The following is a 72,089-nucleotide window of genomic DNA, read 5'->3' on the forward strand; positions in this document are numbered from 1 at the left end:
TACCCTCAGGCAAGGAAACAAAATCCCAAGTCTGATTCTTATGCAACGAGTTAAGCTCAGACTGCATAGCCTCTCCCAAGAGTGACAATCACCCCTGCGCATAGCCTCATCATAAGTGAGAGGCTCTCCTACATCTGTAACCAGTACATAATCAATAGAGGGCGCAAAACGGTCAGGAGGTCGTCTATCTCTAGTAGAACGCCTCAACCCACGCTTTGCTGCCTGACCGACATCTTGTCTAGCATTAGCATGTCTAATATCTGGGCCATGAGCATTAGGTGATGGTACACACTGTCTAGCTTTCCGTGGAGCGGGCTAAATGGAAGCAGGTGGCTCCTCCTGAAAGATAACTCTGCATATCTCAACCACTTTCTTACAGTGCATATGCATTTTGTCCTCATGAAAGATGACATCATGGCTGCGGATCACGTTCTGTGCCTGTGGATCCCATAGATGGTAACCCATCTCTCCTGCATCTCCATAGCCAATGAAAATGCATTTGACACTTTTAGGATCCAGCTTATTGCGTTTGTCCTTGGGCACATGGCAGAATGCTTCACATCCAAAGACACACAAATGATCATAAGAGGGGGGCTTGCCTGCCCATACCTCCTCTGCAACCTGAAAGCCAATGCCACTGCTAGGCGACCTATTAATGAGATGCACTATAGTAGTAACTGCCTCAACCCTTTCCTGAATGGTCCTATTCATGCGTTCAACCATACCATTCTGGGGTGGGATGTAAGGGGCGGTCAACTGACGCTTAATACCCTGCTCATCACAGAACTGCTCAAAAGCAAGTGATACATACTCACCCCCATTATCTAACCTTAGGCATTTGAGCCTTTTCCCAGACTGGTTCTCTGTTATGCAAGCCAACGCTGAAATGTGTCTAAGACATCGGATTTTCTCTTTATGGGATAAGCTCAAACCTTATGTGAGTAATCATCTATGAAAGTAACAAAGTACTTTGCCCCACCAAGTGACTAATAGGGCATGGGCCCACATATATCTGAGTGCACAAGAGCCAAGGGCTCACCCATGCATTTCTTACTAGACTTTTTATGCGTATTTCTAGTCTACCTACCATACAAACAATGATCACAAGAATCAAAATGCGAAGAGTCAAAAGGTAGAAGATACTGCAAAGCACAGAGCATTTTCATTCCTTTAAGAGACATATGCCCCAAACGAGTATGCCATAGGGATACATGGGGAATAGAACCAACAGACAAAACATGATCCAATGTAGCTTCAGATACAAGTAAGGGATAGAGGCTGCCAAACTTGGCACCTCTTGCAAGTACAAGCTTGCCACGAGTAATCTTCCATGTAGAGTCTCCAAAAGACACAAAATACCCTACATCATCAAGCTGTCCAACTAACATAAGGTTGTGAGTCAACGCAGGTACATGGCATACATCGTGCAAAATAAAAGAACTGCCAAATGGAAACTGCAGCCTAACATCTCCAATGCCCACAATGTCAAGAGACCTGTCATCACCAAGACGCACAGAACCAGACATGGTACGATAGGTATGAAACCAATATCTAAAGTGTGTCACATGAAAGGACGCACCCGAATCCAAGAGCCAGCACTGCGCATACATAGAATGTATCTCAGAAGTCTGTAAGGCATTGCATGGAGAAGCTGCAAGTATGTAATCATCATCTGAATCAGTGGCCTGCATGACATTAACCTCTTCTATCTTCACACTGGACTTTGCATGTATAATACTGTGCTCAGAAGACTTTTCCTGCGCCTTTTCTTTTCCCTTTTCTTTGCGCTTATTATCGCGCATTTTATGGCACTGTGGCCTAATATGTCATGCTTTCCCACAGTAATGACGACTTTCATCCACGGGACTTATTGCGACCACATGACTTGGACCTGGACTTCTGAGAGTCCTTTCCCTCATGATCATTATCATGTCAGTCATTTCTGCCACCTCTAATGGTCAATACATGTGAAGAGCAAAAAGCATCACTCTTTATCCTATTGATTTCCTTAGTCAATAAAGCACTCTCAATATCTTTGATTTTCAACCCATCAAGCTTGTTTGTGCATATGGCAGTACGAAAGACATCCCATGATTCAGGCAAGGTACCAAGCAAAAACAACGGGTGCAAGTTGTCTTTGAAATCAATACCCTATGACAACAAACTCTTCATGATAGCATGAAACTGACTGAAATGAGATGAAAGGGAGGTCCCCTCCTTCATGTGAAGGTCCATTAACTGCTTCAGCCAATACATCTGTGACGTAGGACTCAGCTGCGCATAGAGCTCCTGAATCTTCTCCCATAAATCCCATGCACTCTGATTTTCATCTTCAACAACATTATGATGGACCTCTTCTGAGAGTGACAAAATAATGGTAGACTTGCATAGCTCATCAACTTCCATCCAAACATCATCATCCATATCCTCAGGTTTGACACCCTTGAAATGCAAGGGTTTAATCTGCAACTTCTGCACCAAAACCTGCCATATTTGGGACTTCAAATACCCATAGTTGGTACCATCCAACTTGGCAATGTTAAAGAGAGATGTATCTTTCAGACGACCAGCCATAGTGTCCCAAATCAAAGTAAAAAAGCAAGATTGCAAGTTGCTGTAATTAGCAAAAAATGCACTAAAACCACTGTTAAAACTGACTGAAAGGGTGGATTTCACCAAGAGAAGCACATGTCCACCACATATGACCAAGATAACATCAAATAGTAAGCATTACTCTCATAGAAGTGCTCAAAATCTGTAGATTTCAGCTTGCTGTAATAAATGACAGTAGTATGTAAATTTGTCCCAAAATGAAGCAATCACTGATACATATGTCACTGGAACTGCCAAGTAGCAAAATACATCCAACAATGAGTTTCCAGGGGCAAGAAGGTACCAAGAACTGGCAAACCAATAACCTATCAGGCAAGAGACATCTCATAGGTCCAAAAGTCATGCATGTAATGGGTCTTGGGGTAAGAGAAGAGACCAAGCACAAGCATAACTGATAGAGCAAGAAGCTCAATACATAAGCATCCAAGATGCATACAAAACTGACAAACCTGTGACAGAGATAGGTGCCTACCCCAATAGGCATATCAAATCAGCCCACTACAAACAAACTACAGACAAAGCTCTCAAGAGAGCAAATGCATATAACTCGCCCACAAGCTCAAGCTCATCTGTAAATAAGATTCTGTGTACATTCGAATATACCAAGTGGCTCCTACCGGAAGTGAAGTCAGATGCAAACAGAGCAAGAAACGCTCTAATAAATCAAATACATAGCATTAGACATGCCGAATCCCAGTAGGGTACATCTAGAGCATAAATCCCAAGCTATCTCAGACCCGTAAAGCATAAGCCTGAAAGCATCCAAAGAGCATGTAATTGACAGCCAAAGGAAATGCCCAGTAGAGCCAAAATGTTCAAATACATCTGAAGAGGAAGCTCCAAGTAACTATCAAGCATGGGCAAACCAAGGGGCATCCATATCTGACCAAAGCGTAAATGCAAGAAGCCTAAATATCAAGCAGTGACAATAGGCATAAACCGGTCCAAAGCATGCCAACTAAAGCCAAATGCCAATGAAGAACAACCAAGTCGGAGCTTAATACAAGCTCAAAAGCATTCTAGAACCAAGAAGAAGCATTTGACAACCTCCAAATACATCGGTATGATCATTCAAACCTCCAGGAAGCACCCCGTATCCATAAACCAATGCATACACCAAGTAAATGAGCTTCAATATAGTCTATTACAACAAGCAATTTACTATTATATGAAGCTCAAATGGTGCTCAAATCTGCTCCAAATCAGTCCCAAAGCATAGACATAGCATCCCATAACATCCAGGCATCACCGGGCATCAATAGGCATCAAAGGCAATGCCAAGAAGCATTAAACAGTGAATGTCAAGTGCTGCCTTGTTTTGACAATCGTGGGACTGTGTACGGCAAAGGCCTGAAGGGGGAAGCACTCGAATAGATCATCGATAGTCAAGCACTAATGCCGAGGAGTCAAGCAATGCTCGAGAAGATTGCCAAGAGTGTCGGGAAGCCGAGGAGGAGCAAGGAAATGCCAGGGAGCAGATTAGCCCAGCCCCCTAAAAATGCGCCAAAAATTGTGCTAGCTGTTCCTAGGGGGTGGGAGATCTACAACAGCCCTTGGGGGCACTTGACAAGGTCAAGGGGGCTCCAATGCAGCCCGGGAAGAAGCCAATGAAGGTCTGAAAGCTTGGGGAGGAGGCGAGAGATCAAAACATACCTGCAAATGAAGGTGCTATGGCTGCCATTGAAGCTCAGGTTGAAGCTCTTCAAATCCGGGCTGAAGAGAATGCCGGGCAAGCTCCAATGCCTTTGCTCTGATACCAGTTGAAAGGGAAGTGGAACCCATGAGGAAGAAGCTTGGCGATGAGAGCTATGGCAGATGGAGAGCAAGAGCCAAGAGAGAGAGAGACTCAAAAGTGGAAACTCCAACAACCACAATGTGTGGCCGGGACTTTCTTTATTCAAATTGTCACTAAAAGAATAAAGAATAAGTTACTGTGATGGGTGTCCGCTACCTACAGTGTGCAGTGGTGGGTACTGTCAGTATAGTAATACATGGGTGACTAGGCGGCTAGGCAGAGGCACCTTTACCCCCAAAAAAGAATACAATAAGAGAGATGGAGGCCAAAATATTTTCTTACTAACTTTTTTTCTTCTTTCATCGGCAATACAATATGCACAAAGTATAGATAAGATACAACATAAAAGAAAGTAATATATTAAGTCAAATAATGAATAGCTAACTATACTAATCGACTAGCACTATAATTATGCTAGTGTAGATAGGTGCAAGAAACTAAATATAATAAGTGATAAGTCAGTTATTATGTGAGGATCATAATGACCACAGATGTGCTAAGTGTAGACGTGTGGATCCATCTAGCTAGGCGGTCTATCATCAATGTCTGCATGTGTTGAGCTTGCCATCTCAACACTCCCTCTCAAGCTCAAATGTATCTTTACAACTCCAAGTAAGCTTCCAAACTTTCAAAGCTTCTCTACACCCAATGCCTTTATGAAAATGTCAACTATCTAATTCTATATACTGACATATACCAAGTCAATCTCTCCTATAAGTATCTTCTCTCTCACAAAGTGGTAATGTGACTTAATGTGTTTTGTCCTAGAATGGAACACTAGGTTCCTAGCTAGCTATATGCTGTTCATGTTGTCATAGTGAATAAACTGGGCCATCTCCTTGGACATCCAAATCAACTAATAAATTTTGTAGCCATACCACCTCACATGCTGCCATAGCGGCACCTCTATACTACTTAGCCTCTATACTCAATAAAGAAAATGTAGGCAGTGTTTTCTTGCTCCATGTAATTGCTACACTACTAAGGGAAAACATTATTCCGCTGGTAGATCTTTTGTTAGACATGCTACCAACCCAATCTATATCTATGTATCCAAACACATGTATATCCTTACACCTGCCTCATTAAAAAGTCTATAATGCAAAGTGGACTTCATATATCTCAATATGTGTCTACTTGCATCTAAGTGAGACTTTCTAGGCATCTACATAAACTGACTGACAAGGCCAACTACATAGATGGCCTTGTGATAGTCATGTAAATCAAACTTCCTACTATGCTCTTGAACATAGTAGGATCTTCTATCTCAACCGCAACATCAACACTCAACTTCACATTTTGCTCCAATGGCACTAAAAGAGAATTACATGCTATTATACCATACTTGGATGGCATATCCAAGTCATATTGCATTTGGGACAGTCATGTACCATCATCACATCTGATCACCTCAATGCTAAGAAAGTATCTCAGCTCACCCAAATCCTTCATCTCAAACTTTTTCTTTAAAAAGTCCTTAACTTTAATAGTCCCACAGTCACTATCACCTGTAATAATCAAGTCATCCACATAGATAACTATGATTACCAAACCTGCATCTCCCTTTTTCACATAAAATGAATGATCATCATTAGAAATATAAAAGCCAATGTTGACAATGTACTCTTTGATCTTGTTAGACCATGCTCTAGGTACTTGCTTCAGCCCATAGAGCACTTTCTTTAACATACACACATATGTGGGATACTCTAAATCTTCATAACCTGTTAGTTGCTCCATATATACCTCTTCTTACAATTCACCATGCAAGAAGGCATTCTTAATATCCATTTGTTGTAAACTCCAACCTTTGGCTATAGCCAAAACAATCACACATCTAATAGTTGCCATTCTAGAAACTTGGTTGAATGTCTCTTTATAATCTACGCCATAAGCATACCCTTTTGCAACCAATCTAGCCTTATATACCTGCTAATAGAACCATCTGCATTATGCTTGATTTTGTACATCCACTTACAGCCAATAACTTTCTTCTTCTTAGGCAATGGTACTAGATCCTAAGTCTTGTTGGCTTCAAATGTAGTCATCTTCTCATCCATTGTTGCATCCCAATGAGTGTGACCAACAACATCCTCAAAACATCTAGGCTCAATATTCACAACCACCTTTACCATATAAGCATAATGGTGAGTTACATAACCTTCAAAACCAAATATTTTAACATGGTATCCTTCTTATTAAGGAAGTCCACTAGACAAGCATCCCATTGGCCCTACGCTCTTGGTTGGCTTGTGCGAGTAAAAGTTGATGATGGCCGACTTTAGGGTATCAAACTCCTAGATTATGATTGTGAAATGGTCCTTAACCAATTTGTATATGACACCAATAGCACAATTATGAAATGAAGATTCATCACTTAGAGCCATTTGGAACTATATTCAAGAATTTTGTCTAGCTTTTTGCTCAGTTGTTAACCCAAAAAAATGGTGATTAAGAGCTTAATCTATCCTCCCTTGAGTTGGCTTCTTAAGGCAAGATGTGAGTAATTACATAGGGAAAAAGCGTTTGCATGTACTTCCAATGCCAATACAAAACCCACATAGTCACATAGCCCTTGAATGCTACCTTTTCTATAACCAAAGGAGAAACCATCAAAATGAAATCTACACAAAGTGTACTCTATTATACCCAAGCCTCTTGTTGGAATAAATGAAATTCAAAGAGATTATCCAGTATACAAATGGTAGAAAAATTAATCCAACAAATTGATTAGCTCATGATCTACCTTTCTACACAAATTCAAGCCATGATCACTATACAAGCAACTCGTTATGACCAAGTTGATATAGGAGCCTTAACAAAAGACCAAAAGTGATACTAGCATTATTGGTGACATGGGAAGTACAAGAACATAGATGTAGTGGTCAATGAAATTGAATAAAACCTATCAAAATCTTCCACTCAACTTGTTAGTCTCATTCCATAATATAATACGGATCTTGGTCATACTAGAATGGAGAATATTTAATACTTAAAGCAAAAGGCCAATACCAAAATCTCTTTTTTGAAATACAAAACATTGAACATAGTCAATTGAATATAGAAGGCATGAAAAAGAACATGAAATAATTACATCATACAAATTTTTTGATCTAATGATCAAGAATACAGCAATCATGTATCTCTTCAAGATCCTTTACAAAAAGAAGGTTAAATCTAGGGATTCAAATTATATATCAAGTTAGAAAGATTTGAATACTCTATATAAGTTGGTAACTATCAGACTTCTTTCGTTTAATAAGCGCCATTCGCTCTAGCGAAATAACCTAAGTTATTTGGTCATACACCCATTTCTTTCTCATAACAAACTTCCCTTCACACCACAAGTTGTCAAATATGTAAAACTCAATCAACTTAAGTTTTTCTATACATTTTAGCAGCTCTAGGTTGAAGGTAAGATACAAGAAGAAACATGAATCCCTTCACCCCCCAAGTTGGGCTCCGACAACTTCCTCTTCAAATATCAATATACTTTGATGGCATCATTGTGTCTACAAGCTTCGTAGCATCTTCCTAAAACTTCCAAGTGTGGGAATCAACATGCATTTTTACACATAATATCAAAGACCAATCTCCTAAACGTACCTTTTGATTTGCTTGCAGCCATCAAAACATTGAGGAATGAGGTAGCCTTATATAAAGAATAGGATTCTTAATTTGTTAAGTAATAGCTGAAAACTTTGGTTCAGCTTTCCAAAACTTTTCCCTTTGATAAATTCAAAAGCATATGGATTCCGTCCATTCAATGAATTGGCTTGATATGCATAATATGCAAAGATTTACACAATGAAGATATCAATGGTTCCTTCTTCTTCTGTTTTAACCACCATACATGGGGTTGAATATAATTCACCTAGGCACATAATGCTAGTGAGAGCTATGAATTTATGTGGCTAACTCTAACTCCTATAATATCCTTCTATTAATATAATGTCCTCATAGGTTGGAGTCCTTGTGAGAGAATGGCATATAGTAGGATAAGCTCGCACCTCTTGGTAACCCCATACATTTGGTAGTGGTGTTTATTTCGCCGACGTTGGGATCGTTCATTTAGTCTTGGGGTGGGTTCTTGTATACACTCCATCATCGTGAGGCATACATATAATATACTCCACTCCTCCAGAAACAGATTGGATCATGGCGCATCGATGTGCGAAGAGGGAGGGTGTCTTGAGTCTCACTTCCATGTCTTGCGTTATGGACTCCATGGCCTGTTCATTCGTTCTCTGCTTCAGCACTTCATTAAGATAACACACACTTCGTACAAGTCGCCTTTGCAGTAACCACTGTATTGCTCTCCAGGTCACTCGGGCATCTCCACAGCTAACCTTTTTCCGAAGCTATCATCATCATGCAAGCAACTGGTTTCGGTGCTGTCTACTTTGTTAGGCCCTAAGCACGTTTCACTGCAAAGTTTGTCAGTGATCCTGCGGACGGTCCAATCGAATATTAACTTCAGACTGTCGTTTCCCCATGTCACCATTCATTGTAACTTGTAAGTGCGAACGTTCTCTACCACGTCACAAAACACAGAACATCATGGATGACATGCTTCACTGTTCCATATATATGCATCAGAGGAAGCTAAGCAGTGGATATGATCTCATAAGATCTCTCCTCCTGAGATATCATTGATTAGGAGGTCGTTTGTTGAAGTGCACGCAGACACACACACACACACGCACTCTCTCCCTCTCTCTCTCTCTCATATCTGTGTGGACTTGGAGGTATAGTAATTTGTCTCATGTGATCACCATGTAGCATTGCTCCTGTTCTCAAAACATTTATCAAACACAGTTACAAAAGTTCATTTTGTTGGGATAAGCCCACGATAAGGTCAAGCTTACATCAAAGTCCAGATTTTCTGGTAAGCAATGTAGCAAAACGAAGTTCAATGTGAGTATGTTCAGACCATAGTAATAAGTATTATTGGCAATGAAGATCCATAGTGATAACCACTTCCAAAAACTGGCTATGTGTGGTCGCCTTGTTTTTCTTTTACTTCCCCTCAATTTTCTAATGTAGCAAGCTTTTGTGGTTTTGCACCTTGTTACTAATCTCTCCCCTAATGTATCTCTCTTTTTGAAGGGGGAATATGTTTACTTCTTGCAGTTTTACATCATTTCGGTGAGAACAAGGCAAATTGTTTAACCATTCTTGACCTCTCTTTTCCAACAATCCTCAAGATTGGATGTGTTTGTCCCAGTATTTGTGACATATTTATGTTCTTAACATGTTCCAGCTGAAGAGCCTTACGCAGAATGCTCATGTAGCAATTGGTACAATAGGTTCATCAACAATTGCTCAGCATGCCATATCAATACAAGGCTTTTCCCCTAACGATTAATGACAACTGCACAGATATTTGTAAAAAGATAAAGAATTCTCACACGTTACAATTCCGGTCCACATTTATCGACCACTGCTTCCCATGCATTGTCACTATGAAGCAAGTGTTTCCCTCCTTTGTTATTTCATGCTTTATATCATCTATTGAAACTTTGCAAGAGAGGGTATGAGTAAAACCTCAGCTCATTGCTTAGCTTCCTATGTTCCATCTAAGGGCAATGTGCATATCTATTGTATGTGTGAAAGTGTGCCTAAAGATGAACTCGTGATGGTGCAAATGGCAGGCATGTTGGCTAGTTGCTTAATGCATATTTTAAATGTGAGGGTCCAAGCAGAAATATTGGCTCTTGTTTCTTAGCTGCTTCTTGAGCAAATTTTTCATGGTGTTAAAATAGATTCAACTAGAACTGGTGGATTCGGCATCTCCTTCTGTCTGCTCATTTCATAATGCAAGCTCAGCATGCTTGATGATAAATATGCATTTACCCTTCTACTTTATACAATGATTATGAAGTTCGTTGGTACCCCTGATGAATAACATGGTCTAGAGGAGATTCTGACCTACAAATACCTCTGCACATACATATCACCATTTATTTCTCTTGGGTGCACCGGAGGCATCCAAAGCGTCTGCACATACATATCACCATTTATTTCCCTCGGATGCACAGGAGTTCTCCAAAACACAATGTTGGCCATGATAACATATTTTGACGGATTGACAAACAAATACCTCTGCACATACATATCACCATTTATTTCCCTCGGATGCACAGGAGTTCTCCAAAACACAATGTTGGCCATGATAACATATTTTGAGGGATGGAGACTGGGCATGACCACACAGTTTGAGGGATGGAGTTCAAGATACATGATTCTGACTGTTGGCACACATAAGCTGAAAAAAATCCAAACATGCATCTATCATAACTATTACGTAGAGCACTAAAACTGGTTCTGCAAGGAACATTGAACAGGTTTACTTCGCATACATGAAACAGTAGGCTATTTTTAAAGCTCTATTACATTCCAGTTGATAACATCATTCTGTAAAACCACCCAAAATCTTACTGCTAGAGCTCACTCCAAACAAACCCTAGAACTAGTCTTACAACATCTATACAAAGATCATCCTGGCGTTAAGTGAGAATCGTAAGCTCTTCTGGCTATACAAAAGAAGTAAAAGTTTTATTTTGAGAGTACTTGCAATGACTACTAATTGCAATTTCAGAGTCTCTCCAGAAAAAATTTGAATGTAGTTCCTCACTAATCTGTCTATCATTCGGAGACCGCATTCCACGTCATTCACACATTAAGCTTGAACCTCGCAACAGGTCATGTTATCCTTCCACATGCAAGATCTCTCCTCGTCTTTCACTCCACTGAACTCTCACAACTTATGGGGAAACCACAAAAACCTTATAAACCAGCGCTTCTATGAGAGCACAACAGTCATAAACACCTGGGAAGAGCTCCCAAAGACATGGAAAGAATCTACAAAACCATATCCACTAAGAAACTAGTGCATAAAATTTTTCTCTGATTGTTAAACTAATTATCAAGAATCCCCATACCATTGCTTCAGGAAACAAAGACCAGACATCTTCAAGATGTGAATTACAATGGAATACACATGCTTCCCAGTGTCCCACAGACGGCTAGTCATTCTTTGGAAAGACTCTGCGAACTGACAATTCTATTTCACCTCGAGGTACTAAAACCAGGTCCATCTGTTCTTGAACCCATATCTTGACTGTCTTATCATTTTCAAGAGCTCCTGATGCTATCTTGTTCTCAGTTGGATGACATGAGACTGACAGCACAGTGTCAGTATGACCCTCCAGCTTTTGAACTATGTTTCTTGATTGAAGATCCCACAGATATATGCAGCAATCTTCTGAACCACTCACTATATATTTTCCATTGGTTACAGAGAAGGTAGAGAACATGCAATATTTCTTGTTGACATGTCCCGTGTAGGTCTTCAAAAACTTTCCTGTGCTATAATTCCAGAGTCGCTGCAAACACCAGTGCAATGAAGCAATCAATCTTAGTCACTCTATTTTCAAAGGATCAGCAAGATGGAATCTTAAACATAGTCAAAGAAAAACAAACAACAGATTCAGTCTGAATAATAAGCCAGATGGACTGGATTTCATCAAGCATGATGAAAACATTAATTCACATTACTTGAAGCATTAACCATATCAACAAAAAAGAGAAATACTTTCACTTAGCAGGAGACTTCTCATTACTTGAAAGCCAGCATACCTGCCTGGACTCTATTAAAAAATCCCCTTTCTAACAAAGTATCCCAAGGCAATGCACAGAAGTAGCAATGTTAAGGGATTCCCAAAACAAAAGATATACAATAAAGAGAAGTCCATTACAAGGCACGAGTGAACAACCAATCAGGAAGTCTATAGTGTCAACCCATGTGTGCTTGATAGTGAAAGAAAGTGTCAGAATCTGGAATTCTAAGAAAAGCTTCTCTCATAATCTCCAAACCACCCAACGTCCTCTTCCTTCTCCCACGAAGAGTGTGGACAATCTCCATCCAAATCTTGCAGAAAATCTCTATTGCGGATATGTCCAATAAATCTATAGCACTATAAACACCCCAAAGAATGTAGTATGCTCAACAATTATAATCTTCGTTTGTTTTCAAAACTTAATATTTCAAGAAATGGAGAAAACAAATACTTAAAATTTGAATATGACAATTATTCAGAAAATTACAGCCTTGGAAACATAAAAGTAGTGGAGACAATATTAAGGGTTGAAGATGCGCATGTGCTTGCCTTGTGTAGAAGGGATGTATTTCTACTCAACCCAAGTTCTTTAGGGAACAACTAGATTACAATCAACCAAACAACGAGGAGTCCTCACTCTCATAAGATCATGTAAAGATGTGCATGCACAAACGCATTACTTAGCATGCAATAAAAACAACTTATTTATTTACAAGACGAGAATAGAAAGAGGAAAAATCAGCCTTTCTCCATTGATGAGTAGCAATACATCGATATGGCTTTGCTTCTTGTTCTTAAAATGGAGAAAGAGCTCAAGGAGGAGTTATAATGGGTTTACAAGTCTATTATCTTGTAAACCAACAACGAAAGAAGAGGGAATATAGAGGTACTCCATGATGGAGTGGAAGATGATGATGGAAATGGATGAGGGCCAACATTGAAGGTGTAAGGTCATTGTGTACCCACGGATCAGTTGTATCGAGAGATATCATTGAAATACAAACATTTGTAACCAATTTCTTCCATACACATCAATAATATAAAGAAATACGAACGGGTCCCCAAGCTTTGGAACCAACACATGTCACGTGTGATACAACAGCACTCTAGATCCAGTTGTGTGTGGATTTTTCTTGTTGAATTTGTGAGAGTGTGCAATGGAAGAGGAAACATGGACAAAGACAAAGAAGGAAAGAGAAATGTTAGCAATCATGTTTGTCATACTTTGTCATCACCTGCTTGTGAGCCTCAATTTAAGTCAAATGGGGACATTAGAAACTCTTAACATGCCTAACATGTGTTTTGACAAAGAAGACGACTCATTTTAGAGCATGCATTTCTCACTTTAGTCAAGGCCTTGGTGTGTTCACACTAGCTAATTTGTTTATCAGCTTGTTTGCTGTTGATCAACCCAAATGCGGTGGTCTAAATGTAGTGAAGATTCAATGTTTGGCAGCAGAAATGGCGGAGAGAGAGTGTGTGTATGTGTGTGAGCAATAGCAAAAGAGAGTGAGATGCACGATCTGTGGGTACAAAAGAGTTGTACCACTCTTTAGGTTTTTTTTATAGTTATATATAAAGAACTAAAGTACAAATGCTAAGGGTGTGCTCACACCCGAGAATGTATAAAAGGCACAATGGCCCTTTATTCCCAACAACCTCCCACCTAAAGAAAGTGTGCCTAAAGGTTGAGAAAAAGAATCAGCTAAGTCTAAGTAAATACAAAGCTGAAATACATAACTATCCAACCCCCATCATTTGTTGGCAATGAGCAAACCGCTCTGTTGGAAGACCCTTCGTGAGAAGATTTGCAAGATTATCACCTATATGTACCTTGACAAGCTCAATGCTTTTGTTGTCAAGTACATCCTTAATAAAGTGATACTTCACCTATATGTGCTTCGTCTTTGCATGAAAGGCACGATTTCGTGCTAGCATGATAGCACTCTAAATATCACAATGGAGAACAGGAGTCTCAATGATGCAAAGCTCTCCCACGAGGTGTGAAAGCCATAAAGCCTCTTTATATGCCTCAGTGGCAGCCACATGCTTCACCTCTGTAGTAGACAATGCAACACACTTTTGTAGCCTAGAGATCCAAGAAATTGCTCCCTCTGTGAAGGTGAATACATACCCTGAAGTAGACTTCCTACAATCAGCATGACAACATAGTTTGCATCCGTAAAGCCAACAACACATGCCTTTTGCTTTCCAAAGCGGTTGCACAAATCATTTGTGCCCTTAGGATATCTCATGATACCTTTCATTGCTTCCCAATACTTTCTACCAAGATGTGCTATCTACTTGCTAACCACTCCCACCACAGATGCTATGTCAAAACGTGTAGCAACCATAGCATACATCAAGCTATCCACAATTGAAGCATATGGAATCTTGGCCATTTCAGCCTTTTCATCATCTGATGTAGGGCTGTCCTCTACACTGAGGTCCTTCTTGGATTTGTTGTCCTCCTCCTTCTTTTGGTCCTTCCCCTTCTTCTGAGAGGCTTCGCCAACCAATGCCTCTGATTTGGAAGCATTCTGTCCCTTCAATTGTTCTTCCTGCTCCAAGACCATAGGAACCAACTCTTCCCACCGAAGAGTCGACTCCCGCCTTGATGCAATAAGAGCAGAATAAAAAGTACCAAATTGTGGCAGCAACTGGGATAGTAAAGTGATCACCATGTCTTTGGAGGAAATAGGCTTCCCCGCATTTTGAACCTGCATCTGAAGCTGCCGAAGCTTGTTGATGTGTTCCCGAAGCGAAGAAGACTTATTCACGGACGAAGTCCGCATCTGCATCTCCAAAGAAACCCTATTCATCAGGGTCATCCAGTTGTACATCTGGTTGAGCTCCAGCCATATCTCACGAGCCACCGTCAAGTGCTCGATGTGAGCTATCACGGCTGTGGTGCAAGACAGAAACAGAAAAGATCGAATCCTGGCATTCAGTTTGTCCCAATGAGACTGGGCCTTGGTCAACTCTGCACGAGCATCCGAAGAGAGTTTGGACTCATCCCTCACCGAGGGCCTGTTAATCTCCTCCATCACCAGTTCCGCCAAATCATAAGACTCCAAAATGGCCAACATCATCACCCGCCAGATGCGGTAATTGTCACCATCAAGCTTTTGATCTGATGGAAGAGTTGGTAGGACAGGCACCTTCCTGTCCATGATCGCCTAGAACTCCAAATCAATCTCTGCAGACATGTTAACCTGCAATACCTGCACAAACGCAAAATCAGCCCCCTCTAACTGTGAAAATGCAGCCTTCTAGGGCTGGTTCCTCCGCTACCCAAACCTTCTTCACCCGCCGGAGGCGATGAAAAGGTCATAAGGAGATATCCAAATGGCAGCTATAAGCTCGGTGGCATGGATGGGAAGGTTCACAAGACAAGGGTAAATGGATGGCGATTGAAGCCTTATTTTCAAAGAAATATGAACACTTTGGAGCAGTCATTCAATGAAGAGCCACCAATGAGGGGGTGCAGTCCTCCTTTCTCTATTGGACCATCATTATCAAGCTAGAGGCATGAATACCTCTAGCCTAAGGGGAGGGCTAATGATCCGGGTTTTTTACAACCCGGATTATTACCACAAAATTTGGCCAAAGCCCCTATCAAGAGCTTACCATATCACTTTGGGTTTACTCTTCAAGCACTAGGTATACTACATTGAAGGCCTCAAACGCAGCCTTCCTTCCCTTCGAACAGCAATAACCTACATCAAGTTCACCGATTAGACTCCTTTCCCACACGCCCACGCTCGCTTCAGCCTTGATCTGATGCACAGCCCCCCCGCTCACCCTCGAATGCTGGAAACACAGCCTTGTGTCACGCTAAAATCTCCTCTTTAGATAGGTTCAGCCCTCAGTCAATCCATCTTCACCGCTCTGATACCATGTCAGAGTGCAACGATGCGGAAGCGTAGGACAGACTAAGAGAGAGTGAACACAGAGAGAAGAGAGAGAGGGAAAAGGAGACACTGTAAATGCAGAAAATCTGCGGTGTAATATGCTGTATAAGATTGCAGAAATACACAAGGGGACAGAGGAAATATCTACGTATGTATCCAACTTGATGACCTCGATCTCCATCAGCCCGAGCACAGTCTGTCTCAGCCAACAAATCTCAAGATCAGAATCTGAAAAGATAAATGCTGAAGTGTGCCACAAGACCGGCTACAAATAGCCGAAAATAGGAAATTCCCAACACCAAGTCGGCTGCTGCAGAAAAACTGACAGACTGCACAGAACTGCAATCCAACTATACCTGTGCCACGTGGTACCTATCTACCCTACTAACGTGACATCCTACCGTACTGTGTTGACGTGTCTGCCTGCTGCTGTACTCTGCTGACGTGGCACTACAATCCGACTGTCCAAGAAATGGCTGTCTAACACATGATTGATGAAGAATTTAAGGCTACGTTCTTGCTTTGCACTCTGCCAAAAAGTTGGGATACATTTAGGATTGCTATGAGTAATTCTAATGCGATCCTTTTGTAAGCTGATGTAGAGAGTACTCTACTAATGGAAGAAATGAATCGGCAAAACAATGCATTCAGTAAGTCTTCCACTGCTTCACATACTAGGGACACATCATAGCAGAAAGGCAAATCTGATAGCAAGGGACGCAGTAAATCGCGTGGTAAGGATATTAAATGCCATCATTGTGGCAAGAAGGGTCACTATAAACGTGACTACTACAAATGGAAGAAAGAGAAAGGAAAGGGCAAGAAGACAGATAATAGCAAGGAAGAGAAAAAAGAGAGTCAACCTAAGAAGAGCAGTGTCGAAATTGAAGAGGTGAATGTAGTCACTCATGACAATGACAGTGGGAATGGCATACTCTTTGTCTCTTCACACTTTAGTACACATGCTTTACTTGCAAATACGGATGATGACATGCATACTTGGATTCTAGATTCAAGTGCTTCCTTTCACGTCACCCCTCATCGTGAATGGTTTTCTGACTATACAGGGGGTCGACATGGTGTTGTCCATCTTGGGGACAATTATGCATGTGACATTGCAAGTATTGGAAGTGTGCAGTTGCAGTTTCAGCATGGTTCTGTCTTCACACTTCAGCATGTACGGCATGTACGTCAGCTCAAGAAGAGCTTGATTAGCACAGGCCAGCTAGATGACGATGGATTTCATACCACCTTTGGCGATGGAAAATGGAAGATCTATAAGGGATCTAGAGTGATTGCTAGAGGTTGTAAAAGTAATACCTTGTATCCTCTCCATGTATCTAGTAAGCGTGACCATGTGGTTCCCGTATGACGAGTAGCCAAGGGTTTCTTTATGGCATGGCCGGTTGGGACACATGAGTCAAGCTGGAATGAAAGTGCTTCTTGTTTGGATTACTTGCCTTGTCTTCGTTATGCTGATTTTGAGCATTGTGATCATTGTGTTTATAGTAAACATGCACAAACGTCTCGTAAGAAGTCTCTTTTGCTTAAATCTTCTCTAGAGTTAGTACATTCCGATGTATATCAAATGCCAAGGTTATCTTTAGGGGGGAAGAAATACTTTGTCACCTTTATCGATGATGCTACACGGAAGGTATGGGTTTACCTTATTCGTAGCAAGGACAAAGTACTTGACAAGTTTAAAAAATTCTTGGCATTGGTTGAAAATCAAACTGATAAGACACTTAAGTCTCTTCGCTCTGACAAGGCTGGGGAATATGTGCCCAAGCCTTTCAGGCATTCTGTGACAGCAAAGGGATAAAGAGGGAGCTCACTACCCCTCATAATCCACCCCAAAATGGAGTTGCACAACGTATGAATCGGACCATACAAGATAAGGTCCGTACGATGCTATCTCATGCTACATTACCCCATGGTTTTTAGGCAGAGACTGTTATAACAGCCGCACACTTGATTAATCAGTCACCAAACAGGCCTTTGTTTGGGGAGGGGAGGAGTTCCCCAAGAAGCGAGGTCGGGCAAGCCATCTTCGTATGCACACTTGAAAGTGTTTGGTTGCGAAGCATTTGTGCACATACGTAAGGAAGAACGCAACAAACTTGAGTCAAAGTCCTGTAAATGTATTTTCCTAGAATATGGTGATGAAGGTAAAATGAGGTATAGATTATGGGATCCCAAGAAAAGAAAAGTAGTACGCAGCAATGATGTTATCTTCCGGGAAGATCACTTGCACAAACAGCCCGAAAAAACAGAGGAAGTTTGTAGAGATGTATTCCGGGAAGAAACACCTTTTGGACAATAAAATGTGCCCCCTGTACAGCAGCAAATACCTGCTATAAATAAACCTACAAATGCAAAAAGATAATGCTGGAAATGATCAGCCAACCATATTGCCCATAATGATGAGCCACTGGATGTGCAGGAACAGCTAGGACAGCAAGCTGAAAATGAAAATTTGCAGGCTCAACAGCCAACAAACAATGATCATTGGGTTAGGAGATCGTTTAGGGCTACTAGACAACCTGATAGATTCATTCCTGGTGCAAACAATGTGGCTGATTATGTCATGTTGACAGACTGTGGCGAACCGTCTTGCTTCAAAGAAGCAATGGACAAACAAGACAGCAAGAAATGGTATAAAGCCATGTTTTCAGAGATGGAATCTCTTGAGAAAAATGGCACTTGGGAAGTGGTGCAATTGCCTAAAGGGCAAAAAACCCTTCCGTGCAAATGGGTTTACAAGATGAAGGTCACTTCTAATTCCTTGCCAAAATACAAAGCAAGATTGGTTACAAAGGGGTACAAGCAGGAACATGGAGTTGACTTTGATGAGATCTTCTCCCCTGTAGCGAAGATGACTTCATTGAGAACCATTTTGGGCTTGGTTGCAGCTGAAGATATGGAGCTCATACAAATGGATGTAAAGACTGCATTCTTACAAGGTGATCTGCATGAAGACATATATGCAGCAACCTAAAGGGTTTGTGGTAAAAGGGAAAGAGAAGATGGTGTATGTAAACTCAAAAAGAGTTTGTATGGACTGAAACAAGCACCAAGAGAATGGTATCATAAATTTGATACATTTATGCAATCTCAAGGTTTTCATAGAAGTCAAGTGGGTCACTACTTGTACACCAAGAAGGCAGCAGATGGCAACCTAATTATCTTAGTTCTATATGTTGATGACATGATGATTGCTAGTAGGGATACTCATGCCTTGGACTCACTGAAGCGAAGTCTTCATGGCAGCTTTGACATGAAGAATCTTAGTGATGCAAATCACATTCTTGGCATGTGAATACTCAGAGATAAGTCAAAAGGATTACTCTATCTATCTCAACAGAGTATATCTCCAAGGTTTTGCAGCGTTTCAATATGGAGAGGGAGAAAACAATTGGGGTTCCATTGCCTCCATATGTGAAACTCAGTGCAGAGGACATCCCTACATCTAATGATGAGAAGACTGAAATGGCCAAGATACCATATGCTTCAGCTCTTGGCAGTTTGATGTATGCTCTGGTTGCTACACGTCCTGACATTGCCTTTGCACTAGGAGTGATTAGTAGATACATGGCAAACCCTGGTAAAAAGCATTGGGAAGCACTGAAAGATATTATGAGATACCTCAAAGGCACAAAGGATTTGTGCATCTGCTTTGGAAAGCAAAAGGCATCTGTCGTTGGCTTTATGGATGTAGACTATGCTGGTCATGCGGACAGCAAAAAATCTACTTCTAGATATGTGTTTACCTTTACAAAAGAAGCAGTCTCTTGGATCTCCAGGCTACAAAAGTGTGTTGCATTATCTACTACAAAGGCAGAGTATGTGACTGCCACCACTGAGGCATGCAAGGAGGCTTTATGGCTTTCACATCTGGTGGGAGAGCTTGACATTACACAGTTACCTGTTCTCCATTGTGATAGTCAGAGTGCTATCATGTTAGGACAGAATCCCGTCTTTCATGCAAAGACTAAGCACATGCAGGTGAAGTATCACTTCATTAGAGATGTACTTTACAACAAGAGCATTGAGCTTGTCAAAGTGCATATAGATGATAATCCTGCAAATTTTCTCACAAAGGGTCTTCCAGGTTTGCTCATTGCCTACAGATGATGGTAGTTGGATAGGTATATGTATTTCAGCTTTGTACATACCCAGACTTAGCTGATTCTTTTCTCCTCTTAAGACACGTTGCCTTTAGGTGGAAGGTTGTTGGGAATAAATGGCCATCGTGCCTTTTATATGTGTGCACGGATGTGAACACATCCTTAGCACATTTGTACTTTCATATATATCTATCTAAAACCTAAAGAGGTACACTAGGCATTGTACGCAAGAACATCGTGTCGTGCTCACTCTCACTCTCTACTGCTCTATACTCTCTCTGTGTGTTATCCGTCGTGTTTACTCTTGTCACAACTCTATAGAAACAGAATTTGTATCCTTTTTCATTAATTTGTCTATATAATGATTTATTAAATTTGTTTCCTTTGCACTAATTAGATATAAAGAAAAGTGCATTGGAGCTGGCCACTGATGAGTGGTCACAGGTTATGGTAGACCCACGCAGTGGGTTAGAGAAAAGATAGTTCACACTTCCATCTATATGGCCCGATTGGCCGCTTGTGACCAGAACTCACGCATATCAGGATTAGACTCGCACACAAAAAGGATTGATGCCTTGAAGTGTGGGCTAGATCCGCCAGAACAGACAGTTACAATCAATAAGATGGCATGATCATGAAATGCTTGTACAATGTGCATGTGTGGGCTGAAAGCTTGAAATGCACATTTCTTTGCATAAGAAAGTCACATGAAGATTCTGATACCGTTTTTGCGATGAACACGGAAAAAGCTTTCATATGATACCCATAGTGGGGGGTCTCTAAATTTTAGGAGCCTCGAATTAGCCTAAAAATGCTGGTCCTAAAAAATAGGGATGTCATTCTAAAAATAGTAAATTCTGTACTCTGACTGTGCTTACTAAATTTGGTTGTTTCTATTCTTGACAGTATTCTGCCCAAAAAGGAAGGCCATAGAGAAGAGACAAGTGTCAAGACACTTGTCACACAAGTTTCCAAGTGTCCCACCACTTGTCACATCTCATGACATGTAGCTGGACACTTGTCTTGTGCTACTCCACTTTCCCCTTTTGTATTAGCTCTTTCCTCTCCTATAAATAAGAGCTCGTTTTTCTTCATTCAACATCATTTTTCTTTGCTGTAAACTCATGTACAGCACCCACAGATAGCCAGAAACTGGCCCCATCCATCCCCATCATCATCCCCCACTTCTCCATTATCAAATTCCTCCATATTTCCTCTTCTATCACTGCTGTTTTACAAGACAGCAAGCCTGTAAATTCATTACAACACCTCCTTCTCGAGCTCTTTCTTCCATTTTAGCAACAAGAAGCAAGCCCTATCCATGTACTGCTGATCAACGATGGAGAAAGGCTGATTTTCCCTCTTTCTTCTCTCATACTGTAAAGAAATCAATTCTTAATAGATAATGCATGTGTGTTTGTACATCTTTGCATGATCTTGTGAGAGTGAGAATTACTTCTCCTCACTCTCAGGTTGATTGTAACTGAGCTCTTCCCTAAGGGACTTGGGTTGAGCAGAAATACATTCCTTCCCGGGGGGGGGGGATTGCCCATCTTCAACCCTCAATCTTGTCTCCGTTACTTTTACATTTTCATGGCTGTAATTTTGTGAGTAATTTTCATTTTCAGCTTTAAGTGTTCATTCTCTTTTATATTAAATCTCGAAAACAAGCGAATATCATAATTGTTAAGCGTACTACGTTGTTCGGAGCGTTTACAACTCTCAACTCCGCGCCAGGCTCCAACACAAAGTCCTTGACTAGTTTCCACATTTATGACCACCAAAAATCCCTTGAAACCTGTTCGTTGTCTTGTTAACCCCAAAATGCCCTGCTAAGGGAAGATCATGTCTCTTCTCGAGTATATCCATTTGCAAAGGACCAAGAGGAATGAAGAGAAAAACTTTAGAATAGAGCAGCCCATCAATATCCTAAAATCCCTTTGAGTTTGTTTGTGGCGTTGATGTAATTGCCTCCTTATGTCCTTGGCGAATGAATCTTTTGTCATTTCTTTCTTGACCTTTGATAAGAACCCAAAGTCTTCTGGGACTTTGCCGATAACTACTCTCAACTTCAATTGCTCAAGTTTCAAGATTACTGAATTCTATTGGTCATGGGCTTCATTCCCTTTTCTTTGTGCCAAGTAGGTGTTAGCAGATTAGTCAGCTCATGGTTGAGTCTGGACTTGTGGTTCAGTAGGCTGGCATCAGAGATTATTTAGGCATTTTATTTGCCATTGTTTATTGTGGATTGGCATTATTTGCAATCAGTCGGCAGGCATTTAATGCTCGTCGACCTATCATAATTTAGGCACTTATTTTGACCTATTTATTGACAGCCTCCCTCCACATTCATTCATCACTTGACAGTTTCAGGTGTAAATGCCTCCACAAGCGGTGACTCACATTGTACATGTACTGTCTCATGTCTTGGTACATGGATTCCATTTTCCAAGCATACATCTGAGTTCTCATCTATATTGTGTTATCTCTTCCTTTTCTTTTGTCTTGTGTTCAGCAGTTTATTTCAGCACGTATATATGCTTCCATTGCTGCACCACTTCTGACATGGTATCAAATTTCAGGATTTGTGTTTCTGCTGTGTTTTCCGGCTGATTTCAGGATTGTTTTCCCTCTTGCTGATCAAGCAGCTGCTATTCCAATCAGGCGACCAATTTTGCCTGCGTTTTTTGCCGACGTCAGCATCCATACAGCATGCGCATCCATTTCAGCTGAGTTTTGGTGTTTCTGCATCTTCTTCTGGCTGGGTGCTTCCATCCTCAAGCCGTTTTTGCTGTTTTTGGCAGTTTTTGACTCATTTTTTGACTTCTAACAGCAGCTGTTGTCTTATTTTGATCAGATTTTGGGTTATACTGCATGTGAACTCTTGCTTTTTGCAGTCTGTGCTCGTGGTTTGGCTATGTTGCCTCTCCCAATTCCTCCTTTTCTCTACTTCTTTTCTAAATCCTCTATAGATGGCTCCTCCATGCTCATCCATTGATGATACATTATATGGAGATTCAAGTGAGGCTTTCGCCGCTTCAGAGAGGGGTTTGAAGACAAAGAAGTCGAAGGCCCAGTGTTACCACTGTGGCACGAAAGGTCATTTAAGGAAGGACTGCAAAGAGTTAGAGGCTTCCAGGAAGAAAAAGGAGCAAAAGACAAAGCAGGATGTGGACTCCTCCAATGAGACATCATCTGCCTTAAATTCCGATTCCGCTCCTCTAGCCAAGGCGAAGTCCAAGGCACGGAAGGGATCCTCTTCTTCGGATCGTGGGAACGGCTTAGTGGCCCCTTCCTTAGCTGCTTTCTAGTGGTGGTGATGTGGACATCCCTCACGACTCCCGAGTGCCAAAGAGGGAGTGTGAGAGGGTGGTGAGATGGGGCAGTCGCGCCTCATCTATATTTCTATCAAATGCACACGATCTAGAGAGGGACATCCCTGACGCATCGCCTGAAGTTTGGTAGGTCCAAATCCTGGAGCTAGGATTTGTCAAAAGTGGTGCGACAATGGAAGCATAAATATGTGCTGAAATAAACTGCTGAACACAAGACAAAAGAAAAGAGAGAACACAATACAAATGAGAACTCAGATGTATACTCGAGAAATGGAATCCATATACCAAGACATGAGACAGTACAGATACAATGTGAGTCACCGGCTGTGGAGGCACTAGCACCTGCTCCCTCTCTCCAAGGACTGTCCAGTGATGAATGAATGAATAAGTGGAGGAGGGAGCCATGCAATATATAGGCCAAATAAATGCCTAAAATATGACTGGTTGGCCAGCATTAAATGCTGGCTGATTGGCTGCAAATAATGCCCAAACCATAATAAATAATGACAAATAAAATGCCTAAATAATCTATGTGCCCAACCTACTGAACCACAAGTCCAAACTCAACCATGAACTAACTAATCTGCTAACACCCTCTCTAAGATCATGGGTGATCTGATATAATACAATATACAATGATAAGGTCATATGTACATACAACAATGTCCACCAGAGTAGAACCATGGATACCCAAGTGGTGGCTGCGCAAGCCACCACCAAGGTGCCTTGGAGAGAACCTGATGTCGATGTCGATCGTACCAGCTCCTGAAGATAGAGAAGATCATAGCAGCTCTCAATGTCTGTCAACAATGCCCCTGATGTAGCATACGTGACCATCCTATCACCAATGCCGCAGTGCATAAATGGCCATGGATTCCCCGTCTTTGGCCAGACCCCCAAAGTGTCCCCTCATGTGAGCTCCAGACGAAAGCCACCCGCTCTCTGTCAATTAACCAGCCCATCATGAACCTGGATGTCAATCCCAGCTCCAAGATTTGTACCTGCCAGACTTCGGTTGATGCGTCAGGGATGTCCCTCTCTGGATCCTATGCATTTGTATAAAAATATAGATGAGGCGCGGCTGCCCTATCTCACCACCCTCTCACACTCTCTGGCACTGCAGAATCGTGAGGGATGACCTCATCACCACCACTAGAAAGCAGCCGAGGAAGGGGCCACTAAGCCCTTCCCTTGATCTGAAGAAGAGGATCCTGTCCGCGCCTTGGCTAGAGGATCCGAATCAAAATCTGAGGCAGATGATGACTCGTCGAAGGAGTCCACATCCCGCTTCATCGTCTGCTCCTTTTTCTTCCTGGAAGCTGCTAACTCGTTGCAATCCTTCCTTAAATGACCTTACTTGCCACAGTGGTAACACTGGGCCTTCGACTTCTTCGTCTCCGAACCCCTTTTTGAAGCTGCAAGAACCTCACATGAACGAACCTCCATATAGCATATCATCAGTGGATGCACATGGAGCAGCCATCTATAGAGGATTGAGAAGAGAAGTAGAGAAGAGAAGGTATTTGGAGAGGGAACACAGCCAAATCACGAGCACAGACTGCAAAAAACAAGAGTTCACATATAATATAAGCCAAAATCTGATCAAAAGAAGCCAAAATCTTCTGCACAAAGTCAAAAAATCAGTTCAAAACTGCTAGAAACAGCAAAAACGGCCTATTCTGCCAGTCGCCCAGCCCAAAAGAGTGCTGAAAACAGCAAAACGCAGGCTGCACATTGCATAAACAGGTGTAGGAAACTCTCGCCAGCAGCCTGATGATGAAAACACAGACTGTGTAGGGACCGGTTAGGCACGGAGATCGAGGCAAACAGACCTTACGCATAGTGAGAGAGATAGAGAGTGCGAGAGAGCAAAGTAGAGAGTGAACATGTTTTTTGATACGATGACGAGAGTACCTCTTTAGATTTTTAGATAGATATATGTATGAAAGTACAATGTGCTGAGGGTGTGTTCACACCCATGCATATATAAAAGGCACGATGGCCCTTTATTCCCAACAACTCTCCCACCTAAAGGCAATGTGCCTTAAGAGGAGAAAAGAATCAGCTAAGTCTAGGTATGTACAAAGCTGAAATAAATATATCTATCCAACTCCCATCATCTGTCAGCAATGAGCAAACCGCTCTGCTGAAAGACCCTTCGTGAGAAGGTCTGCAAGATTATCATCTGTATGCACTTTGACAAGCTCAATGCTCTTGCTGTCAAGTACATCTCTAATGAAGTGGTACTTCCATAGTGACAGGAAACGGCCGGAACGGCCCCCCGGCACGTGGAATCGCTGTCCCCGGAATGTATCCGTCATGGACCGCGTTTCCAAATGATGGAACGTTCCCTGTCCCGTTTCAGACAGGGAACCCTGCTGCGTTCCCTGTCTGAAACGGGACAGGGAACGCCACGTGGCAAAACTTACCTGCGCCCGGTCGCATCCTGCTCCCGCCTGCATCCTGCCCCCAGCCACCTTCATTCTCTTCCTTCTTCTTCTTTCTTCTCTTCCTTCTCTTCCCTCTCTTCCTTCTTCTTCTTTCTCTTCTTTCTCCTCCCACCTCCAACCTCTTCCTTCTTCTTCTTTCTCTTCTTTCTCTTTCTTCTCTTCCTTCTCTAGGTTTGGCGTTCCCGTTCCCACTTCATGAATTTTGATTTTTTAAATGTCGTTCCTGTTCCCACGTCCCCGTTCCCTAGGTTTGGCGTTCCCGTCCCCGTCCCCGTCTCCGTCCCCATTCCCCATTCCCGTTCTCCGTTTCATGTTTCTATGGGTACTTCACTTGTATGTGCTTTGTCTTTGCATGAAAGACAGGATTCCGTGCTAGCATGATAGCACTCTGACTATCACAATGGAGAACATGCGACTCTAAGATGCCAAGTTCTCCCACTAGACGTGAAAGCCATAAAGTCTCCTTGCATGCTTCAGTGGCAGCCACATACTTTGCCTCTGTAGTAGACAATGCAACACACTTTTGTAGCCTGGAGATCCAAGAGACTGCTCTTCCTGTGAAAGTAAATACATACCCAAAAGTGGACTTCCTACAGTCTGCATGACCAGCATAGTCTGCATCCGTAAAGCCAACAACAGATGCCTTCTGCTTTCCAAAGCAGATACACAACTCCTTTGTGCCTTTGAGGTATCTCATAATACCTTTCATTGCATCCCAATGCTTCTTGCCAGGGGTTGCCATGTATCTGCTAACCACTCCCAATGTAAAGGCGATGTCAGGACATGTAGCAACCATAGCATACATCAAACTGCCAACAACTGAAGCATATGGTATCTTGGCCATTTCAGCCTTCTCATCATCAGATGTAGGGCTGTCATCTGCACTGAGTTTCACACATGGAGGCAATGGAACCCCAATGGTTTCCCCTCCCTCCATATTGAAACGCTGCAAAACTTTGGAGATATACTCCTGCTGAGATAGATAGAGTAAGCCTTTCGATCTTTCTCTAAGTATTCGCATGTCAAGAATGTGATTTGCATCACTAAGATCCTTCATGTCAAAGCTGCCATGAAGACTTTGCTTCAATGAATCCAAGGCATGAGTATCCCTGCCAGCAATCGGCATGTCATCAACATACAAAACCAAGATAATCAAGCTGCCATCTGCTGCCTTCTTGGTGCACAAGCAATAATCCACTTGACTTCTATGAAAGCCTTGGGACTACATAAATGTATCAAACTTATAATACCATTCTCTTGGTGCTTGTTTCAACCCATACAAACTCCTTTGAGTTTACATACCATTTTTTCTTTCCCTTGTTCAACAAACCCTTCAGGCTGCTGCATATATATGTCTTCATACAGATCACCATGTAAAAATGCAGTCTTTACATCCATCTATATAAGCTCTGTTAAAGATGTAGGATCTAGAGCATGGCAAAGGCAGAAGCTATAGAGGATGGAAGATGAAGAGAGAACTCATGATGACATTGACAAAGAAGACAACTGTTATTACACAAGTGAATTAGGTTCCAAGATTGAGACTTGGACTCATAAAGACATTCTTGTGTAGTACTGACAATGACACAGACACTTGATAGAAAGAGACAAGTACTATTACATTATCATCATATTAAAGTGATAGTCAAGTACATCATTTTATAGGATTGCTTCGTAGCACACTACATCCACTGTGCCTATGGGATCTGTCTCTCTTCCTAGAATGAACTGCATCTCCCTAGCCTAGCTGTTCCATACAAAGGGGCATACATAGGGTGTGATTGGCAGATTCTCAACACCCCTCCTCAATCACGACCTGAAAGTACAAAGTGTATAGAGGCTTTAGTAAGAGCAACACCTCCGAAGTGTGGGCATACCACAAACATGGCAAAACACCAGAGGCTGCCGCAGAAAAGGCTAAGTGTGGGTATCATAAACATGGTGGACATCCAAAGGCTGTAACAGGGGCCTCAAAAAGTGTATAGAGGCTGTAGTACAAGGCTACATGAGGAGTTTTTACAAGCTTATGAAAGAAACATTAAGGCAGGTACAACGCTTTTAAAACAGAAAATGAGAGACAAGGACCGATAGGCCCTTGTGGTCTTTTTTAGCATCTGCTATTTCTTTGTCAGCATGGAAAATCTTCTTGTCTTTCTTCTCTTCTTCATGATCTTCTTGGTCTGCTCCTTTATTGACTTTGCTTGCAGCATTTTTGAGTTTGCTCTTCCAGTTGTTCCCCTCAAGCAAAGTGGTAGACATGTCTTCAAAATCTTCAAATGGATTCATTGATTTCTCTTTGGTGTGACAACTCCATTTCCTTCTGCAGGTAGAGTAAGAACATCTTCTATGTCATGTAAATAAGCAACATAAGTCATGTTACTCTTCATGAAGTGTTTCCACATAGAAATCTTCTTGATTGTCATTGATATGACCAAGAATCAGCTTCAAATCTAAGATAAATCAGTAAGAGTATTGTACTTAAGTGTATCAAAGGATACAAGAATAATAGTGTCAAATAACACTTGATAAGTATCAATAGATATTGTTCTTGATGAGCCTGATGTTGATGCTGGATCTTCTTGAACCTTCTTCTTGTTGATTTTGATGTTTTGATTTCTTGCTGAAGATTGAGTCTTGGAGCAAATCAGAGTAGCAAAGTTCAGTTGAGTGAGAAGAGTGAGAAGGATGAGTTGGAAAAGGAGCTTGATGTGGTTGTTGCTTGAGCTGCTTGATTTCTTCAACTCTTTCAAATCTTCCAAGCACAAATCTCCCCTCCTTGATGTGATTTGATGAACAAATCTTGCGGGTAAAACACTTGAATCCTTGCTTGAAACTTAGTTGGGAGCTTAAATCAAAGTGGCAAAATTTCAATGGAGTGAGAGGAGTGAGATGGAAGAGGAGTTTGAGCTTGATGTTGAATGCTTGGTCTTCCAATCTTCAAAAATATCCAAAGATCTCCAAGAACTTCTCCTCCTTGATGTGTGGCACTTGACTAAATCAGTGAATCTGGATGTCAATAGGGTGATCCAAGTAGCAGGAGTGAGAAAAAAAAGAAGTGGTTTATGAGCTTGAAGCTCAAAGGCTATGGAGTCCCTATTTAGGGTTCTGACAAACGACTGTTAAACCAACTCGTGCAGACGATCAGCGCAGCAATTCGAGGCAATACTTAGTGGGGAGAGAGCTTATGAGCCATCCTTGAATTGCCCTATGGTTGGAGAGAAGATCGCGGTCTATGCGCGCAAAGACAACAATACGACCTGATACAGGCGCAGAATTTCCAGCGAGCTCAAATTCACGCAATACTGGGCTCAATGATGAGTAATGTTGGACTGTGATGTACCAGGGAGCTTCGCCACGAGTAGAGGAATGTTTCTCCAAAAGGAATCGTGGGCTGAGATGACCTGTAGTGTGAGATCCAGGGGCTCAACCAGAGCTATGTGCTGTTTGGCTATGGCTGCCACAAGCTTGGCTGAAGATGAAGTTGAGAAAAGAAGTCATACACTGATCCTGAGCTAGATGTGAGCTGGGCAAAGATTGAGAAGAATCAAGAGAGGCTGGAGAAGCAATGCCATGTCAGACTAGGCTCTGATACCATGTTAAAGATGCGGGAGCTAGAGCATGGCAAAGGCGGAAGCTATGGAGGATGGAAGATGAAGAGAGAACTCATGATGACATTAACAAAGAAGACAACTGTTATTACACAAGTTCCAAGATTGAGACTTGGACTCATAAAGACATTCTTGTATAGTACTGACAATGACACACACACTTGATAGAAAGAGACAAGTACTATTGCATTATCATCATATCAAAGTGATAGTCAAGTACATCATTTTATAGGATTGCTTGGTAGCACACTACATCCACTGTGCCTGTGGGATCTGTCTCTCTTCCTAGAATGAATTGCATCTCCCTAGCCTGGCTGTTCCATACAAAGGGGCATATATAGGGTGTGATTGGCAGATTCTCAACAAGCTCCATATCCTCAACTGCAACCAAGCCCAAAATGGTTCTCAATGTAGTCATCTTGACTACAGGAGAGAAAATCTCATCAAAGTCAATTCCATGCTCCTACTTGTACCCCTTTGCAACCAATCTTGCTTTGTACTTTGGTGAGGAACCAAAAGTGACCTTCATTTTGCAAACCCATTTGCATGGAAGGGTTTTCTGCCCTTTGCGCAACTGCACGAAGTCCCAAGTGCCATTTTTTTCAAGAGATTCCATCTCTAACAGCATGGCTTTATACCATTTCTTGTTGTCCTGTCTGTCCATTGCTTCCTTGAAGCAAGACGGTTCACCACAGTCTGTCAACATGACATACTCAGCCACATTAATTGCACCAGGAACAAATCTGTCAGGTTATCTAGTAGCCCTAGACGATCTCCTAACCCAATGGTCATTGTTTGCTGGCGTTCCTGCAAATTTCCATTTTCAGCATGCTGTCCTGGCATTTCAGCCTGCAAATTAGCATTAACAGCTTGCAGGCCTGGCTGTTCCTGCACATGTAAAGGCTCATTTTCATGGGCAATAGCTGGCTGATCTTTTCCAGCATCATTTCCTGCATTTACAGGTTCATTTACGACAGGTATTTGCTGCTGTACAGCATGCACATTTTGCTGTCCAAAAGGTATTTCTTCCCGGAATACAACCCTACGGACCTTCTCAATTTTCTCGAGCTGTTTGTGCATGCGATCTTCCTAGAAGATAACGTCATTGCTGCATACTACTTTCCTTTTCTCGGGATCCCACAATTTATACCCCATTTCACCCTCGTCACCATATCCTAGGAAAATGCATTTACAGGACTTTGGCTCAAGTTTGCTGCGTTTTTCATTACGAATGTGCACAAAAGCCTCGCAGCCAAACACTTTCAGATAAGCATATGAAGGTGGCTTGCCCGACCATGCTTCTTAGGGAACTCCCCCCCCCCCCAAAGACCTGTTCGGTGACCAATTAATTAAGTGAACGGCTGTCATAACAACCTCTGCCCAAAAACCATGGGGTAATGCAACATGAGACAGCATCGTACGGACCTTATCATGTATGGTCCGATTCATACGCTCTGCAACTCGATTTTGGGGCGGATTATGAGGGGCAGTGAGCTCCCTCTTTATCCCTTTGCTGTCACAAAATGCCTGAAAGGCCTGGGACACATATTCCCCACCATTGTCAGAGCGAGGACACTTAAGTGTCTTATCTGTCTAATTTTCAGCCAATGCCAAGAATTTTTTAAACTTGTCAAGCACTTCATCCTTGCTACGAATAGGGTAAACCCATACTTTCCGTGTAGCATCATCGACAAAGGTGACAAAATATTTCTTTCCCCCTAAAGATAATCCTAGCATTTGACATACATCCGAATGTACTAACTCTAGAGGAAGATTTCAAAGAGACTTTTTGTGAGACGTTTGTGCATGTTTGCCATAAATGCAATGATCACAATGCTCAAAATCAGCATAACGAAGACAAGGCAAGTAACCCAAACGAGAAAGCACTTTCATTCCAGTTTGACTCGTGTGTCCCAACCAGCCATGCCACAAAAAAACACTTGGCTGCTCGGTCACGACAACAACATGGTCACGCACACTAGATACATGAAGTGGATACAACGTATCACTCTTGCAACCTTTGGCAATAACCCTAGATCCCTTACAGATCTCCCATTTTCCATCACCAAAGGTGGTATGAAAACCATCATCATCTAGCTGCCCTGTGCTAATCAAGCTCTTCTTGAGCTGAGGTACATGCCATTCATGCTGAAGTGTAAAGACAGAGTCATGCTGAAACTGTAACTGCACACAGCCAATACTTGCAATCTCACGTGCATAGTTGTCCCCAAGATGGACAACACCATGTCGACCCCCTGTATAGGCGGAAAACCACTCACGATGAGGGGTGACATGAAAGGAAGCACCGGAATCAAGAATCCAGGTATGCATGTCATCATCTGTATCTGCAAGTAGAGCATGTGCACAAAAATGTGAAGAGACAAAGAATACATCACTCCCACTGTCACTGTCATGAGTGACTACATTCACCTCTTCAATTTTTACACTGCTCTTCTTAGGCTGACTGTCCTTCTTCTCTTCCTTGCAATCATCTGTCTTCTTGTCTTTTCCATTCTCTTTCTTCCATTTGTAGTAGTCACATTTAAAGTGACCCTTCTTGCTACAATGATGATATTCAACATCTTTGCCACGTAATTTATTGCGTCCCTTGCCATCATATTTGCCCTTTTGCTGTGATCTGCCCCTAGTATGCAAAGCACTCGAGGACTTACTCGATGCATTGTTCTGCCGATTCATCTCTTCCATAAGTAGAGCACTCTCTACATCCGCATACAAAAGGATCACATTAGAATTGCTCATAGCAGTCCTGAATGTATCCCAACTCTCTGGTAGAGTGCAAAGCAAGAAAGTAGCCTTAAATTCCTCATCAATCATGAACTTCAAGGCAACCAGCTGGCTGAAAATGGAGTTAAACTCACTCAAGTGAGTAGACATTGCTGTACCTTCTTTCATATGCAAATCCATAAGCTTTTTCAGCCAATACAATTTGCTTGCAGCACTCTTCTGTGCATACAGTTCTTCCAGTCTAGTCCATATAGCATATGCAAAATCCAAACCTTCAATGTTGAAGAGCAAGGCATCAGAAATCGATAGCTCTATGGTTGAGCGTGCAAGCTCATTCAACTCATCCCAATCATCCTGATCCATGTCCGCAAGCTTTGCCCCTTTAGTTTTGATCAGCTTTGCCTGCTTCTTTTGTAACAAGATATTGTAACACTATTTTTGCCACTCTGCAAAATTATGTGCGCCTTCAAGCTTCTTTATATGCATCGAATTACCACTGTCATTGCTGCCAGCCATGGTTTTCAGCCCAAATGTGACCAAAAAACCAGCAAATCCAGGCCCAAACTGTCACCCAAGTGACCAAGGTACAAACAAGTACCAATCAGCAATAAATGACCACGCAGAAGTACAGATTTCAGATCTGTAATTAAGTTTTCAGAAGCACCAAACCAAGTGCTACAGCATTATCCAACTGATTACAGCTGTTCCAAAGGGCATGTGCATCACATTACATGAGAAATCCCAAAATTTCAGCTGCAATTTCTATTGTACATGTACCCACAGGCATAAAATTCAACGCGAACGGTCAAAAGCCCCAAAATTTTGTGCTCAAAGCGTCAAACACACATCTGCATTTCCTCTGTCATGCATAGGACTGTCCAATTTTGCCAAAATAAAGCAATTTCAGCAAAACCCCCAAATTTTACCAAGTGTTGATGTCCAAATTGAGCGGAATTCAACCTGCATGTACATAAAATGACCAAATGCTGCACAAATTTTGCCCAAATTGCACGCGGTCCAATTTCCTCAATGTCGAGAAATTGGATTAATTTCAGCCCAATTTGTGCATGTACATGATAAGCCCCAAATGTCGCGGACAACAAATTCCTGCAATTTTTGAGACAAATTGTCTTATCTTGCATCAGAATCCCCAAATCCGGGAAAAGCCCCAAATTTTCGAGCCAAGAATACACAGATTTCAATGAAATTGACTCATCCAAAAAAAAAAAATCTCACTTGCATTTGAGAATCCCCAAAAAAATTTCTAAGGCCTGCGCATTCAATGTCTGCAATTTTTGGTCCAAAGAACACTGCAATGTGTGTCGGGCACAAATTTGGGAAAACCCCCAAATTTCAAGACACAGATTTGCACTCTGTACTTGTAGGTGTGAACATCCGGCAAAGAGGGTAAAAAAAAGAAGTAAATCAAAAAAAATAGGCCATTGACTTGCTGCCCGTCGTTCGTGCAGCCCAGTCGTCTATCCCCGTTGCGTGCGAGCCTGCTGTCGTGTCGCACAGCAGTCGCCTCCAGTCGTCCGAGCTTCACGCCTACTGTCCCATCACATGGTCGCCCGTCAGCGCATCCGTGCAGCCTGCTAGTCGTTCGTCAGATATAGCAATTGTCCGTGAGCCTAGTCCGTCATGATTGATGCTGCCCTTCGAACTTCTACACCAATTGACTACTACTGCTGTGACCTTAATGTCACATTAAATATCACTTTAATGTCACATTAAAGTGATATTTAATGTGACATTAAGGTCACAACTGCCCTTCACGCTTCTACACCAGTCGACTATCTCCTTTGCTCACAAGCATGCCTGCTTGTGACAACTCCTGCTCGTCGAGTCCACTTGGGACTCCTACAACACCTGAGCCGTCTCTTGCTAGCTCTAACACCAGTTTGTAGGGACCGGTTAGGCACGGAGATCGAGGCAGACAGACCTTACGCGCAATGAGAGAGGCAGAGAGAGTGAGAGAGAGCAGAGTAGAGAGTGAACACGTCTTTCGATACAATGACAAGAGTACCACTTTAGGTTTTTAGATAGATATATGTATGAAAGTACAATGTGCTAAGGGTGTGTTCACACCCGTGCACATGTAAAAGGCACGATGGCCCTTTATTCCCAACAGGCTGAAACAGATTCACAAGCTGTATGGATGCTGATGTCAGAGAAAAACGCAGGCAAAACTAGTCGCCTAATGAGAGCAGCAGCTGCCTAATCAGCAAGAGGGAAAATAGTCCTGAAATCAGTGATAAAACACAACAAAAACACAAATCCTAAAAACTGATACCATGTCAGATGTCACAAGACTGTGACAACTATTACCTTTTTGCTGATTTCTTTATTACTACTTTATTTGGTTTTTCTTTTTGGAAGGATCCCTCTTGAAATCTAAACGCCTGAGTTGCATGGCTAGAATGTGAAACCAACAGGAATGTCTAGTGAGTCAAGACTGGACAGTTAAGGTCCAGTACAAGTCAAGAAGAGACTGATGGCACTGTAGATTGACAAGCCTGGAAGAGACTTGTGAAAGTGTATATGGACAAGTGTGTTGAAGAACTAGCCTGAAAGAGACTAGTTCAAAGTGAAGATGGACAAATCTCCAAAAGATTAGTCCATGTGGGATCATCAATGGAAATTCACTTTCAATTGAGCTACATTGCAAATTTGGATGTAGCCATAGTCTGCAATGATGGTCAGAAGACTAGTGGGGATGCAATGGAAGCAACTCATAAAATTTAGGGAGTTACTATTTTTGGACCCCAGAATCTGTTCGAGTCATTATCCTCGTTTTTGCACGAGCATTAATCCTCCGGTCTGTGCCGAGGTCAAATTTTGCACCGAGCATGGAGAATTTTAGACCGGAAGGCTAGAACAGGAAACACCTTCCATTGCTGCCATTTGGCACAAATTTGTGCACTTTCCTCTTTAAAGAGGGGTTGGCGTGTAGTTTCTTGGGCCTTTGGGGGCTCATTTGAAGAGGAGGAACAGTTGCTGATGGAGAATTATTGAGAGCTTGCCTACCTTGTCTATGATGCACCGAGGGTTGAGCTTGCTCCCTACTCTCTCTCTCTCTCTCTCTCTCTCTCTCCCTGACAGTTATGGTTATGCCCCAATCAAGGGCCTTTCTTCTGATTCATGTACAGTTGTGTGGGAATATGTTGTTTTTGCATGAGGCAAGAGCCTCCTTTCTCCAGGAACAGGAGCAGTTGTTTGCTGCCCCCAAGCAAGAACAGGTGAGGGTGGTAACCTCACCAAGCAAGTGTCCGAAACAGCACTAAATCAGTACTGATTCTAGACTGTTCAAAGGTTATTTTAGAGCCCAATTGATGTCAGAATCAAGGGGCACTTGGTTCAGATGTTGGGGCACTTGGTCCAGGATAAGGGTAAGCATGCTGCAGATTCAGTGGAAACACCAAGGCAGCTTGCGGAGTCAATGGAGACTCCAAGATTGGTTCCGACTGTCCAGGAACAGGTGGCAGAAACGCTAGTTACACAAGCATTGCCAGTTCAGTTCGCCACTTTACAGCAGCCAAATGTTGGATTAAATGGACAGGGAAACAGTTTTCAGGCTTTACCACAGGTTTTCCCACTGACCTCTGTACATCCTGGGTACTTTGGAGGTGGATCTATATTTCAGAGTATGGCTGGTTATGCGCCTGGAAACCAGATATATGTACCAGGAACAGTGTTTGGGGGTACACAGGGTTTTATGCCAAACCCCATGTACGGTAATATAGGCATGCAACCTGGATTTCAGGGAGTTCAGGGCAGTTTTGGCATGCCGCAGGGCACTTTTGGTATGGCTGGTTATCAAAATCAGCAAGCAAGTATTGTGTCTACAAGCCCTGTAGTCAGTGGTCCGGCAACTTCCATGCCACCTGTTAGTGTTCCTATGTTACAGGCATATCCTACGGACCCTTTGATGGCTCATGAGAAGCCAAAGCCATACAAGGAAGGTGGTGCAGCCGTACAGTTTGACATCTTTCGAGGATTTGAAGATAGGACTAAGGCTCTCTCTTTCTTACAGCAGTTTGATGCTGCATTTGCAGCAGGGAACTTTACAGGGCCTTCTAAGGTCCGGAAAGCTGCCACCTTTCTTAAGGACAATGCTAGTCAGTGGTAGAGTACACTGTTGATGCAAGGACAGGCTCCTGCCACTTGGACTTACTTTAAGCAAGTATTTGCTTCTGCTTGGTTGACCAATGAATTTGAGATCGATGTTATGTCAGCTTGGCACAATTTGGATGCATCTAGATGCAAGGATCTGGAAAACTATAACAAGAAGTTTTGGGAGGCTTTACTTCCAGTCACTTCTTACAGGGTTGTGCCATTGACCGAGCAGATAGAGAAATATTGCTACGGGCTGCCCAAGGAACTCCGGAATTATTGTACAAAGACAAAGGTCACCACTTTGACTCAGTTAATTGAGAATGCCAGCACAGGAAATGCATTATTGTTGGGACAGTCAAGTGGTTTTGGGGGCAGCATTAAACACGACAAACCTGAGAAATTTTCAGCAAAGAAGCCATTTGGTAAACAGGTTTCTCAGATTTCTCAAAGCACAGGTAAATCTTGGCAGTTCAAGAAGAAGCTAGCCAAGTTCTTTGGACAGCAGTCAAAGGACCAGAAGAAACCTTTTGTGCGCAAGTCTCTTGAAGAGAGAAAGACTTTAATGGTTGAGAGGAAGTGCTTTATCTGTGAGCAGACTGGTCATATTGCGTCTAATTGTCCGGACAAGAATAAGAGACCAGCTGATGATGATAAAGAGGACAGGAAAGGAAAGAAGCCCAAACCTTCAGCAGGTTTAGTGCCAGATATGCTGGGAGACAAGCCACACTCGGATGCTAATGAGCTTTGCAGAGCTTGGGGTAAAGTTAGGGATCAACATGTACTCATTTTCTTTGATCCTGGAGCTAAGGCAAACTTTATCTCACCAGAGTTGGCTTCTACTTTGGGCATCAGAGCAGATGAGATGGGCTACACAGCAGAGGCAGGGTTGGCATGTCCTGGCCACTCAGAGTCTGTGACACCCATTCTTGGAAAGCCGTCTTCACATACAGTCTTATGTTGATGCAGAAGAATTTTATATCATGCCACTTGAAGGCTGTGATGTCTTGTTGGGAATGCCATGGATGTTCAGAAAGCATGGTGTGTTGGATGCCTTTAACAAGACACTGACTTTGGAACATAGGGGAAAGACTCATGTGCTTGATGTGAAGCTTAAAGGAGAGTCTGTACCTGTTGTATCGGCTTCTGCCATTACATCTGTAATAAAGAATCATCTTTCTACGTACTTAATTTTTGCACGTGATGTCAAGGATAATGATGAGTCAAATTTCTCTATGTTAAATAGAGACAGGTCGGCTTTTTTGTCTCAATTCAGTGATTGTTTTTCTAACTCATTACCATCACAGTTGCCACCAGAGAGGTCTGAGGATCATGTGATAGATTTGGTGCCAGGCAGTAGCCCACCAAATAGACCTCCGTATAGGGTTAGTGCAGCCCAACAGAAAGAGATATTGAGCCAGGTGAATGAGCTGTTAGAAAAAGGACTGATTCAGCCAAGTTCATCCCCCTTTTGCTAACCAGTGCTGTTAGTGCAAAAGAAGGATGGCTCTTGGCGCATGTGCATAGATTATCGAGCGTTGAACAAGAGTACCATCAAGAACAGGTTCCCCATTCCAAGAATTGACGACATCCTTGACCGTTTGGAAGGAGCGTCAATTTTCAGCAGCATAGATTTGAAGAGTGGATACCATCAGATTAGGATTAAGCGAGAGGATGTGCATAAGACTGCATTTAGGACCACGTTTGGTCTCTATGAGTTCTTGGTAATGCCATTTGGACTTACTAATGCTCCTGCTACGTTTAATCGAATGATGGACAGGATTTTTCGTCCATACAGGCAGTTTGTTGGTACATTCTTTGATGACATGATTGTCTTTTCAAAGAATGAACAGGAGCATAGAGAACACTTGAAAGCAGTCTTTGATAAGCTTTGCAGTAATAGGTTGCTTATCAATGGAAAGAAGAGTGAGTTCTTCCTGGAAGAAATCCAGTTCCTGGGGCACATAGTGTCAAAGGATGGTGTCCTAATGGATCCTGCTAAGGTTGAAGCAATTAGAACATGGCCAGATTTGAAGACTGTCCATGATGTTAGAAGCTTCTTGGGTTTGTGTTCTTACTACAGGAGGTTCATCTGCAACTTTGCAGAGATTGCTTCACCTTTACATGCTTTACAGAAGAAAGGAATCTCTTTCCAGTGGACACAGAAAGAGATTTCAGCTTTTAATCTTCTTAAAGAAAAGATGACTTCTAGTCTAGCGATCATTCTGCCAGATCTTAGGAAGTCATTTGTTGTCCAGTGTGATGCCTGTGGCAATAGCATTGGTGCAGTGTTAATGCAAGATGGCCGGGTAGTGGCTTATGAAAGCAAAATCCTGTGAGGGCCAGAGAAGACTATGCAGGTCTATGAGAAAGAATTGTTGGCTGTGATTCATGCGCTTTCTTGTTGGAAACACTACCTACTTGGGGCAGATTTTGTTGTCCAGACAGATCATTAGACATTGCGTTATTTCTTAACTCAGACTAAGCTATCAGAAAAGCATATGCGTTGGGCAAACTTTTTGTCAATGTTCCATTTTCAGATTGTGCATATGGAAGGCAAAAAGAATGTTGTGGCTGATGCTTTGTCAAGGAAGCCACAAATTTCAGCTGTGTCAATTCCTTATCATCATGAGATTGATGATATGAAGGAACAGTATGCTGATGATGAAATTTTTGCAAGGATCTTTGATCAGCTTGTCAATGGACAACATCATGAGCATTATCTTCTCAAGGATGGTTTCATGTTGATGCATGGTAGACTATGTGTGACTATGCTATTGAGACGGAAAGTTATGACAGAGAGTCACTCTCCACCGTATGCAGGGCATCGTGGTATTGATGCAACAGTCAAAGCAGTAGAGACATTCTTTTATTGGCCTACTTTGAGAAGAGACGTGGATGCTTTTGTGCGGCAGTGCTTGATTTGCCAGAAGGTCAAGTTTGACAGGCAAAAAGCACCAGGGCTTTTACAGCCATTGCCTATTCCGGATAAACCATGGGAAAGCATAGCTATGGATTTTATCTTTGATCTTCCAAGGACACAGACAGGAAATGATGGGATATGGACTATTATTTGCAAGTTTAGCAAACAGGCTCATTTCATTCCTGTCCGGAAGAAGATAAAACCAAACCATATGGCACGTTTGTTTATGTGCAATGTCTTCAAGTACCATGGTATGCCACAGTCTATTGTTAGTGACCATGATCCACGGATGACAAGTCTATTCTGGAGAGGCATATTTGAGAACATGGGCACAACGCTTAAGTTCTCATCGTCATTTCATCCACAGACTGATGGGCAGTCAGAAGAGGCAAATTCTACTGTCTTGGATCTGCTTAAGTGCTATGTGTCAGAGTACAAGTCAAAGTGGGAGCAGTATTTGCCTTTGTTCGAGTATGCATACAATAATACTGTGCATTCGTCAACAGGCAAAGCCCCTTTTGAAATTGTTGAAGGCGGTAAAAAGGTTCCTCCCATTTTGCATACAAAGGTCTTATTTTGCATACAAAGGATAAGATCTTTCAGGTAGATCAATATGTGCAGAGTATGGGTGAAATGTATCAGAAAGTTAAGCATGCCCTTGAAAGGACTCAGGCAAAGCAAAAGAAAGCTATTGATCATCACTGTCGTGAATTGATATTTTCACTTGGTGATTGGGTACTGTTGCGGTTTGAAAAGGCACGCTTAAAGAACCGGAAAGGCAAGGAAAGTCTTTTCACTAAGCTTAGTATGCGATACTATGGGCCTTTTCAAGTAACAGAGAAGATTAGTGATGTCAGCTATAGGCTGAAATTGCCTGACAATTGGAAGATTCATAATGCTTTCCATGTAAGTCTTCTTAGACCCTATGTGGGTGATGTGCCAGAAGATATGCCAGTTGAGGAACAGCCCGAAGTTGAGGAACTTGATGAAATTCTTGTTCCAGAAGAGGGTACTAGCACACAAGGAAAGGAAAGTGAAAGGCAAGGTTACTAGAAGGTATTTGGTTAAGTTCAAGAACTATCCAGCTATAGATGCTAAGTGGATGGACGAAGGTGAACTTGCAAAGTCACCTAATGTGTTGGAACTTTACCTTGAAGCATTTCACTTGCAACCTACCTTGACCCCTTGTATCTCTAAGCTGAAATAGATTGTCGAAGTGACAATTGCTCAAGAAAGAAATTATGTACAGAAACAGATTTTGTACAGGTTAACACTTATTATGTCCATATGGTTTTCTCAGTGCTGAAGAAGTAAGTATTGCTTGCAAGAATACAGTTTTTACTTCTATTGAATTGAATACATGTTGTAACAATGGTTACTCGATCGGGCATGTATTCTGTGAATTGACTCAGTGGGGATATCATTTTGATGTACTGGCCACTAGATCTCTAGTCAGGGTGATGTGGAGTCATCAAATGAGAATCTGCCACTATGGGGATATCATTGTGGTGTACCGGCCACTATATCTGGAAACAGTGATGTGGAGTCACATGATGATAGCCTGCCATGTTTCACAGTTAGAACATACATGTGTTAACAGTGTATTCAGTACACAATGTTGACTGATAGCTGGAAGCATGTATGACATTCATGCAAACGAGGACATTTGTGATTTCGAGAGGGAGGTATGTCACAAGACTGTGACAACTATTACCTTTTTGCTGATTTCTTTATTACTACTTTATTTGGTTTTTCTTTTTGGAAGGATCCCTCTTGAAATCTAAACGCCTGAGTTGCATGGCCAGTATGAGAAACCGACAGAAATGTCTAGTGAGCCAAGACTGGACAGTTAAGGTCCAGTACAAGTCTAGAAGAGATTGATGGCACTGTAGATTGACAAGCCTGGAAGAGACTTGTGAAAGTGTATACGGACAAGTGTGTTGAAGAACTAGCCTGGAAGAGACTAGTTCAAAGTGAAGATGGACAAATCTCCAAAAGATTAGTCCATGTGGGGTCATCAGTGGAAATTCACTTTCAGTTGAGCTACATTGCAAATTTGGATGTAGCCATAGTCTGCAATGATGGTCAGAAGACTAGTGCAATGGAAGCAACTCCTAAAATTTAGGGAGTTACTATTTTTGGACCCCAGAATCTGTTCGCGTCATTATCTTCATTTTTGCACGAGGATTAATCCTCTGGTCTGTGCCGAGGTCAAATTTTGCACCGAGCATGGAGAATTTTAGACCGGAAGGCTAGAACGGGAAACACCTTCCATTGCTGCCATTTGGCACAAATTTGTGCACTCTCCTCTTTAAAGAGGGGCTGGCGTGCAGTTTCTTGGGCCTTTGGGGGCTCATTTGAAGAGGAGGAACAGTTGCTGATGGAGAATTATTGAGAGCTTGCCTACCTCGTCTATGATGCACAGAGGGTTGAGCTTGCTCCCTACTCTCTCTCTCTCTCCCCCTGACAGTTATGGTTATGCCCCAGTCGAGGGCCTTTCTTCTGATTCATGTACAGTTGTGTGGGAATATGCTGTTTTTGCATGAGGCAAGAGCCTCCTTTCTCCAGGAACAGGAGCAGTTGTTTGCTGCCCTCAAGCAGGAACAGGTGAGGGTGGTAACCTCACCAAGCAAGTGTCCGAAACAGCACTAAATCAGTACTGATTCTGGACTGTTCAGAGGTTATTTTAGAGTCCAATTGATGTCAAAATCAAGGGGCACTTGGTTCAGATGTTGGAGAACAGGACAGGGAACAATATGAGCTGAAAATAGGTTTCAAAACAGGTCTGAACCAGTAATTACAGCGGGCTGAAATGGTCAATTCTGTACTCCAACCAGAAGTTTAAGACTTGGGCAGTGTTTCCCCTCTTGGTCAACTTGTTTTGGGTCAGTAATTGTACTGTTATGCTGCCAAATTTCACCCAGAATAGGTGAAAGACAGCCCATTGTACTTTCTCTCTTTCTAAAAATAAAGAAATACCGCAAGGGGCGCCTGACTTAGGGGCCAACAGGGTGTCTGTGTGGCAACAAGAGCATTCTAGCTTCCTGTATTTCTTCTTGATTCTGTGTCTTTAAGTTCAGGTAAAGTGGGCGACTGTGAATTGGGTGAAAGCATTTATATATTTTGGTTGTACACTACCGCCCTTTCCAGAGAACAGGCCGGTTACATCAGAAGTGGTGCAGGCAATGGAAGTATGAATATGTGCTGAAATAAACTGCTTAACACAAGACAAAAGAAAAGAGAGAACACAATACAGATGAGAACTCAGATGTATACTAGGGAAATGGAATCCATATACCAAGACATGAGACAATACAGATACAATGTGAGTCACTGGCTGTGGAGGCACTGGCACCTGCTCCCTCTCTCCAAGGACTGTCCAGTGATGAATGAATGAATAAGTGGAGGAGGGAGCCAAGCAATTTATAGGCCAAATAAATGCTAAACCATAATAAATAATGACAAATAAAATACCTAAATAATCTATGTGCCCAACCTGCTGAACCACAAGTCCAGACTTAACCATGAACTAACTAATCCGCTAACAGGATTGACATCCAGGTTCATGATGGGCTGGTTACTTGACAGAGAGCGGGTGGCTTTCGTCTGGAGCTCACATGAGGGGACACTTTTGCAGTCTGGCCAAAGAAGGGGAATCCATGGTCATTTATGCATTGCGGCATTGGTGACAGGATGGTCACATGTGCTACTTCAGTAGCATTGTTGACAGACATTGAGAACTGCTATGATCTTCTCTATCTTCAAGAGTTGGTACGATCGACATCGACATCATGTTCTCTCCGAGGCACCTTGGTGGTACTTGCGCACCCACTACCTGGGTATCCATGGTTCTACTATGATGGCCATTGTTGTGTGTACTATGATGCGACATTATCATTGCATATTGTATTGTATCAGATCACCCATACTCTAAGAGAGAGTGTTAGCAGATTAGTCAACTCATGGTTGAGTCTGGACTTGTGGTTCGGTAGGCTGGCATCAAAGGTTATTTAGGCATTTTATTTGCCATTGTTTATTGTGGATTGGCATTCTTTGCAGCCAGCCGGCCAGCATTTATTGCTGGCCGACCTGTCATATTTTAGGCATTTATTTTGGCCTATTTATTGTCAGCCTCCCTCCTCCACATTCATTCATCACTTGATAGTTTCTGGGGAGAGGGAGAGCAAGTGCCAGTGCCTCCACAGCTGGTGACTCACATTGTATCTGTACTGTCTCATGTCTTGGTATATGGATTCCATTTCCTAAGCATACATCTGAGTTCTCATCTGTATTGTGTTATCTCTTTCTTTTCTTTTGTCTTGTGTTCAGCAGTTTATTTCAGTACATGTTTATGCTTCCATTGCTGCACCACTTCTGACAGTAGGATCTTCGAGATAAAGCATTTGACTTTCCTTGTTGGTGGCTAGGTCTATAGGTAATGACAAAGTCAAATCTGAATAGGAGACCACTCTATCTTGCTTAACAACGATTCAAAAGGTAAGTCCTCTCTCGATTCTTGTCTTGTTCTTGTTTTGTCTTATATCGAGTCTTGTCTTATAATCGAGCCACGCTCTTGTCAGCATTCTCTTGTAATCCAGTCCTCTTGTAATCGAGGTATCTCGCAATCAAGTTCTTGTTCAATTTCTCTTTCAAGTTCTTCTCTTGTAAGTTGTGAAAGCAATCTCCTTGCTCTCACAAAGCACTTGCCATGCCCATAATAGTTTGGCAAGGCTAAAGGGCTTGTAGTCCATGACTCCTATTTATACTACAGCCTAGGGAGATCAAGGGAAACACGTTCTTACAAGAGGAGGCTACATGGTATGACATGCATACTAACACATTGCATGCTGATATCAACGATTACATAAGCAATGATGCAAATATCTTCTAGAATTTTCTTCATGGAACCAAGGGTTGTTACAACTTGCATACGAACTAAGGACTATCCTTGCTTGAGCATCCGTTACATAGCCCCGCCCACCAAGCTCTTACACTTACCGTGTTCCTCCTAAATTCTAGTGTGAACGCTCCCTTATTCACAGGCACTTCATACCTTCCAAGTAGAGAAGGGTATTTTCCTATGTGAACTTTCGTCAATGGATGTGATACTTAGTACCTTAGGGATTGTACTTTCAAATCATTCTCACAGAGTGGATGTGACATTCCAGCACTCTTCTCTTATCATTCACTTGTTCCCTATGAGTGAGTGTGTATACGTCCTACTAAACCCTAACCTAATAGTGGTATCAAAGCATACCTGTCACCACTGTCGCCATTGAACCTCATGCTTAGCTTGTATACTAATTGCATTACAACCATCACTATCTCAACCATCCTTTGAGAGTTTATTTCATCCAGTCCCAACTACTTCATCACTCAGCTGGCAGAGATTGCCTATTGCCAACCTACCCTTCAATAGTAGGGTCAACATATGCAGCCCTATTGCCTTAAAATCGTCAATTGGTCCGTTTGTAACAATCCCCCACCTACCCTAATTTGCATTGACCTACCTTGCGCAACAACTCCAATTCACTCGCGCAGCCTAATTTTCATTGCACTGCCCGATAGTCTTGGCCGACAGATAGCGTATCTATCAAGATAGCCAATGCACATGAAATTATCATCTACTTGACACAAATATTATTAAAATATTCAGCCCCTCCAGCCCTAATTGACATTTACCCACATAAAATAACTCCTATTCACATGCACTCCCTATTTAGAGACAATTTTGGGGATTTTGCAAGAGACATCAATTTTCCTCAAATTTCTTTAACATTTTTGGGGCTTTTGCTTGAAAATCCCAATCTCACCAAAATTTTGGGGATTTTGCATTCAGTACTCAAAATTGCTCAATTATACACCAAAATTTTAGGCTTTTCACATTCCACCTAAAATTTCACAAAATTTCAAGAACTAAGTTTAGGGCTTTTGTAAAATCTCCCCAAATTCATCGACATTGAGGTCACTTTCACCTTCTACATCGACATCCACACATATTGGAGTCGTTTCAACTGCAAGTTCTTCAATCAATTTTGCAAAAAATTGTGAGTTTTCAACTATTTCCTTACTTTATTTTTATGTTGCCCCTGCATTTGCACTTTGGACAGCATCAGGTTAGAAAAAACCAAAATTTGTGGCAAGTAATGGCAAGGCAAAATGATTTGCTCTGTATATTTGGGGACTCTTAACAAATTGGATGGCACTAATTATCCCATGTGGGCATACATGATAAAGCATGTTCTTGTTGCTAAGCATCTTTGGGGTTATGTATGTGGTTCAAGAGATAGGCATGTTGGTCCAGCAACATAGAATACTTCATGTTCTTCTAGCTCATCCACTATCACCAATGGATCTTCCGCTCCAACTCCTCCTCAATGTAGTTCTTGAATCTTCCAACTACAATACAAGTTGAAGAAATACCACAAGGAGCACCAAATTTAGGGTCAATCAAGAGAATATTGTCCAAGCCTAATTGGTAGCATTTATATTTTTCATTTATGTGAATTTGGTGCTTTTTGTAATAATTGCATAATCACGTCGTTTACCACCCTTTTAGAGAAGAAAGGCTACTTTCATCACAATTTTTAGCTTGAAGGCCAAACTTCAAACCGTGTTAGGTCACATGATCAAACGTTATACAAGCATGGGTCAAACCATACATGGCCATGTGGAAAATCTTACCCAAGACTTGGCCTGTGAGCCAAACATTGTACTTGAAATATTGTACACAAGATTTGGCTTACAGGACAAGCGTTGTGATTATGTTGTTCCATAAGCATAGGGCCAAATCTTATAGGAGATTAAACCATATGTCAACATGCCAAATTTTTGTTCCATAAGCACAAGATCATATTAAAACATTAACATGTAAGGTTTGGCTCACAGGCCGCGTTGACATGAGCTTTGTCACTATGGGCAAATTTCAACTATGAAGCTAGAGTTGACAGACATGGATAAGTTGTAACTTGCATCTAGACAAAGCTACTTCATGTAAAAAGTCTTAAGCTCCTTTGGCTTAGCCTATGGCTTTAAGTTTTAGTGTTGTTTTTTTCCCCATCGACTTCTTGGACATAAGATATGCCTAGGAATCAACCTTTCAAAGGTTTGCAAATACCAAGGAGGACTGAACTAGCCCCAAGCAGCAATAGCAATGGGTATTCATGACATGAGATGGCTCACACTTATAAGTCAATGCACTACTAATAATCCAAGCTTCACCACCAAATACCAACTTCATTCACTAGAGGACTATCATCTATTATTATAGATATGGCAACTTAGCTATGCAGGAGGCCATGCCATGATGTCCCCAAGCCATAGAGTGTCCACAAGTTTATCCGAGAATCTACGCTATCATCACCCACCCTAGCCAAACATTCTCAAGGAGATTACTTCATCACACTATATCATAGCGGAGTGGATAACTGTCCAACAAAACCTTAAGGTGGCACTTGTAGATGGTAGGAAAGCCAAGAGCTATGGTACACATTGACAAAATCATGATATTTGTTTTGCTATTTGTTTTTATCTTCCTCGGTTGCCCAAAACAAGACAGATCATAAATCAGTTGTCCTAACAATTTTGATCTTATGGGTCATTTTGGCTCTCTAGTAATCATTAATCCCTCCCTCCCTCTCTCTCTCTCTCTCTCTCTCTCTCTCTCTCTCTCTCTCTCTCTCCGCCCAGAAAAAAGAAAAACAAATTTCCTCCCTCCAACACCCCTCCCCTTCCATCCCCACCCCCCCCCTCCCTCTCTTGTTTCCCTCCCTCCCTCATTGTAATCACTGAAGGTCATTTTGGCTTCTAGTAATCACTAATCCCTCCCTACCTACCTTCCCCCATCTAAAAAAAAGAAAAACACATTTCCTCCCTCCAACACCCCTTCCCTTCCATCCCCCCTCTCTCCCTCCCCCCCCCCCTCTCTTCTTCCCCTCCCTCCCTCATTGTAATCGCTGAAGTTAGCAAAAACAACCAAGCCAAGCCAAAACAACAGGGCAAGCTAATGTATTTCAAGCAGAAACGTACAAGTGTGTGGTCCAGTGTGCCAGCAAGTATAAACTTTCCATTGGGTGAAAACTTGACAAAGGACACAGGTGGATTCTCATCATCAATCAGCGTTTTCAGGCAATGTCCAGTGTGAGAATCCCAGATTCTACAGATGCCATCATAGCTGCTGGAAACTATCAATGAACCGTCCCTGTTAAAGTTGACTGCTGTCACTGGTTCCGAATGTGCAGGTAGTACTCTCAAGCATTTCCCTGTTTTCACATCCCAAATCCTTACAGTTTCGTCAAAAGAGCCAGATACTATCAAGTTGGACTGAGGATTGAAGTTGACACAGAACACAAAATTCGTATGGCCCCTCAAGGTCTTCACGTACTCTCCTGTCTCAACGTCCCAAATACGCAAGGTCTCATCATCAGAAGCCGTGCAAATGTACCGTGAATCAGATGACCAGGCAAAGTCCGAAATGCCTTTGCTGTGGCCCTCGAGTTCTTTCAGAAAGGTGCCGTCAGCGGCACTCCATATCCGGACTGTCTTATCGGCAGATGAGCTTCCAAGCAGCTTGCCGTCTGGAGAGAACTTCACACTAGAGACAGCCTTCCTGTGCCCTGTTAATGTATGCTTCAGCTTATAAGGTTTGTAAGCATTCCCTTCCATGGTCTTGAATCTGATACTTCCAGAAATGCGATTCGAATGTCTCCTCTCGTGCTATGGACATTCTCCTGCATCGAAAAAGCAGACCTTGCAGAGAGGATCAACATGCGCAAAACAAAGAAGAATGCGCGCAAAGACAGGACAGCAAAAGACGTGGGAAGCATAAAAGCCCTAGGCACACACAGAGTCATGTCATTCAATGAACCGAGGAAGAAGACGTAAAAGCCTACCGGCGAAAATCCGCATGACTGCGACCCTCCAAGAAAGCTCTGCAATTCGAGCTGGGAAATTGAATATCACGACTCTCGCAACGATCCGTGTGGAAATAGGCCATGTTCGAAGCTCACTCATCAGTGTTTTCCTTTTTAACACTAACTCGGTTAACATGTGCACGTAATTAAAAGGAGTATGAAGTTTCATATGCAATTCTTGCATGTTTGTTATGTGGGAGTTTCACTGTTAGTGTTTAAACATGTGACGTGTTTTAAAATAAAGTACGTTTGTAGATAAGATTTAGTGTTGTTTAAATACATAGAGAATCTCAAAAGAAGAATATGTATACTTATATAGTTTGAGTCAACAATCGTGAGTTTGAACATTCACTTTTTTTTTGCTATGTTAAATGAGGTTTCTTCTCTTCAAAAAATATTTTTTTTACATCTTGTTGGGTGTCCGTATAGGTTGTTGTACCTTATCACTGTTGCATTTTTCTTACAGATGGTGGCCTGATCAAAATTCCTAGCCTTGTCTATGCTATCACCTATTGCTTCTATGTTAATCTCGAAGTTATCCTTGAACGGTTGGAATGTTTCTTTGTCTTTCTTCATTTTCTTGATATTATTTCTTCAATATTGTTGGATAATTTTCTCAAGGTTGGTCGTCTATCCTACATACTCCTTGTCATTTTTCTTACATCGTATGTTGTAGATGAAGTGCTTGCTTTTGTGTCTCTGCATTGGTACTTTTGGACTTGTTGATAGGTTTTGGTTGTTGCAGACGATGCCTGATGATATGAAAGTACTTGATCTGGTGGCAAAACTTGTAGTGGTCAAGGCTACAAGTTTGGCGCTGGAAAAAGTTTGCTTTCTTCTTGGTTTACGTTTATATGCATTTTTGCAAGAGAAAAGTTGATATTATTAGGTTTTTTTTTAATGTTTAAGAAGAAGTCGTATTTGAGAACTTGCCTATTCCATAGATTATGTTGCTAAATGGATCGGAGTTGGAACCGTGTTTCTGGGTGTAGACCTCTCTGCTCAATAGGTATGTGATATTCTTGATCATTATTATAGGATTGTCACGACTGTGAATATAGTGGTTTTTTTTTAACGTAATCTTATAGTATATCCTTGACTTCTACCAATTGGTTGAGTGAGATGTTAAATCCATAGTATAGCAGCTCAATTGGATATGTTTCGATATCATTTGTTATTATGTCTAGAAGCACTTGGGCCATGCTTGTTCGTAGTGGATTATCAACCGAGTCTTTGTGCTCAACTTTCAGTCTATTGAGTATGTCTTTGAGAAGTCCTACATGTTAAGTGCATATGAGTTAGCGTTGTTATTTCAAGCAAAAATGAAGGTTGTGAAGTTTGTAGGAGATTGTGTACCAATTGTGATCTTGTCATCTAATGTAAGACGTCGTTTATTGTCAAGGATTTGAGTGGATGTGATTATCAGTTTTTAGAGGTCATTGTACGTTGTAAAACCGTTGATGTATGCTGATGGCTTTTTCCTAGCGACATTTGCCATTATCATCTGGTTTATCATTACGTACTTGCAATTCTGTGTATTTGCAGGATAGTTCTCGATCTAGCATTAGGTGTTCCTGTGGTTTTGAATGTATAGTTGGAACATCTGCATGCATAGTCAATGTGGTTAGGTGAAGTAATATATTTATATTTTTATATATACTAAGTATTATTTGAACTGTATGTACCTCATCCAAAGTCATCTTTGCCTTGACACCCGAGTGATGTGTATCTATAAAGGAGATAATGAGGAAAGCACATTAATATGTTAATAAATCTATTGGTAGGATAAGAAAAATAGGAAAACACATTCGTATACTAACAAACAATGTTTGAAAGAAGGTTTAGAAGATTTCATTATTACTTGCTACAAGAAGCATATGAGATTGTTGTATGATAGAATGTGTTGTGTTTAATCTTTATTTGTTTTTTATTGAGCTATGTTATTTCTCTGCTTGAGTCATGGTGTTAGAAAAGATATCAAAGCAAAGGCACATAGATCTGAAAGGCCGACGATATGCAAATTTCTTCTTTCGGTTACGTGTGACATCATTGAGTAGACTAGTCCAAGTGCGAACATGCTTCTTATGTGTAGAAATGCTTTTTGGCTAACAGTGGCTCCTTGCAATTTGTTACCGGTGATCGCACGTGTGAGTGTCAATGAGAATGTGGATTTATGGTACCACTTGCTATTCACAATGCCTTGCATTAGTGCTTGTTGCACCACAGGGTGAGTTGTTGGTTCGTTGACTGGATCATGACATGGATTCCTAATATCATTTTATCACTTGACATATCGATACCTTTGATCTTACATGTCCCACAATTTGTTGCACCCATAGCAAGGCCGATGTTCTCAGTTACTATTGCAATCACCCCAAATGCTATCTCATGGAAGTTCTTGTCATGTAGCAAGGTCTGCAATGTGGCTTGACGATGTGGATTTGTTCGATTGTATAGTATTTGTGTAGAATCTACTTGTTGTAGTTGTGAACATCTTCCTTGTGTGTGCAAAGGATTGTTGTTTTTTTATCAACAAAATCTAGAAAATCCTTCATGCCCTAATATAAGCATTCATGTATCTCTTGCTTTGTTGGACAACGATGCCTAATCACTTGTACAAACTAGGAGTAGTAGCATTGGGTGATATGGCACAATATTTCAGTGCTCATCTCCAAGACAGTAGTAGATGTATCGTTGAGTTTCAGGGTCTATTGTTGGTTCCTGATTGTCATATGAGGCAAACGAAAATCCATACTTGCATTTACCATGGCTGTTACTTTTGCTTATATGGCAAGCATGATGGCACCTATGAATTTGCTTTGCCATGACGAGGGCACTTAGTTTTCTTGTCGAGCTACACCGATCATCATTTGATAGAATGCATATGCATATCTTGTTTGTGGTATTTGCAATGTTTGCCTCGTGTAACCATAGGATCACACATGCATGTAAGGAGCCCCTATGTTGTATCTCATACCTAATGACATTGTGCTTGACACACCCAATGCAAGCATCTTTGCCAACAATGTATTGGTTGAAGAAAAGGTAAAACTTGGTGTGGAAGAGGATGGCACACTTGATGGGGCAGTCTTTCCATGAAAATTCATGATTGAACTCCTTTGTAATGCATTCCAACTTATTGATATCGGCCCACCTCATCTGTAGTGAACATAAGGAAGAAATGAGGCTTGGCCCATATATCGACCATTGTGCTAAGGTCCTTTAAGTTACATCAGTGCCAAGATTGTGATCCTAGTATTGAAGCTAAAACACTGAAGTGGAGGATGTGCCTCATGACGTCCTCATTGGAACTTTTCTTGTTTGCATGCCTGTAGTTGTCAATGTCCCTTTGTAGGCAAGTTGTGCTTGTACTGTTTGTGATCAAGACAACCTATTTTAGTTGGTATAGAATGAGGATATAAGGCTTGTGTGAGGTGTACCCTCGAATTGCATGAAGTGGTTGTTATGTCCCAAACTGCACGAAGTGGGTGTCATGTTCGCTAGCTTCATCATCAAGTCCAATATATCTATCTCTTGCATCCTGTACACGATCTCTAGTGACGCCTCTACATCTATTAGGTTCATCGCTAGCTCCAACATGTTCAGCCCCTACACTACCACTTGCAAGAACATCAAATCGTAGGATGCCAAGTGTCCTAATGGTGGCCACATCGCCACCCTCTGCTCCACCCATGTTAGCCTCCCCCTTTGTAGCTCCACCAGTGGCACTACTATTCCCTCCATCGCACTCTTCGTGAAGTCCCCCCTATTTATTACATATGACTGTTGCATTTGTTTTCAATCTTTTACTCAAACAAACTTTGTGAATTTAGAGTTTGAGTTTGTGTTTCCTTTCTATATTTTTAATTAACTTAAAAATCATGATCACAATAAAAATGAAGAACAACGAGGAAAAAGATAAATCAAATGTGCTTATTAGCCGCACATGTAAAAACCACGGTTTGATTTCGGGTGATATGGTGTGTTTAGAGAAAAGAAGCCCCTTCGAATTTTTGGATGGTGTGTTTTCGGAACTAAGGTCTCTCCAATAAATTTTGGAGAGAGTGCTTTAACAAGAGTTCATGCTAAACATTTTTCAAGCTTTAAGGAAAATTCGTGCATTAAGAGAAAAGAAAACTCTTAACTAGCTTTAAGGGAAAGCCAATAAAAAATGGACTTATGGGTACCTCATGGATTCACAAAGGGGATACTAGGCACAATAGTAGGGGTATTGAACAAGCTGATTTGGTAGGTGTCTCATAGAAGGTCGTATGCCCAAAAGACTGAGATACATTGTGTAGAGGCAGTAGTGAGAGAGTTGAGAAGGGGGACACCCACCACAGTGACACAGTAGACAGAGCATCTATAAGGGCCAGTAACCCACAAAACTTCCATATAAGGCTAAGTATGTAAGAGGGGGTAGCCCACTCTTCATTTTAATAGTGTCTAGTTGCATCACATATAGTTTCCAATATGGTACCAAGCTCTTGTTCAACATTTTCTACATCAAGTTAGGCTTCCTTCGTAGCATCCAACTTCTCCTATTGCTTTGCACAACATTTGATCTATTGCTCAAATTGTATGACAAGGCCTTGATGTTTAGTGCCAACTTGCAATGGAAAATCAACTTTTAGGTTGTGAATCTTGGGGCAAAAGGAGAATTTAAACATAGCATCATTTCATTAACACCATATTAACCCTAGAAAGTGAGCTCTAATAAAGTTCCAAATATTAGTGGAGAATGTGGGAAGTCCATGGGACTCCTCTAATAGCAATTATTTTCAAGAAATCAACTAGCGGTGGAATTTTTTTAAAATATCATGCATAAAAGAGAGGACTTCTCTATTACACCTACAAAGGAAAAATAGAGAAGTTAGAGACTCCAATTCAATTTTACATCTAGGACATTTACCATCACTTTTCCCTAGCTTCACAACTTTTTCTCTCATCCAAATTTTTGGATGAAGGAGAAGCCCTAATAGGGTAGACTGCTTAGTCGAGATGTGAGTGGACCATATGTTATCAAATCTAAACTTCCCTTGAAAGCAATCCTAGTTAAGGTGCCATTTCGTATTCAACTTGTTAATGAGTTCCTAGGAAGGGATTGGAAGGTTTGGCGGGTGGGCGGGGGGGGGTAGTAGTTGAAGGGAAGCTTTAATTGGAATATATCTAGAGATATTGGGATTGGGATTCCAAAGGTTAATCCTATCAAGGATAAGGAGGAAGTCTAATCACTTGAGGTTAAATGTGACGAATTTTCTCAAAGGGGGAATCAAGAATGATTTTAGAAGTCCCATAAATCCTCCCAAACTGAGACACCCTTCTTGTAAAGTTTCCAACCATCTTTCAAGAGCTGAGGAGGAGTGGGACCATAGTGGAGGGTGAATCAAACAATCAAAGGCTGCCCATGTGAGTTCAATATTTGGCTTATCATTTAGTTTGAGATTGTCCTTGTATTTAAACCATAACAACCATAAGTTCTTCACCGAGGGGGACCCTTTCTCAAAGCTAACTTCCAGTTGAGAAAAGGCAACTACTAAGATTCAGGGGTGCTTCCATTTAGGGTAACTTTTAATAGAGATGTTTTCAACATGCCTATGGAGTAGAAAGGCCCAATCCTCATTAGGGGAAATTATGCTACATGCAATCCATTTGGCTGCCATTTTATCTACTAGTCTAGCTAAATCTAGAAGGCCTAGGCCTCCTTGGTGCTTGCGGAGGATGCATGTGCTCCATGCCACTTTGGAGATCCCGTTTGCACCATTGCTATTCCAAATAAAAGATCTATAGCAAGATTCTAGTTCCTTAAGGGGCTAACTAAAGGGGATGCAAGAGCAGGCCAAAAAGCAGATGGTGGCCAATAGTATATGTTTTAAAACCACTCTGCAATCTACTAGATTACCTTGAAAGCCTTTCCATATTTCCAAATTCTTCCTAAACTTGTTCATTACCCATTGCCACCGTTTTTTTTGGGTAATCATGAACCCCAGAGGAGCTTGTTGATCATTGATAGATGTAGTAGCAATAATCAATGATGATTGTGGGCTCAAATCCTTGGATGGATTAGAAGAAAATGATTATTGAGTCTCAAAGGTGGAGTTAATAGTAGGTTAGAGGCTACTACTATCAACTTTCTTGTCGATGGATTGCTTTTCCTTTTAGACATGAGGTTGTTGTATGCATAGTGACATGGGGTTACTACCATTATGTTTCCTAGCTGTGCAATGTTGTTTTTTTTTTAACACTTGGTCTTTAGACACTTGAGACCTTGCCATTTGACTAGTAAATGTAGAGGGCAATATGTATGTGCATCCATTGGCCTTGATGCCTTTTCATATAAATGGACATGTGTTTCTTTGTTTCGTACATCAAGATTTACTTGGATGGCTTAATCTATGATACTTCTTATGTCCCTAATGGTATTCCTCTACTTATTGTGGCTTCTTTCATCAAGATAGGACTTAGGAGAAGTGATTGCACATAAGAGAACTTTGGTATGAATGTACCCGCCACTTAGCATGTCCAACTGTACACATGCTGACATTGAATAAGTCAGTGTTTAGCTTAGCTGTCTTTGGTGTGAATGGTCATGTTGTGACCTTAAATTGTAAGTAATCTCTTTAGTTATGTGTTATGGATAATGAAGAAATGTGTGTGAGCTCTCTACTCTGCACTGTTGGCTCCAACCCTTCTCTCACTTTTATCATGGTATCAGAGCCATGAATGGGCTGTCTGGAGGATGGCATTGGTGGAGCAGACCTTGAAGCTTGAAGACAAAGTATGTCTCTTGTTGAAGAAGCAGGCTGCCACCATTGATCTCATGTGAAAGGTATGCATTTCAGTTTGAGTCTCTAGAACTGTCAGAGCTTGTTGGGGGTTGCTCAAGGGATCAAGAACATGTATTAGAGCCTATGTATGATTTCATCCATGCTCACATGAGTAGTTGAATACAAACATGGAGCTAGAATTTTTGCGCTTGTTTTTTTTATGGGAAGGATTCGATAGCTTAAGTCATCCAATGGTGCACTCTATTGCTCGTGAAGGAGGAGCAATGCTATGTAAATCTTGGAGAAGCTTAATTGAGCATGGTAAAGTGGATGCTAATCTTCACAACCAGCAGGTCTGAGGTAAACATATCTTTAGACAAATCACATATTTGAGCCTGGTTGCTACCTACACTCTATTGGTCTAACCGAAGGCATAGGAAGGATGAATAGTGCTCTACTACTTGATGAATCACTTGTCAAGGGGTATCCAAGAACCCATGGTATTGATGCTTTGTCTTGAGCTCATTTTTGAGCTACATGGTTATGTACAAATCTAAAAACAGGGACAAACCTATTGCTCAACTTTCAAGGAAACATACTCTTGAAGTTTGGAAGCTATTTGTCATGTATAACGAATTATTTTGAAGCATAGGCATACTTGGCAAGGTAAAAGTGTTATCTCTCATGCTTTTGAGCTTGGGTTTGGAGTGTCAAATGCTCAGATTTTGAAGGGAATAACATGCTAAAATTTGTCCAGAATTTTCCAACACTACTACAGGGCATTGTTGGTCCACAAATGCCTTTGGAATGATGCATATGATCATCAAGAATGCTTGGTAAATGTATGTGCAACACCCATGTACACCTGGACATGATCAAAAGGGATTAAAACTTCAGTTCTGGAATGCATTTATAGATCTGAAAATTACAGGATGAAAATTGAAATTGAATGTATAATAGTTATCACTAGGTTAAAGCGTTTTGACATTCACTTGTACCCGTAAGGCTTGAATCATGCCATTGGAGCTATAGGTGTGTTGTGGGATACTGTGAGCATTAAATGCCCAAATTTTGGACTGATGCACTGCTAGTTATAGTAAGGTATTGACTGTTTTTATTAGTTGAAAGGATATTTAGCTTCCATACATGATGTAGATGCACTGCAGTGTGCTCAGTTGGACATGTATGGATACCTACATGTAATAGCAACTGTCTGAGATGTCTTGGGGCTGTTTGAGGCACATACACTCTATTGTTTGGTTGAAAGAGAAGCTACTAGTCATTGTCATTTGATGCTTATAGACTGCTTGTCTGTACATGAACAGTCTACTTGATTACATGTTGGTTATGCAATGAATGTAGTCTATATATGCAGGCTGCAATACCTAAGTGATTGCCAACTGACAGGAGGTGAATGGACCATTGTTTCTGGACTGAAACACTGCTTGTCTGAGTAGAGGGTGTGTTGAAAGTTGTCATAAACAGCTGTAGGCTGAAACTGAATTGTCAAAAAGATTTGGTTTGCAGGTAGCCATGCAAGGTTTACACTATGGCAAATGCTGAGAGGACAGACAATATTACCTAGATTGTGGGGGAAAATGATGCCAGGAGTCATATTACACGGTGGATTCTGTGCCACGGTGGATTCCGTGAGGTTTTACAGTGGATTCCGTAAACTTTTATTATCGGAGCTCATACACAAAGTGGATTCTTTGTGCGAGAAGTCGATGGGGACGCCTATCCTTTTCGGGCGTTTCGTTAATTTAGTGTGTACATGGGTGATTCCATAGCAGGTGATTCCGCAAAATACATATTAAATTAATAAACGTTTATGAGTTTAGAGTGCGCACTCGTGATAAATTAAGGTTAGGATTGATTTCTAACCAATTAATTTATTTATGTAGCTGAAGACTGCTAGGTATTCACTTTTGTCGGTTTAATTGTATTATTTTACTAACGATTGTGAATGCTTCAGTTGATGTGTAGAGATAGTAGCAGTGGCGGAGGAAAGCATTGGAGGATAGCGTGTATTCGAGTTATCATCTATATTTTGATGGGTGCATACCTTAGGCATGGCGCCTATATTTTGTCGTGCCTATTTATTAAGGCGTTGGATATTTATTTATTATTTTTGTATGCGCATGGGTGCATGATTATGATATTTGTATTTGGACATTGTATTGGGTATGCCTGACTTCTTGGGCGCCCGCCCATTAGCTTTATTTCTATTTGGCACTAAAGCAAACTCAAAAGCCAAAAGCGTGCTATTTTGTAATTTGGGCTATTATTTGAGCTTGAAGATGATTAATACATAAAATACATGCTTTGTGGAGCGCTCACACAAGGCATGGGGGGCGATTGCACCCAAATGGTCTCTTGTTCATGTCGTGCATGCTTTCTACCTTGAGTTTTGTGCAAAAAGTAGAGTTCTTTTGTTCTTGGGGACCTTGTGATGCTCACTACGCGCGCTTACGGCATCCGATCTGTGCACCAGAAGACAGCAACAATTATGCCATATGGAAGTTCTGCATGAAGAACTTCTTGATAGGGAAAGGCTATTGGGAGCTAGTGATTGGAGTTGAGGCTGAGCCCAAGCTGCCTACAGGTGATAGGCATCCGACACAAGACTAGCTGCAAGCTCATCCAGCATGGACGGAGAGAGCACGCAGGGTTTTTCAGTGGCTGTCCCTATGTATATCAAATGCCTGGTAATGCAGATAATGAATTGTAGCTCTCCTAAGGATCCGTGGGACATTTTAATCAAGTATTATCGCACCACTACAAGTGCCAGGAAGATACAATTAAAGCAGAAATTTAACAACATGGAGAGAAAGGGCAGGTCCATACAGGACTACGTGACAGAGATCAAGACCATTGTGGATCAGCTGGCATTTGTTAGTACTTAGGTTGAAGATGAAGACATGGTTGTTGTGACTTTGAATGGCTTGGGTCCAGAGTATAAGTCTTTTGATACTTCTGTGTTTGCGTGGGGTGAAATGCTAGATTTCAACGAGCTGGTTACATTGCTTATCCATGAGGAGGTTAAACTTGGCGTGTACAGGCTCTAGCAGTACAAAAAGCAAGGATGCAGTCTTTTCTTCCAATCAACACAATCGTGGCAGCCGTGGTAGAGGCTATGGTTTTGGCAAAGGAGGCCAACAAAATGAATCCTATGGCAATAATAACCAGTAGGGATCAAATGCAAGAGGAGGTGGAAACTTCAAAGGCAAGGGGAGATCTAGCTCTCGTGGTAGAGGCTCTTGGCAGCAACAACACCCATTTGACAATCCGAATAAGCATAAGGATTGTTGTTACCATGGAAAGTATGATCATATTGCAAAGGATTGCTGGAAGAAGAAGGGAAATGAGAAGGGCAAACAACATGGACACTTTGCTTCATCTAATTAGGCAGATGATGCTTCAGGAGATAGACTGTTTGCCATGCAGTATGTGAAAGACAGGGCTATTGAAAAATCCATTGATGATGCAGTATGGTACATTGATTCAGGGGCATCAAATCACACGACCTCTCACGGTGATTGGTTCACTTGCATGGTGGCTGAGAGAAATGGCTATGTATGCATAGGTGATGACACACATCATAGCATTGAGCATAAGGGCAATGTGCCTCTTGTGATTCATGATGGCATGAAGAAGCACTTACATGATGTACTGCATGTCCCATCGATTACGAAGAACTTATTGTCTATGGGCCAGATGACCGAGCAAAACTTGCAAGTTAGGTTCAATAAGCATGGGTGCTTTATTGAAGAATTTGGTAATGGGTGCAAGTTGATTGCTCACGGTCACAGGAATAATAGGATGTTTACTCTTGATACCACTTTGCCAGAGCAGAATTCAGCTATGTTTACCCATGGTTTTGGCACTGTTAAAGAATTGGAAATTTGGCATAAGAGAGTGGGGCATGTTAACTTGCAGAGGCTGTAAATGATGCAAAAAAAAAAAAGCTTGTTATAGGTTTACCCAAGTTTGCATATTTTGACATTGGTCATGTCTGCAATGCTTGCCAGTTTGGTAAACAGTCTAGGTTGCCATTTGTCAAGCATGTAAGGTAGAGCACACGTCTGTTGTAGTTAGTGCACTCTGATGTCTGGGGACTAGCCCATAATGCATCTATGGGAGGCTTCAGGTACTATGTGACATTTATTGATGATTACAGTTGCTATACTTGGGTGTATATACTGAAGGCAAAAGATGAAGTGCTAGCTATTTTTCAACAGTTTAAGAAGCATGTAGAGAAAGAGTTTGACTACTATATCTCTTGCTTGAGATCAGAGAGTGGTGGTGAGTATGTGTCAAATGCTTTTGACAAATTTTTGGCTGAAAATGGCATACGTAGGTAGCTTACCTGCAGCTATACTCCATAGTAGAATGGAGTGGCTAAATGTAAGAACAGGGTGTTGATGGAAGCTGCTTATGTGATGATGAATGAGAAGAGCATGTCATTGTATTATTGGGTAGAGTTTGTTATGATAGCCATGTACATTCTTAACAAGGCTCCCACTGCAGGTATTCATGATGTGACACCTTTTCAAAGACTGTATGTCTATAAGCCGAATGTAAGTCACATGAAGGTATTTGGTTGCATAGCTTATGTGCATATCCTTGATGAGAAGAGGAGGAAACTAGATCCTAAAGCACATAAGTGTGTCTTTCTTGAATATTTGCAGGAGAAGAAGGCATACAAATGTTATGATCCCTCTACACATGAGACACTTGTGAGCAGGGATGTGATTTTTGATGAGATGGCCTCTTCGTATGTATCACCTACTGTAGTGCCATCTGATATGCCTTCTACACAGGTGTCTACAATTGATTTACAGCATAGTATTGCATTGTTAGGTCCTATAGTGATAGTTGTTTCTTTTCCAGTGTCTCCTTGGATAGGTAAATTGAGGAGGACTATAACACCATCCATTGACGCCATAATGTCAGTGAGGGGGAGACATGATATATTGGACATCAAAGGGAAGGAAAAAGCCTTTGAGGATGCATCTGGTTTGATGACACCTAGTATCATGACTTCAGGCTGACTTTGCTGGCAGTTTAGACAGTGAGCTTGGTATTCTGACTGTCTATACGCCTGGCACAAGGCACAATAGGTACATTTCACCTCATGAGAGAGGGGAATCGAGTAGTGCACCGCAGCTTAGACGCTCACAGAGAGTCAGGTACCCTGTTGACAGGTTGACTTGCAGTGGTTACTCTACGAAGCACTGTGCTTATATGACAAAGGTGATGGATATTAAAGAACCAGGTACATATGCTGAAGAAGTGAAAGATGAGCATTAGTGCAGAACTATGGATGAGGAAATTGATGCCTTGGCTGAAAATGCAAGATGGGATCTTGTGCCACTTCCTACAGGGAAAAAGACCATTGGTTGCAAATGGGTCTATAAGATCAAATGCAAGTCAGATGGCAGTGTTGAAAGGTACAAAGCCAGGCTGGTTACTAAGGGGTATGCTCAACAGTACAGACTTGATTATGAGGAAACATTTGGTCTTATTGCCAAGGTGGTAACCATACGCACAGTGATTGCATTGGCTATTGTTAAAGGCTGGAAATTGTAGCAGATGGACGTTAAGAATGCCTTTCTTAACGGTGACTTAATAGAGGATGTCTACATGGATCAGCCCGAAGGGTATGTTCACCTTAATTTTCAGCATTATGTGTGCAAGCTGAAAAAAGCATTGTACGGGCTGAAGCAGGCTCCGAGAGCCTGGCATGCAAGGATCAATAACTACTTGTAGAGCTTGGGATTTACTGTTGGTAGGGTTGATCATAGCCTATTTACGAAAAAGACCGACAGTGGCTTGGTAGTGCTGGTCATGTATATTGATGATTTGATAATTACTGGGGATTATGTCTTGGGCATACAACATGTTATGAAAATGTTGAAATTAGAATTTGACATGAAAGACTTAGAAGATTTGAAGTATTTCTTGGGCATTGAGGTGGTCAAAGCTGAAAATGGTTTATGGCTAATGCAGAAGCACTATGCCATGGAAATGCTGAAGAAGTATGGCATGGTTGAATGCAAACCATTGGATACACCTCTTGAGCAGAATGTCAAGCTAGACATGAGCACTAGAGTTGAAATTGAGGATGTGACTATGTACAAAGGCAGATGGTCGGAAGTCTAATCTACTTGACCACCACTAGGCCCTGACTTGAGCTATGTTGTAGGGTTCATAAGCCAGTTCATGCAGAAGCCCAGAAAGCCGCATTTGGATGCTGTTAGGCATATCATGAGATATGTTAAGTCCAATGTAGATTATGGGTTGTTCTATGTGAGAGATAAGCCCTTGAAACAGGTTGGATACATAGATGTAGATTGGGCAAGATGCTCATATGACCATAGATCTACAAGTGGCTATGCTTTTGTCTTGGGAAGCGGAATGATCAACTAGAGCAGCAAGAAGCAACCTACAGTTGCTTTGTCAAGTATTGAGGCTGAGTACAGGGGTGCTGCATTGGCAGCATGTGAGATTGCATGGCTGCTCAAGCTTATTGCTGATTTGGACATACAGGAGGATGCTCCAGTGACTTTGCAATGTGACAATCTTAGTAGTGTACTCTTGGCTATGAATCCAGTATACCATGCCACATCAGAGAGATGGTTCTTGCAGGGAGAGTTGATCTCATGCATGTGAAGACTAATGAATAGGTTGTGGATATCTTTACCAAGTCTTTAGGTAAAGATAAGTCAGTGTTTTCAAACAATTGCTTGGTGTACATATGCTATCTTGAGCCTGAGGGCGAGTGTTAGACTTCAAGCTCGACTTCTCTATCTTTGGTTTGACTGTACTCGACACTTAGCATGTCCAAGTGTACACATGCTGACATTGAATAAGTCGGTGTTTAGCTTAGTTATCTTTGGTGTGAATGGTCCTGTTGTGACCTTAGGTTGTAAGTACTCTCTTTAGTTATGTGTTATGGATAACGAAGAAATGTGTGTAATCTCTCTACTTTGCATTGTTGGATCCAACCCTTCTCTCACTTTCATCATTCATGTGTGTGCAAACTTTGAACTAACATTAGTCTTGCTTCTATTCTTCATCTTGTGCAACCATTGCTTGATAGTAAAGAAGAGAGAGATAGCATAAGAGTGCGTGCATGAGTGATGATGAACTTGGGATAGTGAAGCTTTTCTCTATCTCTCTGGCTTTTCTTCTCTTCATCCCATATTGGTAAGAGGTTGAGTTTTGACATTGTGTGTGACGAAAAGTTTATGATAGTGTGAGAAACTACTACTTCTTCTCCTTCTTCTTCTCAAAATGGTGGGCACACTCAATGTGGATGCAAAGGAGTTGAGGTGTTGCTTGTGGAGAGATTTTCATTTGCATTGCAAAATCATCTTCAAGCCTTCAAGATTTGGATTATATTCATTCTCTTCTTTTTTGCATATGTGTGCGAATGGGGAGGGGGAGGTGGGGGGATCGAAAAGGGCTCATCTTGAATTGCCATGTAGGAATGAGTCCCTTCATTTCTTATCACCATATTGTGAGAGGTGGGGTGGTGAGTGGAATTTTGGTGGAGTGGTTGTGGCACAACCAAGTATCTCATGTTTGGAAAATTGGATATATAGACATGCTTGTCTTTTTTATTGGAGTAAAGGCCAAAGGCCAAAAGCTAGCTGGGTACCCCTTGTATCAATACACACTATGTAGCTATATATACATCAAGATAATATAGAATATTGGTAACATTCATTGCACACCACTGACCTCTCTTGTGTAATTTTCTCTATCTCAACCCTCTTGCACTCCATAGCATTGACCTTACATCCCACCGTTATTCCCTCTCAAACAAACGGTATCAAGCATGTTCATGGGGACTCATACCTGAAGCAAGTAGTGTGAGGAGTGAAGTGTTGCTGCAAAGTTTGAGAATTCAAGCCGTTTTCATGGCATTTTTGCTTGTTGTTTCTATCTTGATAAAGATAATATTCTCATTACATAAGGTTGTAATGCAGGCAAGCATATGGCTTGCTTTAGCCAAGGGGGCAGCTTGTCCCTTCGAAGCAGAGAGAATGCTTGCCGAAAGCATAAGGCTTGAGCAAGGGGTTTGAGTGTACATGATTTGCTTGTGAATTGAAGCAAGGGGTCTACTTCTGTTTGTCAAAAACAGGTAAGAGAGAAGGTTGATGATCATTTGGCAAATGAAGACTTGTTTTGCGAAGCTCGCGGGCTCTAGATTGCAGCAATTGGTCATTCTGATGATTTAAAGTAGATTTAGCATAAATAATTGTTGCATTTTTTTAAGGCTCCCAGAAACACCCTACTATTGTTACATATACCTAATGCCCCGCCCCTCTTAAGGTGCCACCAATGATCCATAGTGCTGAAAGTTGTAAGGCCTCCATGAGGAGAAGCCATGTGTAAACCCAGGCATTAGTTGCATATGGACTTGTTTGTTAGATAAGCTCTACTTGACTAAATGGCAAAAAGGTGACCCTATGGGTCTAGCCTTTAGGTTAGAAAGAGTAGTTAAGTTGGTAGCAACTTGAGGCACACTGCATCGAGTTGTGGGGTATGGGAGTTATTAGGGATCCCTATTTTGAAATGCCCCTAGCCCAAGTATAAAGATAATATTCCCTAAAATATTCCTTGGTTGACTAGGGAAGGTTTATAATATGGTAGGTCAAACAAGTCAACCTGGTCAACTGTCTAGCCTATAAAAGAAAGACCCCTCCAAACCATCACCAATCTATCTTTCACCTAGTTAGAGTTCTTCTGCTTATAGCTTAAGCTCTTCACCTGTCATTTTTCTAGATTGCCACCTAAGCTTCACAGTGGAAGTGTACGAGTGGACAGAGATATCTTTGTATCAGTTTGTTTGGAATTAAAGAAGTTTTATTCATTTCATATTTTTTGTGTACTCTCTATTGCTTGCTCAAATTTTGTTTGCTATGCCATCTAAATTTACATGGTATTAGAGCCCAAGGGGCTTTAGTGAGTAAAGAGTGTGTAAGAGGCAAGGGATTCAATAATGAAGAGGAGCAATGTTAACATCTAGAACTAATTTTGGCACCTTAGAAAGTGGTATTTGTGCATAGGCAATTCAAACATTGAGGATTTGCTCACCAACCTTGATGGGGACTAATCCAAAAGCACAACCCACCCTTGACCCATCCAATTCAAGTGTGATGATTCCTCCAAATGTAGATCTTCAATGGGCTTAGAAATGAAGGAACATAGATGCATTGCGTGCCTTAGTCCCAAGCTGTTTTGATAGTGTTTTGACCATGATTCAACATACAACCAAGGCAATAGAGGCAAAATGAGAAATTAAAAAGAGAAGTTAGTAAAAAATGAGATATCAAATAATGATTTAGAACTTTGAGAATCAATTGGCAATAGAGAAGTTTGTTAAAGGAGAGATGGTTGAAGCATTGGACACTTTGATTAAGAATTTGTATGACCATATCACTAGCACTAGGATACAGGTGTCTTCAAATGTGTCCACCAAAGTTTGAAGGAGTAGTAGTTGCCCTTAATAAGAGTGAGATCTCAGGATTTGATACTTGAGAAATTTCTTACACTATTAATGGAGGAGGAGTTGTGTTTTAAGCTCGAGAAGGAAGCAACGGTGGAGATGCTGAATTCTCCACCAATGCAAAAGATAAAGGTGGTTTCTCTACTAATAATGACAAAAAGAAAAAGGGCGGTGAGAAAAAGTTTCAAGAATATTTCTTTTACTATAAGAATACAGGATATACAATTGCATATCATCACGTCAAGAAGGTGGATAAAAAGAATGGCATCTTGAAAAGGAAAGAACAGGAGATAGTCAATACAAGAGCAAAGCTAGAATTACTCATGGTGATCATTGAGAAAGTGTTTCCATTAACACAAGAAGTATCTATCATTGACTCGAAAATATTGGATAGTGGCACCTCTCATCAAGTGAACAACAAGATGGGCCTATATAGTTCTATTCAACCTCTACAAAGAATTCATTACCATGATGGTTCGGAATGATGCAAATTGCTCTATTGAGGATACATATACTATTTCCTTTGTTGCTACAAATGGGATGTCAAAAAGCTTGTATATTCTAAAAATTAAGAGAAATATGTTAGTAGTTGCTTTCATAGTAGCTGATCTTAGACATGAAGGAACATTTTCTCGACAATGCTTAGTGAAGTTGTCCAAAAAGAAGAAATAAGAAAAAACCTATATTAGCTATTGTAATGAAAGAAAACACTACAAAAGATTATTTTAGGAGTCTATTATCAAATGGAAAGGAAGACAATTGTTGGAATGGTGAAGAGTGATTTAGAGTATTCTCCTAGAAGTATAAAAGGGGGCCTTAGCATCATTGTAAACACTTTTTTCTCATTTTACAAATCATCAAGAACTAATTTAGCATTAGCATTGGTTGTCTTCTTTCTTGTACTTTGTACTAGCCATGGATTCATGGAGCTCTAGACTAATGAGGGTTTATCATTTCTTGTTCCATTTTCATGTTTTCTAGAATGAAATGTTAGTTTAATTCAGCAAGAGTAGGCTTCCATTACATTAGTATTAGAGTAGTAGTTTAGATCCAACCAATAGGCCATTTTCAAGCTTCAGATATGATGTCAATGGTTAGGACATGTAACTGTAGTTATAATCTTAGTTGCTATGTCTAGTTTGGCTAGGGAAAACTTCTATAGTTAATGGTGGTTACATTTGGAGCCATTGAAAGTAAAACTTGGTGAAGGGAGCTACAAGCTCAACCTCGGAGACCTACGGATCGCTTATTGGTCAAGCGTTTCAAGCAGAGCGGCCATGGCTACCGCTCACATAGCCGACGTGCCCTCCCTACCTATGGGGTATAGTGAGCTTACCTTGATGCCCGATCGAGTACCCTTCTCTCTCGTGCACGTTGGTAGCTCCATGATCCTTGAGGCAAGCTCAAGCAACCTCAATCCCTCTCCAACAAGCTCCATCCTCCATAGCCGCGTGAGACAAGAGAAGAGAAGAAGATGAAGAGAGGAGATGGGGAGCTTCTTCTCCTCGGTCCCTCACTCTCACACACTCACTCCCTCACACTCACTCACTCCCTCTCTCAAGCACAAGTAAGAAGGCAAGAAGAAGAGAAGAAGCTTTTTGCCACATACAAGAATGAGTTTCTCATTCACTTTTCAAGTTTATATACATGCCCTACTTCCCATGGGCGGTCATCCTCAATTTTTACATGGCCGGCCATGGCCTAGGCTCTGTTTCTTCATTCTTTCACTTCCTGGCTAGTCCTACCGCCCTTCTAAGTTTATAATTTGCATAGAAGGGAGCCCGACGCTCTTTTACAAGGATTTGAGAGTGCCTTTGGTTTTAAAGGTGTGCTTTCTTGCTCTTAACTCCTCCAGACTTCGGCGGCTGTGCCTTGGACTTTTGACGATTGTTTCCATGCTTTTGGATTTTTTTCAGACTTATTATTCTTCTGGATGCCTTCTCCATGCCTGCCCTACACCTTTTCCTGCTTCTCATATTTTTCTATTTTTCCACTTTTTTCCTATTGCTGGTGTTGCAGTAAACATTACCCCCCTCCTAGCCGAGTGCCAGTCCCATGGCACTAATGGGTGGTAGCTTGAAAGGTGGTAGTGTTGGTGGCCGGGTGGCCTTTTGAGTTTGTGATGCCAGGAGGCATATTCCATAGTGGATTCCGTGAGGTTTTGCGGTGGATTCCATAAAATTATATTTGCAGGGGCTCGTATATAAGGTGGATTCCTTTTGCGAAAATTCAATGGGGACGCTTGTCCTTTTCGGGCATCATGTTAATTTAATGTGCAAGTGGGGGATTCCATAGCGGGTGATTCCGCAGAATACATATTTAAATTAATGGACGTTTATGAGTTTAGAGTACACACTCGTATTAAATTAAGGTTAGGACAGAGTTCTAACCTATTTATTTATTTTGTAGCTGAAGATTGCTAGGTATTCACTTTTGTCGGTTTAATTTTATTATTTTTTAACAATTGTGAATGCTTCAGTTAATGTGTAGAGCAGGCGGCGGTTGGCACTGGGAAGCACTAGGCGATAGCGTGCATTCAAGTTACTTAGAAGAAATTATCATTTTTGATGGGCGTGGGTCTTAGGCGTGGCACCAATATTTATTTTGACGCGCTTATTTATTAAAGCACTTGACACATATTTATTATTTTGTATGCGGATGGGCGCACGATTTAAATATTTATTATTGGTCATTGTATTTGGGCACAACCTGACACTTGGGACGCCCAATCGCTTTATTCTTTATTTAGACAAAAGCAAACACAAAAGCTAAAGCGTGCTAATTGTAAATTTGGGCTATTTTTGAGCTTGGAGATGAATAATGTATTAAATACATACTTTGTGGAGCGCTCACACAAGGCATGGGGGGAGATTGTACCCAATTGGTCTTCTTGCTTCATGTTGTGCAAGTCTACTCTTTTGGATTTTGAGTAAAAAGTAGAGTTCTTTGTTCTTGGGGACCTTCAGGCCCTCGCTACGTATGCATACAACATTCGATTTGTGCATCAGTGGTATCAGAGTGAAGCTGAGATCAAGGGCTTCCAATCGCTTACCATCTCGTGTGAAGGCGAAGCTCCTGGAACGAATGGGCTCTATAGTCAGTTTCGTGACAATCCGTCAATACCATTGGGTTCTTGGCGGTGAAGAACCCTCTGCTACGCACTGCTACGCAGTTAGATTGTGAGGGACCATTCTCTGGAGGCGGAGGACCACTCGGGAAGTTCCTTTGCTAAGTCTTCTTCTTCTCAGAAAGAACATGCAAGAATTTTACTCAAACTTGAGTTTAAGCTTTAACAAAAGCTTAAAATAAGCTTAAGCTCCATCTTTTTTGAACGACGGTAGGAGTATCTTCTGATTAGCGATGATTCCGTTGACGACATGCCGCCATCCTAGTTGTTTTGATTTAGGCAAAAACGTTTTATTTAAAAGCTTTAAAAAACAAAGCTTAAAGTCTTCTAAGCTTTTAAGCTTAAATTCTCAAAGTTCCAATCTCTCCCATAGCAGGAGTTCACACACAATAACTCGTGAGCCGGCTTTTAACCTCCCTATAAGCCCCTGTTTGCACATGTGTTGTGACAAAGCCGAATTCCAGCAAGCATAGAATCACACGCAGATTATACAGAAGACGTATCTGCTTAAAAGAAGGCCGACATCAATTTTCGTAACCGTGAAGAAGAAAGATTGCTAAAAAGCCACTTTATTAAAAAAAAAAAGAGCAAACCTTGTAAATCCAAACTTGAGCTACGCTCATCCCGCTAACAGGATTTTGAGTGTGTGAGGTTGTTTGAAATTTTGCAAGATGACCGATCAAAATATGGAAGATTTTATTGCCGAAGGTGATTTATCGGAACCAACGATTGAGCAAAAATTGGACCTAATTATGATGCAGCTTCAAGAGGAACGAAGAGCACATCAAACTTCGCAAGCTCAATTGGCCAGTTTGCAACGATCTACTGCTGATCAAGATAGACCACAATGTGAATATATTATACGATCTAGCAGCAAATTGTCAATCCAAAAAGCCAACTGTTCACATCAACTATTTGGGAGCGACTGAAGATGAAGACCATGAAGAAATGCCAGATTTCACGGAAGACGATGATAATAACGGCACTACTTCAGATACTTTACTAGGTATACCAAATCCCCATTCTTTATTAATGATGAAATGTCTTGTGCATGGTCAAGAAAAGACTGTTTTACATGATGATGGGAGTACACACGATTTTAGTTCTGTAAAATTGGTCAAAGAATTGAATTTACATACCGTTTCTACTCATTATTGCATCAAGGCTGCATTCTTAGGCACTAGATGTTGGGGGTAAAGGCACCTCCGCCGTGTCGCCCCGTGTATTACTACACTGACAGTACCCGCCACTGCACACTGCAGGTGGCGGGTGCCCGTCACGTCACTTTATTCTTTATTCTTTTAGTGACAGTTTGAATAAAGGAAGGCCCGGTCACACATTGTGACTGTTGGAGTTCCCATTTCTTGTCTCTCTCTTTCTTTCTCTTGCTCTCCCGCCATAGCTCGCGTGCAAGCTTCGATCCTTCTCACCTTTCAACTGGTATCAGAGCTTGGCATTCTCTTGCTCGAGCTCGACTCGGTGCTTCCCGACCTTCGCATCGACTCGCTTCACGCATTGGGTCTCCATCCCGGCAGCCATAGCCGACCTCTTGAGCTCCCGACTCTCCCCGGCTTCCCGAGCTCCATCCTGGCCTTCTTGAGCTTCATCAGGGCCTTGCCCTTGAGGTATTGCTTCAGCATTTGCAGGCATTTGAGTGTATTCTCAGATTGAAACAGGGCAGGAACAAAGGGCAGCCACTCTTCTTGAGCTCCATAGCTCATATCTTCCCTCCCCTTTGCATTGGGCCTTCATGGCTTGGTATGTGCCTACCTTGGGCCATCATTGAGCCCCCCATTACCCCCTTTTCAGCCCATGTGGAGCAGCAGCAAGTTCAGCACCAACAGGGCAGATTGCATCATTTTTTTCCAGGCTGTGAGCACTCATCTACTTCAGCTCCACACTTGGCCATTGCTTCTTGCTCTCTACCTTGATCAAGAGGGCTATAGACTTCATGTTTGATGTCATTCAAGCTTTGGGCATTGGTCTTGATCATTCGGGGCTGATCTCTTCAGATTTGAGACTGTCATAAACTGTCATAACAGGCTGAAAACAGGCCAGCACCATTGGCATTAGCATTTGTTGCTTATATTCCATTCTGGTTGTGCTATTTGATGCCCGTATGCGGTCTACATGATGCCTAGTGCCTTGGGAATGTGTGCACATGATTATGCCATGATTTTGGCTGAAATATTGGCTGATTTGGGACTGTTATTTACTGTTATACAGTGCTGGAAACAGGGCAGCCACACTTGGCATTGGCATTTGATGCTTATACTCTACTCCGGTTCCCTTATTTGATGCTCGTATGCGGTCTACTTCCTACCCGGATGTATTGGGGATGTATGCATTTGGTTTGACCATGATTTTGGCTTGAATTCGGGGCTGAAATCTACTGTTTAGAATAGTAAATACATGCTGGAATAACAGTGGGCTGAAGGTACTTTACATGCTTTGGCACTTACCTACCGATATCGGATGTATGCTTTGAGCTTTGGCATGATGTCTCTGACATTTGGGGATGACTTGGAGCATATGTATGAGATTATGGGATGCTTTTGAGCTTCGCATTAGCTCCGTCTTCACTGGCATTTGGACCGACTTGGCATGCTCGTGGACCGCCTATGCCTCATGTCTCTGCTTGACAGTTAGGCTTTTGCATTACATGCTTTGGTTCGTGACATATGCTATTTGGTTCGTGTATGCCATACCGACATTTGGAGCTTGGATTTGGATGTATTTGAGCATTCCCGGCTTACTTGATCACTGATCTTGGTTGCTATTTGGATGTCATTGAGTTGACCGAGAGCTTATTTGGGCTTATGTATTGCTTCATGGTTAATACGACCGGTGCTTCATGTATGTCATGCTCTCTTGGATGCGCTTGATGCATTGACAGGGTCACTTATCACTGGTGCTTTCTCTTGGGTTGTTTGAGCTTCTGAGCTCGCTTTGTATGCCTTTTGTGCCAGTGGGAGCATTTTACATGCTTGCTTGACCTTTGACAGTTGCATGCTATTGGAGCACTTACATGTATTTGGAGCAGTTTATGTCTTGAGTAGCTACATACGCATTGAGACTTTGGGATCATACTCCGATCTTTAAGGATATGCATTGATGTACTCTTGGTTCACAGGATGCTTATGAGCTGAGTCTCATATTTGGATCTTTCTCTTTGAGTAGACACCTATTTGTGTCAGGTTTTGACAGTTACAGGAACACTTTGCCTAGAGTGTCTGGGGGTGTGCCTTTCACTGGCAGATGTTATTCTGACATGCTTCGGTGTTGAGCTCATGTTCTTTTCACTGTCATTGGCCTTGCTTATGTCCGTTTCATGCCGGCTTTGGACCTAGCATTGTTTGCTTGACATTAGATCCTATTTTGGGACAGTTTGCTCTCTAGACTGCATACCTACAATTTATTACAGCAAGCAGTTATTGGTGGACTGAGGTGTACTTTTCATGCTGAAATATCCTGATTTGATGTACCGCACCTAGTACTAAGTGCGCAGCAACTTTTGGCACACTCTGCTCGCCCTTTGGACCCCGTTTTGGTCATTTTTGGGCAGTTTCTGCAGTAAAACAGCAAGCAGTTTTGGAATGTTTGGGCATTTCCAGCCTGCATAATGGCGTCATCTTCGCATGATAGTGCCATCTTTAACATTACAAAGTTGGATGGTACCAACTACTCTTACTGGAAGAGTCAAATTTGGCAGGTCTTGGTGCAAAAATCTCAGATTAAGCCACTTCGGTTGAGTGGGGAGCAGCCTGAAACTATGGACAATGACGACTGGCTTGAACTTGATGAGCTATGCAAGTCCACGATTGTATTGTCTCTCACTGAACAGGTACATTATAATGTATTTGAGGAAAAACAGAGTGCATGGGATCTATGGAATAAGATCAAGAATCTTTATGATAAGAAAAGTCCGGCAAGTCAGATGTACTAGTTGAAGCAGCTTATGGATCTACGCATGAAGGATAATGCGACTATGTCTGCTCACTTGAGCCAGTTCCATGCTATACTGAAGAACCTGACTTCGCAGGATATCACCTTTGGAGAGGAAGTAACTCCTCTTTTCTTGCTTGGGACTCTGAATGAGTCATGGGATGTTTTCCATACTGCTCTTTGTGCCTCTAGTGCTACTCTAAAATTGGCAGATGTTGAGAGTGCTCTTCTTCAGGAAGAGGTGAATCGCAAAAACTTGGATGCCTCTCGTGGTAGTCATGCTTTGACAGTTAGAGGCAGGAATGACAGGTATGACCGTGGTAATGGCCGAGGCCGTGACTCGCAGAAGGGTCGGTCTAAATCTCGTGGCAAGTCGCGTAGTAAGTCGCGTGGGCGCAATGCAAATGTCACTTGTCATCATTGTGGGAAAAAGGGCCATATCAGACCACAGTGTCATGAGTTGCGCAATGAGAAGCGCAAGGATAAGGGAAAAGATAAAGTGCAGGAAAAGTCCTCTGATCGCAGCATAGTACCTGCGAAGTCCAGCGTCAAGATTGAGGAAATTAATGTCAC

The 72,089-nt window shown here is 41.6% G+C and overlaps 1 protein-coding gene across 1 annotated transcript; it reads right to left on the bottom strand.

Annotated features, from left to right (window-relative positions):
• Nucleotides 1-11,246: 11,246 nt before the first annotated feature.
• LOC148036664 (uncharacterized) lies at nucleotides 11,247-48,291 on the bottom strand. Its single transcript, XM_087678704.1, has 3 exons — nucleotides 48,137-48,291; nucleotides 47,274-47,974; nucleotides 11,247-11,796 (listed from the first exon to the last, which is right to left on the bottom strand). The coding sequence occupies exons 2-3, from the start codon at nucleotides 47,907-47,909 to the stop codon at nucleotides 11,437-11,439; spliced, it is 996 nt and encodes a 331-aa protein (XP_087534830.1). The 5' UTR covers nucleotides 47,910-47,974; nucleotides 48,137-48,291; the 3' UTR covers nucleotides 11,247-11,436.
• Between the last annotated feature and the right edge of the window lie 23,798 nt (nucleotides 48,292-72,089).

The sequence above is a fragment of the Lygodium microphyllum genome, chromosome 5, assembly GCF_053477565.2.
Source record: "Lygodium microphyllum isolate KBCC chromosome 5, Lygodium_microphyllum_v1.1.10, whole genome shotgun sequence".
NCBI lineage: Eukaryota > Viridiplantae > Streptophyta > Polypodiopsida > Schizaeales > Lygodiaceae > Lygodium > Lygodium microphyllum.

What these genes read in the sequence shown, in the direction of transcription:
- LOC148036664 (XM_087678704.1), bottom strand. Translation starts at nt 47,909, where the DNA reads ATGGAAGGGAATGCTTACAAACCTTATAAGCTGAAGCATACATTAACA. An exon ending in GCACACTGGACCACACACTT is followed by an intron (nt 11,797 to 47,273) that starts GTACGTTTCTGC and finishes TGGTGTTTGCAG; the next exon opens with CGACTCTGGAATTATAGCAC.